The 71,107-nt window shown below is 40.3% G+C and overlaps 4 protein-coding genes across 8 annotated transcripts; 2 read left to right on the top strand and 2 right to left on the bottom strand.

Annotated features, from left to right (window-relative positions):
* Positions 1-1,701: 1,701 nt before the first annotated feature.
* On the top strand, positions 1,702-9,349 carry LOC111223996 (PRELI domain containing protein 3B-like). The gene is made up of 6 exons (XM_022748336.1): positions 1,702-1,826; positions 3,339-3,507; positions 5,113-5,202; positions 5,751-5,821; positions 5,952-6,054; positions 7,053-9,349. The coding sequence occupies exons 1-6, from the start codon at positions 1,795-1,797 to the stop codon at positions 7,167-7,169; spliced, it is 582 nt and encodes a 193-aa protein (XP_022604057.1). The 5' UTR covers positions 1,702-1,794; the 3' UTR covers positions 7,170-9,349.
* A 1,414-nt stretch (positions 9,350-10,763) lies between these two features.
* On the top strand, positions 10,764-16,647 carry aurka (aurora kinase A). The gene is made up of 9 exons (XM_022748287.1): positions 10,764-11,060; positions 11,521-11,580; positions 11,991-12,336; positions 12,457-12,499; positions 12,612-12,803; positions 13,744-13,882; positions 14,017-14,165; positions 14,625-14,799; positions 15,540-16,647. Exons 2-9 carry the CDS (start codon positions 11,524-11,526, stop codon positions 15,720-15,722), a joined length of 1,284 nt encoding a protein of 427 aa, XP_022604008.1. The 5' UTR covers positions 10,764-11,060; positions 11,521-11,523; the 3' UTR covers positions 15,723-16,647.
* A 2,969-nt stretch (positions 16,648-19,616) lies between these two features.
* Positions 19,617-24,295, bottom strand: LOC111223980 (vesicular inhibitory amino acid transporter). The gene is made up of 2 exons (XM_022748310.1): positions 23,464-24,295; positions 19,617-22,233 (listed from the first exon to the last, which is right to left on the bottom strand). Exons 1-2 carry the CDS (start codon positions 23,854-23,856, stop codon positions 21,046-21,048), a joined length of 1,581 nt encoding a protein of 526 aa, XP_022604031.1. The 5' UTR covers positions 23,857-24,295; the 3' UTR covers positions 19,617-21,045.
* Positions 24,296-46,482: 22,187 nt separating this feature from the next.
* Positions 46,483-66,931, bottom strand: arhgap40 (Rho GTPase activating protein 40). 5 transcript variants are annotated; one of them, XM_022748318.1, is made up of 15 exons: positions 66,493-66,931; positions 61,463-61,684; positions 60,047-60,267; positions 59,196-59,274; positions 58,033-58,181; positions 56,526-56,691; positions 55,903-55,994; positions 55,464-55,541; positions 54,270-54,429; positions 53,345-53,427; positions 51,911-52,117; positions 51,437-51,580; positions 51,042-51,193; positions 50,411-50,466; positions 46,483-49,743 (listed from the first exon to the last, which is right to left on the bottom strand). In XM_022748318.1, exons 1-15 carry the CDS (start codon positions 66,665-66,667, stop codon positions 49,637-49,639), a joined length of 2,091 nt encoding a protein of 696 aa, XP_022604039.1. In that variant the 5' UTR covers positions 66,668-66,931; the 3' UTR covers positions 46,483-49,636. The 5 variants fall into 5 exon arrangements, with proteins under 5 accessions (XP_022604039.1, XP_022604042.1, XP_022604040.1 ...); XM_022748321.1 differs by lacking the exon at positions 66,493-66,931 and adding an exon at positions 66,307-66,479 and having other exon boundaries at positions 50,411-50,469; positions 61,463-61,686; XM_022748319.1 differs by lacking the exon at positions 66,493-66,931 and adding an exon at positions 64,009-64,465 and having other exon boundaries at positions 50,411-50,469; positions 61,463-61,686.
* Between the last annotated feature and the right edge of the window lie 4,176 nt (positions 66,932-71,107).

Genomic DNA, 71,107 nt, shown 5'->3' with positions numbered 1-71,107 from the left:
GCATGTAACCCACATATGAATGTGGGTTATGATGATTAAGGCACTATAGCACCACAGAGAACAACCTGCTTAAAGTTACAAGATAGTAATGGGGTCAAGAAGAGGGAAAAAAAACTCAATTTTACCCCTAAGGAGGTGGGGTCAATATCTAACTAAATGTTACCCAAGATGGAGCCGTGACCTTTGCTAATTTGACTTGCAGCAGTGTATAATCTAATATGAACTCGCAAAAACTTGCATGTTAACAAACCATATTTCTCTTGATCTGGAAAGACATTATTAGTAAAGCTGTATGTCAAGTGTAGGGAATAGGCATAAATTGTTATGTAGGAGCTGTCATGCTTAGCTCAGGAGGCGCCTGGTTAACAGCATTGCTAGAGATAAGGAAACCAGCACTCTCTCAACAGAAATCATTCATAAGGCCAGAGGTAACCACCATTTTTTGCTTGTCACCCCTTAAAATTAAATTATGTCATTTTGCAACCACATTCCACAGGTTTACTGATTGTGACCAGTTCAAACAAAGAGTGATTTTCCAGAAGAGGTAAAATTCTTCAGTAATTCACAAGTAAAAATAACTAAGCTTATAAATTTGAAAAATTATTTCTGGAGAAGAGACATGTTTTTTTCCTGATTTCCTATCATGTTAATCATCTCACAACCCCTCAAGCTTATCTTGCAACCCCTCATAGGGGTCCTGACCCCTAGCTTGGTAACCATTACAATGTCTTGAAAATCATCAAGACTAGTTTCTGTAAATTATGTCATAAATTATACTCTCTTCTGGCAAATGCTGATAGATAGAGATAAAAAAAAAAATCCTATCAAATATTACACCTAAATAGCCCACAGAGACAAACTAGATTCAAATGAGACATATACAAGGTGTTCTTAAAATTTGAGTACTGAGTTGATGCTGCAGTGTCAGTAAGACTGGTAGAAGAAGCACTCAGATCTTTTAATTAAATAAAAGCACCAACACAACAGTGTAGAAATACTCTATTTTATGTAAAAGTTATATGAGTATTAGTATCAAAACATACCTCAACTACCAAAAGTAAAAGTACTCATTATGCAGAATGTCCCATTTCAGAATAATATATATTATAGGCTAGTACTGTCTTATTGATGCAACAATGTGTGTAGCCTATCTGTTTGCAGCTGTTACAGGTAAGGCTGATTTTAATTACTTCATGTGGGTAACTGCTGGGTAGATTAATGTAGAATAATAGGCTACATCATCGATTAAATGCTGATTATATTTGGTATTAATAATAATGTGGAGAATAGCTTGTAATTAAAGCTTTAAATAAATGTAGTGGGGCAAAAATGCAAATGTATGTGGTTAGTTTCCACCACTGGCCAGTTACTGCCATTCTTCCAAGGTTGCACAGGACAACTGTTAACCTTCACTGAGCTGAGTTGTGTAACATCAAAGGTTAAATGGACGATGCCCTATTAGTTTGCAAAGCTGAACAGAAAATGTGCTGCACGTTAAGTTGCAGTGCGATAATCATATGATTCTCTATCTTTGGTTGTCGTTCATCAATTCTGGTGTTTGATTTAAAGGGTTTTTCATTCAGTTGCTGCCAGTATCAGTGAACTCCTGCGGCATGTAGCACACTCTCGGAAATGCGTAATACAATCATGTGACTGCGCCGGTACAGTGGGAGGGGACTTGTGGTTGTCTTTGAACGTGGTTCACTGGTTTCAGTCAGTGTGACAGTGCCTACCTCCCGGCTTATCCACTCGTCTGTCTCCGACATCACCAGCTCCGGTCACCTCACTAAAATCATGAAAATCTGGACATCAGAGCACATATTCAAGTGAGTATGTCTGTTGAAATATCTTAGATAACTTGTTTTTTTTGCCGGCTGTCAGAGGTTCACTGTCAGGCTCAGGCAGTAAAGTAGGCTAGCTGGCTTCGTTTTTATTCCGGTGAACAGCATGCGCATAGTTTATTGTGGAAATAGTGACGCCTTTTTTCCAAAATACATGCCACATTGTTTGAAGGTACGCACAAGCACCGATAGCGTACAGTCTTTAAAGGTGAACAGAATGCTGTCAGTGTCTGGTTGTAGAAAAAAAGCGGTAGAATTGCGTAAGCAGGCAGTCAGGTCCAACCCCCAGCGCGCGACCTTTCCCCTACATTGTGCAGTGACTGCCTGCGTCACAAGGCATCGCCCGTGCGTCTCCCTGGCAACCATCCACTACTACGTTCGACTCGCATTTGTACTCGAAAGAGTTTTTACTTATTTTTTACGTATATATTTTACCTTTCAGCGCTGCGATTCTAAAAGTAAACGTAGCCTGATAGTAAGACAAAATAACATTTAGTTCCACTTCGTTCAATTTATTTAGATATGTGAAAAAAAATCAGATTTGCAGGCAGTGAACTAGCGCTTGATAAGATATTTACATATTAATTCGCTGTGTTACAGCAATTAGATTTTTTCAGTAAAGTAAATGTAGGTACCCTTAGGTATAGGTTAATTCGTTAATAATGTCAAATAAGCAGTGGTAGAAAAGTATCTTTATTTGAGTAAAAACTTTAGCAAACAGGTTTGCAACTAAGGATTATTTAATTATTATTATTAATATGTTGATTGTTTTTTTTTTTATGCGTGTGACATGTGAAAAACGTACTGAGAAAATGGACTGAAAAACCCCCAAAGATATTCAGTTTATTATGATACAAGACAAAGCAGCAAATCCTACTATTTGAGAAGCTGGAACCTGAGAATGTGCAGAATGTGTCACTTTGTTTGTCTATAAAAAAAAGAGAATAGTTATTTTTCTGTCTCAGCTCTGGTACCAATACCACAATGTAAAAATACTCCAACATGGTTGAAAGTAAAACTGCTCTCTGCAACAACAAAAAAAAACAACATAAAAATGTATGTTATTATATATTATGTTAATGGTTTCTTAACTCTGATGCATTACTGTTGTAGTTGGTCATGGTTTAGGTAATTTTAACTGTTTTATATACTGTTGGATAGTTCAATCCACAACAAAGTATCTATCTAATAAAGTCATCATATATTTTTTTTTGTAAAGCCTTAATGTATAAAGAAACTAGTAGCTATAACTGATAAATGCAACGGAGTAAAAGTAGTTCAAATTTGCACTTCAGTGCAGTAATTTAGTAGATGTACTGTTACATTCCACCATTGCACAAAAGCTATTTGTTAAAAAGATAAGAAAGTAGGGCACTGAGTTTTATGTTTTACCTTGGAAAAACAAAAAACAAATAGTCAATTAGTCAGAATGTGTATTTGTATGATTTATTAATGCAATGTTAAAATTGTTTTTGATTTTTGGCTTTCCTTCAACAGCCATCCTTGGGAGACAGTGACCAAGGCTGCTATGCAGAAGTACCCCAACCCCATGAACCCCAGCGTGATTGGAGTGGATGTCTTGGACAGAGGCATCGACAAACAGGGACGCCTCCACAGTAAAAGACTGCTCAGCACAGAGTGGGGCCTTCCATCTATAGTGAAATCTGTGAGTGTCCAAATGCATAATTAGAACTGGTCAGCAGTCTGACATTATAGTTAAAAACTTGCTGCAGCTACTTAAAATGTTGACATGTGACTCTGAATGGAGAAACACATGACCTAACATGTCAGTTTGTGCTCATGGTCTGGGTGCTTCTCTTTAAGGTCATTTAATCAGTATTATAACATATATGACAAAACACATAATCTTCTCGTGTTGTGGTGATGAATTGACTTGAAATTACTTTAAAAGTCAGACTATTAAACACAGCACAAGAATCCAGTTATAGGCTCAGTCAGTTTAGTACCGGAGGTAGGTTAATGCTTTCCAGCCAGTGAGCATGACCTTAACCCGCAAGGCTATTTCTGTCCAGGGGTATCAGCAGCAGCAGACCTGGTTGCTGACTGCTGCCCGGCCAGGGAAGTGTGTGGCTTTGTGCCATGGCTCGTGTTGTACAGGACACGGTAGTGCCATTTCTGTCATTGCCGAGGTACAACCCATGACGGCGTGTGATGTAATTTTCCATCTCTGTGTCAGCTTGGTTAAAACTAGAGGTCACTGAAATGCAGAGCAGTGACGGAGGCTCTTGGATTTCTGCACCATATCATTTGAACTTTCCCCCCGTTTCTTTGACTTTTTGAGCGCAGCGACGATAAGGCTGGAGAAAGATAATATCCTGTTACACTGTCGTGTTTTAACCTATGTAAATATCTGGCAATCAGCTGCTGTTCTTTAGCACTGACCTTTGCTGTCTATGTATAGCCCCTTTAATTCCAAGGACAGTCTAGGACCCAGACTGTCCCAGTGATTGATAGCATATTAACATAACCCTTAATCAGATTGTGCCAAAGTAAATCACTCCTGAGCCTCAGTGTGTGTGTCTGGACTGGATGTGCTGTGAAGATGACTTCCTGTGACATCAGTTTACCTCTGTACTTTCAGCTTAAGACAATTAGATAAAATATTGACAGAAAATCACTTTAAAGCTCAAGATAGTGGAACAGAGACCTCTCCAAAAATGGAGTTCATATAGATTTTTAAAGTTCATAAAAAATATTCTGAGGTTAAACGACAATTGCGAGAAACCTCTTATTCCCACGTATCTGCCTGAAGAAGATGAATGTGAATTACAAAACCTTTAATTTCAATGTAGGTAACATTTCAATATTAAAGTGAATATTAAAAGTTTCAGTGAATTAAATATATAGTGTGTGAATTAATTCAGCAAAGTAGTGGTTCAGTGTCAGTATGACAAATTCAGATTTACTGCATGAAATTCAAATGTAATCTGAGCTGGTACTGATGTGTTTCCCCTGGAAATACTGATTAAATAACATTTTTAAACACAAAGTTGTAAGATTTTGTAAAGTATGCCAAAGTCAGCAGATGATCTGTGTATTTATTGTATACAGGACGTGAACCTTTGTGTACTTAATGAATTTTTAGGGTAGCCCAACCACAGAGCAGGCAAAAATAAATGAATAATAAATCAATGAATCAATAAAGGTATAATTTCCAAGGAAAGGGGCAGCACAAATAAGAACAAATTGCAAATTGTCCTCGCAGTTAACTTAACTTTGTAGTAAAGCATGTCCCTTTCTTTGTCTTCAGATCATTGGCAACACACGAACATACACATATGTTCAGGAGCACTCGGTTGTGGATCCCAAAGAGAAATCTTTTGAACTTCAGTCCACAAATGTGAGTATTTATAAAATAATGTTCTCCTATATTTGGATTTTCATGGGTGCATAAATTCAGTGTGGGATTTGATCTCACCCAGGGATAGCCTACTATGTATCTGACACACATTACTAAACTCTATCTTACCTTGATGTACTAGCAGCTGAAATGGGATATTACCATAGGACATAATGTTGGCACGAAGACATACTGTAGGTCTCACAGTTAGTTACAGTGTGATGTAACTATTAAAGACAGACATTTTTTCACACAGCATATTCTTATCAGACCCTTTCAGGTGTTTATAGAACAAGTTCTATTTTGAATGTGTCAACCACAAACACCCATATCCCATCTAGATCCACCTTTGTGACTTCCATTTGATTGAACATACACAGTGAACTGAGTGTGTGGAACCTTGAGACATTTCTGAAATGAAGTCCTCCTTGTTACACAGGTCGACAACTTACTTTCCAGCAAGGAACATTCATAATGGTGTTTTTCCAACTTCTCTGATAGATATCTTAACATTTACTAATACGTGTCTTGTAATATTTCCTCCATAGATTACGTTCACAAACATGGTGTCTGTGGATGAGAAGTTAACATACAAACCACACCCTGAGGATCCAGAAAAGTAAGTTTTTACTTTTTAGGGATTTTAACATTGTAATGATTTAATCCTAAATTTCTTAAGTGTGCAGAGCTGTGAGGTTGTTAAAGGCAACTTTTGACCATGTTTTTTTTTTTTAAACCCTTCCTTTTAGAACAATACTGACACAGGAGGCTATCATCTCTGTGAAAGGAGTCAGTCTAAGCAGTTACCTAGAGGGAGTCATGGCCAGCACCATCTCTGCTAATGCTGGAAAGGTAAGAGATCCCTTAAAACTGTATCTTGAGTGGGACCCATAACATTTGTTAGCCCTATTTCAGGTAGTTACACACATAACAGGTGTTAAACTAAATACATAATTTATCATAATTCTGCCCCATTACCATTTTTTTCTACCTATTAACTAATAAAACAGTGCTTGCTTTAAACTGTTTGAGTGGTTCCCAGCCTTTTTTGTTTGTGACCCCTTAGATGATCACAGGTTATGGCTTCATTGTAGCTGCGAGCAGATCAGCCAAAGTGTGACTTTTCCTTTTGAGATTGTTTAATTTGAAGTGTTTTTGAAAACCCTGAAAAGTATCCTTTTATCTCATAAGAAAAAAGCAAAATGTAGCGAAAACCCAGAAATAATTAACTATTTGAGTAACAGAAATATCTGTTTTTATTTCTTAAGGCCAAGGTATGCTGGAAACTAATTGTTTATAAAATGTGTTGTCCAGCCAGACTCAATACCAGGCATTGTACACAAGCTTGAAAAATTAAATAGTCTATATTTTGTTATTATGAAGTAACTAGTATTGTTGTGTTTTTAAATTCAATTCAAATGGATCAAGTTGCACACTTTCGGACAATCTTTACTTGAAGGGATTCGTAGTTTACATTTGTTTGTACATAAAAAAAATGATAATGATAATGAAAAATTTATGAAAAATTTGGTCTTGCTTGTTGGATTGTCCTGAAAATTACAAAAATGATCGTATGTAGCTTCCAAAGTACTGACACCAGAAAGGTCTGGGGGGGGGAGTTTCAGAATATGTTCAACAAAGACTTAATTTGAAGCACACTGACTTCTTTTATCTGTTTAATCATAATGTTACCTGTTATCTTTGGACCTGTTGGAAGGGTTCTGAAGCAACAACTGCTATTTCCTATGGCAAAATAGAGTATAATTCTTGCCCTTCCTTCAATGCAGCTTGATGAAATTCTCTTTATATCTCCTCCTATAGACTAATTCTTTATTTTTGTTCTCGATCAGGGCCGTGAAGCCATGGAGTGGGTAATCAGACGACTGAATGCAGAAATTGAGGAGCTAGCAGCCACAGCACGTGGGACCATTCGCACCCCGATGGCTGCTGCGGTCACTGAGAAATGACACCCGCCTCTATTTACCAATAGAGTCTGAGAGAAACTGCACAGCAGTGCAACCAGCCTCCCTTTATGATGCTCTCATGCTGTTTTGGTGCTCTGGGTTTTTGTATTATTTAACTCCTCCATCTCATATACTTTACTATCTACATTAGATAAATGTATAACAGCAGGCTGTATCATAAAGGGATTCTGTGAAGTCTTTTTCAGGAGATGCTGCTTGGCAGGACTGCAGTAATGAGACAGTTGGGAAGGAAACATGGGTGGAGCACTCAGGGACATATTTTGAACAACACTGTTATCTGTGTGTTTGGAAACATGAAGCATTGGCAGAGATGTATTTGAGGCATTGGATGAACTGAAAACATACGAAAAGTGCCAAAAGGGACACAATGCTTTTTGTCCAGCCTCTTAAAAAAAACCTTTGCCAGCTGTGTTTCCATCTGCCATAAGACCTCAGAATGCCAGGAAGTCGTGCCAGTGGTATGAACTCTGTGTTTACAACAAAAGAGTTACAAGAAAAACAGTTACGGTGCAATAAACAGTATAGAAGCGATGGCGAAGATTACTCCTGTTAAGATATGATGGCAGAAAACAATGCTGTGTCGAGGCGGGTCAAGTGCAATGTGTGTCAAGGTGACATGGAAGTGGTTTCAGGTGTCAGAGTAAGCAGTGAGTTAACGCAGCCACTGGCAGTGAGACATTAATGACATGTTTCACAGACAGGTTTAGTTGTGTAAGAGCTATCTTTCCAACAATGCTTTCTTGTGGGACCTCAGTAATAACAAGACACTCTGTACCAGGCAGTGTTCATATGCAAGCCTGAATATAAACTGTATTTTGTTATTATCTAATAAGTGATATTGTTATTAAGGTATTTAAGTGAAATGAAGGGATCAAGGTACTTGCCATATTTATGTTTTTCACATGACTTAATGTGGAAGACCTTCTCAAACACTGTCGTACAAACAAGCGTAATAGTAAAAATCTGTTTTCTGAACTCAAAACAGTTTTACTGATACACATGGAAATTGTTCCTCAGCATGTCCTTTCAGAGTAAAGGCTGAGACCTTTGCAGTGACTTTTATTTGCACTTACAGAATAACACATTTTAACGAAGAAAAGCTGCTATACTTGCTGAGGGATCTGATCATTTGTGAATATATTGGTATTACTGTTTGAGGGATTAATTGTGCGTACACTGTGTGTTTGAGAGGTCTTTCTTCATATAACAGACAGCAGTGTGGTGAAAGTGAACGCTTAAGTTTCATTAATATATATATTTTTTTCTACCTATGACAGGAATATTTAGAAAAAATAGTTTGTTTTGATGGAGCAAGTTGTGGCTTGGGTTTGCCATTGTGAAATGTGATATCACATGCTTTAGTTAGAAATTGTAACTTAAACTTGTCTGGGTGCCTCTGAAAAAGAAATGGTCTCACCATCTATAGAATATGGAAATTAAATAAAATATTTTAACCTGTTTAATAGGAGATGTTTTCCAGTAATTCTTCAAATTAGGTATACCTCAGAATGAAATACGCTTGGTTGCTGTTACAATGAAAATCAAATATATTTTGAAAATTAGATGTTCTCTTTTTGAATTTGCATTCGTTATGATGTATACAATATTTAACATGGAGTGGACATTTATTCAAATTGATCGTTATTTTGTTTTCAAGTAGCAAAGTGGTCTGTGTGAAAATATCCAGTGCACATGATTCTGCTAAAATAGTGGCTTGAATGACTGTGGAGGTTCAGTCAAGAGATGTTCACCGAATGTATGCATTCCATACGACACTGTTAACTAAGGTGTGTGAAGGTCTGCTTTTCCTCTATATCTTCAGAGTCCAAACACTGAAGCAGTTATTCTTCATACTGTATGAACACCGAGATGTGGGCCAGTACAAATGCATTGTTCTTACATTGATCACTTGGCAGGATGGACTGATGTTGCATGTTTGAAATGGAAGAGCCACATACTGCCACACTGTGGCCAAATGCTAGATTTCCAGTTTCATCTTGACAAGTATTATAAAAAAGATTCTGTAATGTAATTTCAACTAGAAATTAAAGGCCAAGTCTTACCTTGACAAAAGTAAGGGCCAAAGTTAATGAAATGTTGCTGTTTTTAAGTTACTGGCTATGTGAAATGAATAGTTAGAAATAAAGTTGTTTAAATTATGATCTGTGCCATTCGTTCTTCTTTATGTGTAGTATGTTTATGTAGGTGATGGGTACATGACTACATGTCCATTGTGACTGTTTCTTTTTTTAAGAAATTGCGATGATTCATGTAACACCTGTGTGAATATATGAAAATATTGCAGGTTCAGCATATTTTGAATTACCTTATGCAATGGCTGTACTCTGACCTTTGTGTCATCATGAAGGTCAGAGTACAGCCAGTAAACAGATTAAATTAAAATTCAATCATGTTGAATCATGACCAGTGTAAACAAGCCGATGAATACAACAGTGAAAAGTATGTTCTGACCAAATGTGAAAAAATGTAAAACTTTTTTATTTATTAATTTTTTAAGAATCTTTATTTTGGCAAAGTCAAAAGCAAACAACAAGCACAATCGCAAATAAGAAACAAGGAAGGAGATTTGCATTCCATTCAAAATAGATAAAATAGCATTGTGAGAAGCAGGATGGAAATAGAAAAAACACAGTACATATTACAATTGACATTATAGGGAAGAATCCAACCGGTTTATGTGATCACTGCCAGATATCAGAAACTGTAGAGCATGTACTTACTGCAGGAAATATGCGTCAGAGAAAATGGACATAATGGAAATAATGACAAGATTTAGGTTAACAGGAGCAGGTCCAAAGAGTATACTGGGGTATGGTGATAAGGGACATGGCAGAAGATGCTTGTTCAGATTCCTAATGAGAATAGGATTGTTAAGGAAAATCTGACATACTAGACGCTGTACGGGTTAACTAACTCCAGAAGATGGCAGTAATGCCACATGAAGGATACAAGCTGCAGCTAAACCCCAAAGAAGAAATAGACGGAAACTATAAGATATACGTATAGAGGAGGAGGGGCTTTGATTAAGCCGAGACAACATTGATAAAACGATATGTCGAAAAAATATATACAGTATAGCGTATTTAAACACTAGAGTATATTTATAAATATAAATATAAATAAAAATGTATATAAATAAAATATAATATAAATATAAATACACTCGGCATGAATAAACGGTGCAGAAAACGGATGATGTCAGGCTTATACCTATAGCCTGACAAATATACATATATTGATTTCAGTTGTGTTGAGTGTGTTTACTCTCCTCCAAAAGTGGAAAGTAGCTAAGACGATCTATCTATTTATCTGTCCGTCCGTCCTACCGTCCGTCCTTACGTCCTTCCGTCCGTCCGTCCGTCCCACTCGCTGCTGTCCTCTACTGTGTTGAAGGCTTACACCCGTTGGCAAGATTTGTCGTCAGCCAATGAGGACCGACTAAACAGCATTCCCTCAGCCAATCAGAACCACTGGTTTATTTAAAGGTTTTCAACGGAGGGACGTTTGAAATCAAACAGGCAGTGTTCAGGGGAAGTGTTAGTCAGCCACGTTTAAAGTTGTTTGTTGAGTTTCCATATATACATTTCATTTTCAATTTTTTTATTTTAACAACTTCAACCCGGCTGCTAAGAGGATTGCTCCCTCGATAGCGTGGTTAGAGGAGTGATCTTAACGTTACAGTGAATAATAATTCTTTATGTATGCAGCCACAAACACCAGCTCTCGTACCCGACGTAGCTGTTAGCTAGCTAGCTGGCGTAACCTGCTTGAGAGCTGTTCTCAGCTCGTTTAAATTGTGGATAGATTGACGGACGGTGTTTGCTTTCGGTCACTGTGCAATAATATCTCTAGGTAAGTTATCTCATCAACTCATTAAGTTATCTCATTAACAAGAGTGTTGCATAGGGTGTCTAGGTTAGCTGTCGTTACTAAGCTAACGTTAGCGGTGAACTAACGCGTCTAAAAACGTTAGGGACGGTAGCTATGCAAAGAAGATAGCTAACGTTTAATGTCTTTTTTTATACGACAGTGTCTAATTTTAAGTGTTTTTGTCCAGTTACTTTTTATTATTTCCTAGATGAGACAAGGGAGCATCGGTGATACGTAGCGTTACACAGTTTTTGTAATAACAGCGCCAATGCAAATCTGTTTTAGCAGTGAGCCAATTTAGCCATAGGGAATTAGATGCGCTTAAATAGGTAAATTAATTGAATGTTATCTTATGGTCTCATGCCTGTTTAAGTCCTTCCCGTACATCAACTGTTTATGATTTGTTTGATTCTTAATTTAACAAGAGTTTCCTTTTCACCAGAATATGGACGCCAGACTCAAGCTGACAAAGGACATGAAACTTCAAAGGCCTGAAGTGAAGGTAATGCGCAATATTACATCAAGATTATTGATTATGATTATTATTATTATTATTATTATTAAGTCAAGAAAAAAACTTTAACAGTGTAATGATTATCATTAGTTAATTCATCCGTCCATTTTCTGGCACTTATCTAGGTCACATTAATTTGTCATTGGAAATTGTTATATATTGCTAGGAAGTACTGAAAAAATATGCTGTAGTTATAAAAATAGTAATTAGAAACGGGTGTTAAATTGTGTTCTGTGTGGTATTGAATAGGTTTAAGTCTTAAGTTTAACTTGGTGGACCCTGCAAAAAGGACCATAGCAAATGGAGAACAGATGGAGGTTTCATGTTGCTTTCAGATATTAAAAAAATTACAACTTTAAAAGCCAGTTTAAGTATTTGATGATTTTCTTTGATTACAGTCAAGCAGTGAAGGACCAAAGCGGATTCCTGTGTTACACCAGTCACAGATGACTCAGATGGCTGTAGTTACACCAACTCAGCATCAGCGGGTCCTGGGTGTGTCAAATGGACCTCAGCGCATTCAGCGACCTGTGAGCCATCAGAAGCCAGTATCTCATGTCTCTGTTGCCATTAAGTCCACACAACCCTCTGATCAGAATGTGAACCCTGCTACTCAGAATGTAAACCCTGCACCTCAGCCCAAACCTGGTTACCAGCAAATCCAGCCAAAGACACACGTGGCTAAGGTGAACTCTGAGAACACCAAACCACCATCAGAATTGGCAAAGTTTGAGAAGCCACAGAGTAAGCAAAATCTAAAATTGAAAACTGATCAATATTATGAGTGTTATCCGTGTTTTGCTTCTAACATATCTTTTTTCTATTTTTTTTTTTTTTTTTTTTTTTTTTTTTTTTTTTGGTTAGACAAACCTGCCAAGAATGATTCTGCAGCCACCTCTTCATCCAAGTATGTCTGATAAGTGTTATTAAGTGTACTTATGTTTTTATTAGATCATCTTTTGTAAGATTATAAATTTTGTTGCTGTTGTTTGTAACTATGCACATTTCTGCTCACACAGGAAGCGATGGAGCCTGGAAAATTTTGACATTGGTCGACCCTTGGGAAAAGGCAAATTTGGCAATGTCTACCTGGCCAGAGAGCGACAAAGTAAGTTCATCTTGGCCCTGAAGGTGCTCTTCAAGAAGCAGCTGGAGAAGGCCGGAGTGGAACACCAGCTGAGGAGAGAAGTAGAGATCCAGTCTCACCTCAGGTAAAGTATCATTCAGATTGTGCCAAATTTTGAAATTAGGGCCAATTAGAGGTTGTCTGATAGAGTGGTCATCCAAATTATGTCACTTCAAAGGGCTTGACACTTCGTTTGCTGATGAGTGTCCACTGATTCCTGTGTTATCAAGTCAAACGAAATTAAACAGGTTTGACTTCATGATAAGTGAAACCCAAGTTAATGATCAGTGGGGTTTAAGCTGAAAAGGAAAAAGGTCTGGAAGGTAACTCGGTTAGCATAATGGCAGCTACTGCTTCATATTAGAGCTTGGCAATGTAAACAATAGTCTAACTCATCTTTGAAAAAAGTGATAAAAAGCATGTCGGCCAAACTGAAATGTAATTGTGTGAACAATTTGGTTTGGTGTGTATGTGATGACAAGGAATTTAAGCTGCAACAGTCTGAACAAGTATCCCAGTTTAATGCAACTTTAGTAGACTCTCATGTCATACAGGTCTTGTGTATAATAGGTGTTTTATGTGTAAAGCCTCTTACAATCAATTGTGATCACTAGTTGTGCTCCATCTTGAATCACAATGTGATTCTTGGTAACTGTCGTTAAATATTTATTTTATTGCAACTGGACAATTCGTGTACCATCAGAATCATGCTTGGTTCATGTTTCTGTTTTGTCTGTCTTGAGTTCAAATCTGATTGGGTCATGTCAGTCTCTGTAGGATTAATTCTGATTAATCCAAATTTCAGCACTACAGATGAGTCAAATTTGAAGGTTTTGCTCAGTGATTACATTTTGCATAGATCCATTGAATGAACTAAGAATGTAGACCTTGTGTATAAAGCAAATGCTGAAGCATTAGCTATTGCAACTGTTTATATAGTTCTACCAATGTTTGCTCTTTTGAAACCATGGTTGGGTATTTCAACAAAATTTCTCAGAACACTCTTCTGCATCGGCGTCCTTCAGGCACCCCAATATCTTGCGTCTCTATGGCTACTTCCATGACGCGTCTCGTGTGTATCTCATCCTTGAGTTTGCACCCAAGGGAGAACTATACAGTGAGCTGCAGCGGTGTGGAAATTTTACTGAGGACAGAAGTGCCACGGTAAGTCTGCCAGTTTAAGAACTTTTTTGAAAATATATACTTTGCCATCAAATGAGCAGTTGACATCACCAACTTACATGCATGCAGAATTTCATTTGGATTCATCATGCTCTATTCCTTATGTGCTGTACTAGTATATCATGGAGCTGGCAGATGCCCTCAACTATTGCCACTCCAAGAAGGTGATCCACAGGGACATCAAACCAGAGAACCTGTTGCTTGGAGCCAACGGGGAGCTGAAGATTGCAGATTTTGGCTGGTCTGTTCACACGCCCTCCTCCAGGTATCCATATATGCCCTTTTACAGATGTTGCCTTTTGGTTTTGACTGTTTTAATTAAGTATTGAATCTGTTGGGTATTTTAGTGAATCTGAAATTTATGTAGGAGATACTTCAACAAGGTGAAAGAGAAAGAAGAGAGAAAAAAGGGGGGGGTCTAGAGAATGGGCTAAACATATAAAATGTAGTTCAAGCCATCTATGCAATACATAAAGTACATGAAGGAAATGGGCGGTTTATGTTACTTTGGGAGTATGACTTAGGATTCTGGGGAAGATTGGTATTTTGCGAACAATGTCCATTATGACTTTCCACAATTGTTTCTCCTCATTATAAACTTCAGAGAGGTTGGACGCAGCTCCCTCCGTGGAGATCGTCTATTTACTTGTTTGGCTTGACTATCAGTGCTCAGATCAGGAATGAAAATGTGCCTTACTTTATCGGTCACTCTTTCCTTTTTCAGGAGGTCCACTTTGTGTGGTACATTGGACTACTTGCCTCCAGAGATGATTGAGGGGAAAACGCATGATGAAAAAGTGGACCTGTGGAGCCTGGGTGTCCTCTGCTATGAGTTCCTGGTTGGAAAACCCCCCTTTGAAGCAAAAACTCATGAGGACACCTACCGGAGGATATCAAGGGTAAGTCAAGGATAGCTAGACACTCCAACAACTGGCATATATTGTTTTATCAACTTTTAAATGCAATTTCAATGAGTATTTACTACACAGTCTGAAAAATACAGTTATAGTGAAACAACACTAGCATTACCTTGTCCAATGTGAGCTGCAGTGTGTTGCAAAGTGAAATTTTGCCCTATTAATTTTCTGTGGGATCTGAGTGATTTGCTCCTTAATGCATTTAAGCCAACAGTGTGTCAAAACACCTTTGCCTGTTTTATTAAAATCTTAAACACCAGTGCTGTCTTGACACACAAGTGTCCGGAATAGCACCGATTATATCACATTTGCCCCCAGGATAGTTACACGTCGACTACTCTGCCTTGACTACTACTTCTGTCTTAATGGTGTGTCCAACGTGTGCTACAGGCATCTGTAAATAATGCGATGCTATCACTGAAGTAACAGCAAATGCAGCAGAAAGAAGGAGAGAAGTGGTTGAGAAAGGAAAAATTTACAAAAGGACACATATATCTAAGCGACAGCAATAGTCAGGTTAAAAGATAGAAATGTATTAGGTCTTTTTATTTGTAGTTGAACGGAATAAGTCTATAAAATACTGAATAAAAATGAAAAATGCTCCATAATATCCCAGAGCCCAAGGTGATGTCTTCACGGTACTTGTTTTGTCATTCACTCAGTGTTGTGAGTGTAAGGCCGTGCCACACCACTTACCTCACCTGTTTGTCTTTGTTGTCCAGGTGGAGTACACTTACCCTGCACAGGCCAATATCAGTGCTGGAGCCAAAGACTTGGTTGCCCAGCTGTTAAAGCACAATCCCATGCACAGACTGCCCATCCAAGGAGTCCTGTCTCACCCCTGGGTGGTCGAGTACTCGACCAAGAAGCCCACAACCCTGAACAACGAAGAGCCCAGCCAATGAGCCTCGTTATATTGGAGTATTGGGGTCACTGACTGGCTGCTGTGGAACGTGAATGCCAGTGTGCAACTGATTATTTAAATCTGCTTGTACTACTATACTGACCACCCAACCACTTCATGTGGATGTTCTAATCTGCAGGTATTTTGAGCCACTTGGTTATTTTTATCTACTTCTTCTTATCCTTTTGACTTCCCTTGTCTTACAATGGCATTCTATTGCCTGTAAATATTTCACTGTTTTTGTGTAATTATGAAAATTTTATTAAGGTTTTTTTAAAATGCCATTACTTGGATCGGACCACACTCATCCTTGAACTCAGCCTTCATTTTTATCTCAACTACACACCTGTAAAAGTTTCCTGACTGTATCTCACATGGTTGTAATGCTATCACGGTGACAAGTCAGACATATGTATAAACACCTAGCAAAGTACACACACACACACACACACACACTCACAAGGTGAGAAAACAATACCCATGTGTGTGATAAACAGCCATTTATGGTACAGCCAAGAAGTTTCACAGGTGTGTAGTTGACATCAAAATTAAGACAGAGGTCAAAGATGGGTGTGTTCCGACCCATGAGTACTGAGTACTCATGTAATAATGTAGTAATGACTACTCAGTACTCATGGGTCTGAATGTTGACATGTGTGGTCTTAAGTTCGTCTTGCGTGCATTTCAAGCTTCCAGTTAATTGTCAAGTACTTGGTAAAAAGTTTTGCACTGAATGTCTGGTGTGAGATACCTGATTGCCATCAATACTCACATCAACTCCAAAGTACTGTGTTTTATCAAGCTCAGTGAAATGCGGCCAGCAGAAGGCGCCAGTATACTATCATTGAATTTAGGACGTTACAGATTTGAGAGTATTAATGTCGATGTTTATAAATGTTAATTGATAAATAAATATGTTCAGCACAGTACGACTGGTATTATTTTTGCCGTGTGTGTGATCATGGCAAAATATGGTCCTGGGGCAGAGTGCGCTAGCTGGGTGGGCAAAAAAGTAGGTTTTAACTCTTATGCCAGTCTTAGCGCACCAAGCCTTACTGACCGAGGTCATAGCTGCAACTGGTAAGACGTGCGTCCACATGAATTGTTTCTAGCAAAACATTTCACTCTGAGTTTTACCAATGTCGGATGCATGCTGTAGTTGAGGGGAGAACTCCTATTAGCTCAAATAGGGCTTGTCTGTCAAAGCCGGATCTCAATCAGCTCACTGTCTGAATAGACTTCCAGTGGGTTTGTCTGATCACAGATAACTCTTGCTTGTCTCAATGCCCTTCTGTTATTTATTCTGTAAAAAGGCACACTACCACCATTGTTGGCTGGATATAATCATGAGTGTCCCTGACTGATCATATTTCCACCATTGATCAGCTGAATATCACATGACTGAGTTGGAGTTTCCCCATTGGTTGCTGCTCTTTCAAAATGAATTGGTGCTAATAGGTTCTATAACTATTATTTACCCCCTGCAGTGTTGCCAACTAAGTGAAGTTGTTGCTAGATTTAAAGTTTTCCAAACAGGTATAAAACTGTTGTATGGCCAGATCATGTATGGATGCCAAGTGTGGTCTTAGGAATACGCCTCTTGTTACAGGCAGTCACCTTGCCACCCTGGTTTCCCGGCTGCTTGGGAGCTTCAGGGAAGCAGAGAAGTGCTTCCAATTAACTGAGCTTTGACTTCATTATGGCAAATAAACTAATTTTGTTACATGTACCACTATTACAAAAGGAGGCAGAGGAATAAATGCACATAAGACACACCAAGCAAGAGAGCATGAGGGAGTGGGAGAAGCCATCGATAAGCTAAAGTAACTAGCAGATCAGAATAGCATGTAAACAACAAACACCAACAACTGGAAATGAGACGATATGCTTTCTGCAGTACGTCAGCACAGCAATAAAGGTCCTGTTAAGATATAAAGGGTTTCTGTCCGCTGAAACACTAGAGGGCTTCCAATTTGGAACAGTTACAGTAAGTGTTGACTTTGTAGTACGTGTAATGCAGTAACACTGCAGATGGGAGCAACTAAAAAAAGTCTTTCTTCCTAAAAAAAAAAAAAACAGGTATGACCAGTTATACATATCAAACAGCGCAAATTGGCAATAAAGGCTTGCCTGTCACACAAGGCTGCCCTAAAGACCTGTTGCCTTCTGCAGTTGAGGTAAATAAAGGCCCTGATCACTTTTTGAGAAAATACAGTAGTTGAAAACTTGTGGATGCTGTGATACAAAAGAAGAAAGATATTCTGTCACTTTTAACTTTCTCTCAGTGATAAATTTACAAGTAAATATACATGAAATCACAGAGCATGTCTTTGTCTTTAAATTGTGTATGGTGGTTTTGTCAGACAACATTGCAGTTATACATTTTTGCTGTCTGACAACATTTTCATTTACTGCTGTGTGTGTGATATTTGAAAAGAAAGGGTCCTATGTATATTTTCTATGCACCGGTTTAAAACGCAATAAATATTATAAGTTATTTTCTAAGCTTTTCTGAAGTACACAAAATGCTTGAACAAGGAACAATTTGCAAAAATATATTCAGTAATGTCTGTCTTTGCTCAAAGCTATAGAGCCAATGGCAAACAAGGAACTACTGGTGAAATGTATCTACACCTTACTGAATCAGGAATTGTACATGGATGCTGGGCATATACTGTATGGTTGAGCCCTCTGTGTAAAATGTGGTCCCTTTATGGCCCCTGATTTAGAAAAATCCTGGATCAGCCCCCATACATACAACATACAGTCATTAAGCATTACTTAAGTATGTACCTCAGGGGGGCCGAGAATGGCCTATTGAGGTTATGATAGGACGAATATTTTACAGAGTTGAATGGAAATATTTTAATTATTAGTTATCTGTATGGTGTATTGTCTAGGTCTATTGTTACGATGTTTCTCTGCTTTGAAACATTTCTTCTCCTGTCCGCTAGGTGGCTCCCCAGGCATTACAATTCTTAGTAAAACTACCTTGAAGATAATGATGGGAGGAAAGTCATCTCATGACTTGTTTATTTGTGCCGAAATAGTTTGTTTTAGCTCATATTTAGCTTATATTTTTCCATGTAGTAATGCTGTTATCCTTTTTTTGCTTTACATATAGGCTATTGCTTTATGCCTATACATAGTCGGCTGTCTTTTAATGGCTGATAGAAAGGTGAAATGGCTGCGGGGTTTCAGATATAGGTTGTACCTATTGTGTTTTGCATATCCAATAAGATAAATTCTGTGTTATATCTTTGTAAGATATGTTGACTTATCTCACCGCCTTTTCGTTTGTCCAAGAGGCCTCTGCTTGTGCATCTCAGCTGTTAATCCCGTGATCACATTAGAAATATTGCAGCATATGTTCCTGCATTTTGCGCTGCATGTGAACTGTCCCTTGGCCTCCAGGCTTTAAGGTAAATCCGCGCATTCATATGCACCAGGTAACTTGATGCTTCCGCAGCTGGAGATTAGCCCTGTCAGAGAATAAACGGTTCGTCCAGATGTTGTCTGAGGAGAAAATCAACACAGTGGATGAACAGGTCGACCATAAGGCCCGATACATGCCTGCAGCACAAAATCTGGCCAAGTGCTCTTTGAGCATGCACGAATGTAAATGCCCGGTAGAAAAGACGCATGGCTTTGAATTCCTCTACAGACAAAACCTGAGCAAAGGCCAAAGGGCTAGAAAAACCACGGTAGAAATTGTAAAAGGATTCTGATTTGACAGATAAACCTTTATCGACCCCCACTCCCATCTCATACAAACACCGAGCCACTTTTTTTTTTTTGAGCCACTAGGCCTCTGCAGCCTTGACACGGTGTCAATTAACCTCAATTTTGATTTAAAAAAATAAATATGCAACTATTTTCTCCACCATTTTCTGTCTTTTATTATAGAGAAAAAAAAATACATGTTCTGACCATTTTTCGTTTTACATAAAACCACACACATTTTTACAATATAATTTCACTTATTTCTTTATTCTTTAATATTAATTTCACGATATATGATAACGACTTTGAGATATACATTCCATCTTTTTGAAACCACAATAACACACTACACATACGGTTTTATAACATTTCCACAGGACCCATTGGATTGCACAGAATGAAAAATGTCTGTATGCACATTTTCCTCTTTAATGATCTCTCTTTTTTATTTTTTTAGATTTTCATACACCGAATTTTCGAGACAGAAGTCTTGAAATTAATTTAAGAACAGGCCATGTATTTTCAAACGCAATGAAAAGAATTATGTTAAAATTGAATGTGCAGGATTTCAATTTGGGGTCCCCATCTGTAGCTGAAATTTGGGCCAGGACGTGGGGGCTTGGACGTTTTACCAAAATATGTATTTCAGATGAGGTAAATTTTGTTATTGCCGATTGAAAGGTTAATAAAATTAATTTCAAATTTTGGGGAAAAATACCAAAGCATTAGCCTAAGACTTTCACGCAGAAGAATCGAAATTTTTGATGATCTTTTTTTAAATTTCCACTTCCCAGTTTCATTATGTTTTGTGTGTCTGAAATATCATACATTCAATGCATAGTTTGTATAGCTGCTGTGTACTATCTGACATTTTGCATTTCCGGTGTTTTAAACTGCTCGGGGAAGGTCCAGTTTCCTCATTTATTAACGAAATCTTGCTATTCTTTTAAATATTTCTAGACGCATTCATGTGTTTCTACTGCTGGTTATTGCCTTTGTGTTACTTGACTTTGCCCATTAATCGTATTGCAAATTACCTAGAAGAAAGTGGCATTTCTTTTCTTTAGTGTCTTTTTTAAATAAACTTATCTTAATCATCAGTAAATCACATTATGCTGTCGAATGTCCATCACAAACTCGAGCGTTACATGAAGTGAAGTCTCATGTGGGGAAGCACCACAAGAGCGACGAAAAGACGAACTGCCCTTTTTGCAATTTTGTTTAAGGTCAATATTGTAAACGTTCACTCCACTGGAAAATATGTATATGTACTTCTGTTCGCATATTTATACAACATGTATTGTCCATATAGTGTGTTGTTGATGCATTACATTAGATTCCATCACTGCCACCGGTTCTGTTTCTCTCTCTTTCCCTCTCTCTGTGTGTGTGCGTGTGCGTGTGTGCGCGCGCATTCTGTTCTGAATTGATGCAAGACTGTATGGGTGCGAAAATGTCTGCGTGTTTTGTGCGCGCTTTTTACGCATGGATTAAGCAGAGGGGCTGCGTTTGCAGGGAAGTCGTGTGTTTTATTCATTTATTATTTTTTTTCACTAAATGGGGATTTGCAGTTAACATCTAGTTCCAGCAATGACTTGCATCTACTCTTCTATGTTATATTTGAAAGCCTCTATGAGCCCCTCCATTGAGTGGATGAAACCAGATACGCTGCATATACCTCCTATTACAAAGATGGCGACATCAAAGAAAACCTGGTGCCATAGCAGCTTTCTCCATAAAAGCTTGAGGTGGAAGAGACTGGGAAGCAGAAAGCAAAGGCCTGCACCTGTCAGGCTACCAGTGAGACCCATGAGGAGGGCGAAATGTGGCACATAGATCGCCATGAGCAAAGTGAACACAACAAGGCTACATCGGAGAGTGAGTCCCCAGGATTTTAGGCGTCCATCGCCTCCGTAGCAATCTGGAAAGTACGAACGTGCTCCCTCCTGGAAAAACGTTTTCTCTAATACCTCGACGGCAGCGAAAAACGGCAGCGGATACGACAGCAAAGCTTTGGCCACAAGGAAGAGGTTGACGACAGCTCGGATGGTTGGGGGCAGGTTGTCTGTGATGACCTCCTTGGTTTCGTCAGCCCAGGTCAAGTAGGCCACCAGGGCGAACAGGCCCTTGAGGATGCAGGCAGCGATGTGAGTCCAGTTCATCATGCAGTGGAACTCGCTCGGTCTTTGCATGTTCCCCTCCAGAGACGGCAGGAAGATCTGAGAGGTGTAGCTGAAAACGATAATCCCAATGGAGATGGGGAACTTCTTGACATCGATGTAAAACTTGACTTTCTCCCAGGCCCAGTCCCTGGCTCTGGATAGGCAGTAAGCTATCACCAGGACGTTGATGACAAAGTGGGCCATCGTGCACAGCAAGCTGAACTTGGAGACGGCTTTCAGGTTCTTGAGGAAGGCGCAGGGGAGGAGTGCGGCGGTGGCGATGATGGCCCACGACTTCTGGGAAATTGGCATGTTGGGGAAGCTGTTGTACATGAGATTACCACTGACCACCACGTACAGGATGCAAGTCATCACCAGCTCTATGATTTGGGCTACATTCACGACGTGGCCACCTAAAGCCGGGAATCTGGGCGCGCAGCAGGCGTTGGCAATGTCCACATAGGAGTCCCTCACACGGACGAGCTGCCCGTCTTCGTCCTCCTCGTACAGACAGGCAATGAGGATTTTCCCCGTGTAACAGCACACTACGGCGGCGAAAATAATGAGAAAGAGTCCGAGGTATCCTCCGTGCAGGATGGCGTAGGGCAACCCAAGAACAAACATCCCCTGTAAACATAAAAAATGAGGGAAAAACACATTGTGAATGAGTGAAATAGTTTGGGTTTGGTTATGAAGTGTGAATCATTAATGTTGCTCTGAATATATAGGCCTAAATGATTTTTTTATTTGGGTTAGTGTGATGTGGGCTGTGACTTTAGTCGGCCTGACTCTTCAATGGATTTCACTCCCGTTTTCATGTTGTGGGTTTTCCACTTCGCTTTGAGCGCATCCGCCCGCCTCTGACGTCACCGCGAGCTGGAGGAGACACACTCTGACGTCATGGTGACTGCCGTGACCGCAGCCGTGATAAGGCACAGAAGGACTGTGTCTAGGGATTTTTTTTTTTTTTTTTTTTTTTTTGTCGCATAGCCTACACACGCGGATTTCACTCAGGACTAGATCCTCGCACTTTAGACCTCATTACATTTCTGGGCCAAATAGCTGATCACACACATGGCTCTTCGTGTTGTAGTTGTATATATAAAAATACATATTTTCTGCTTCTCATAGCGTATCTATCTATTGAAACATATGCGACTCATTGCACTTTGTAACATAGGCCTGTTAGATAGCTAAACATTTATCTCCATACATCTTTGCCCATTTTCATACATCAATTAATCTACCTATGTTTCAGCTGCAATTAATTTATTTGCCTTTAAAGACCCCCCAAAATTAATCCAACAAGATGGATAAAAATTTAGCTTTGGCTTTCTGTAAACCCAAAGGACAGAATATATTTTTCCTTCATTTATTCAATGCCTATTAGTTGAAGAGTTATGAGGGACGTGCATCGGTGGCACTGTGCATCACTATACAGACAAAGAATGTGTGTGTGTTGAAGGGGAGGAAGGTGGGGGTGGGGGTGGGGGGGCATGGAACCAACTACCTCCCTTTTTCAGCACATCGTAATGCCTTGGCTGTTCTAACATCTCTGCAGTGCTCCTATATAAAATGCACGAAAATATGACTTTACCAAGAAAGAGTTGAATGTTCAAGAGACTTCTATATCCCAACCACAAATAGCCCAATTAGTCTGAATAGTTTAGCAGCCATGTCTGTTTTACCATTATTAAAAATAACTTGGCAAAGTTCCTGTCGCGAATTTTAATGAACCCTTTATGCCTTCGCAGGTGTGCTTGTATCTCGAATTTCACAGCTGCTCCGGAGGCGGCTCAGCCAATTAGAACCGAGCACCGGAACCGCCCGTTCACAATCCACGAAGTGCCTTTTTACCTGGATCGCATTCGTGACGTTCCAGCCCGCCTCCCAAGCGGTGATTTTTGGTCTGACTTCAGACAACTCGTTCGTCGGATCTCCGTCCTTTGAGGCTGAGTGCGGGGGGCCGGTGCCGTCCCTCTGGTAGTGGCTGTCCCCCTCCAGCGCACCTCCGTCTGCGCTCCCCTCTCCTCCTATCTCATCGGATGACAAAATGTCCATCTGCATGCCTTGCCGGTGGTCGTAGTCCAGGTCATCGCAGGCGGCGAAGCCCAGAGCCTCCTCGTCGGTGGCGGCCTGGAACCCCATCCTGGCGAACATCCCGCTCACCTTCGCCTGGGATTTGTTGGACACAGTCGTGGCTGCGTTTGACAGTTTATTAGAAAGCTTGCTTCTGATTAACGTCGCCATTTTTTGCTCCTCTCCCGTCAAATGTCTGCAGCGTAATTAGTGTTTTTGTCCTTCAGTCACTAGAAATTTGAGGCTACTTTGGGTTGCAGCTCTTGATTCTCTGCATTAGATAAAGCCACGAGGAAAAAGCGCAAGTTTTGTTTCAAGACACCGGTGGTTTTCAGTTGCTATCTCCACTTCTGGTTCAGTGTACGCCTGCTGCTCTTGATTATCCACAGGTTCATGTCACCTTCAGACGTCGCTGCTCCGTTTCTGCATCTTGGCACTGCGCTCTGATGCTCGACTAGTAGCGCACCTATTCAGTCTCTGAGGCAGTTCAGCGGTGTGCGCAAGAGCTTTACGCACGACGAAGGGCCAGCCACAGGTTTCTGTAAGGCCTATAATATCGCTTTCTTTTGGGTTATAAGGTGGCAGGCACCGTTTCCAGGAGTTGGTTGTCGGTTTTCAGGTGCCTTTACTGATGCCAATGCGGTACCGTGGAGCCCGGGGGGTTGGGGGGGGGAGAGAGAGAGGCAGGGAGGAGACACGTGTCCTCATCAGCCTGCCAATGCAAAGCACGTCTCCAGCCCTCCCAGTGCCCCACCAGGAGAAAACGGGAGAGATTTGCTGCATTTCTAGGGGAGGTGCTTGCAGTACCCCCACCATCCCTTTCCAAACCCATAATCTATAATATCTCATCCGAACATCCAATGACATTCCGGGGGCCTCAGATCTTGCATAACTTTACGCGTATAAAAGGAGCCTGGAATTCGCCCGAAAATCCCAACTCTTTGGACCAGATTAATAACAAACAAAAACTAGGATTTGTATTTTTTTTTTATCAAGTTTTGCGCCATTTTCATTTCTTTTTAAGGAGAAGCGGACATGGAGCATCAGAATAGTAACCCAAATTGTTTGGGATTACACGGATTTAAAAAAAAAACGTGATGGGTTTGTTGGTGATGAAGAAAAAAAAATCGTGTATTTTGTCTTTGCTAAATTATGGTAAGATTTAGAGTTGGAAGCCGCATATAGTTTTTTTTTCAAATGTAGCCTACTTTTGCACAATGTAGCCTATTATTATTTTTTATAATTTGATTCGTAAATTTCGATCCACTTCTATTCCACCGACTCCGTTTTCAGGCTGAAGTTTTCATTCAGGATGCTCATTCATTCACTCATCCATTCACGTAGTGACTGTCTGTTAAGATGATGTGACAGCCTGAGCCATGGAGATGTTTCCGTTGAGAAAAATGTAGTCTAGTCTATATATGATACGAGATTTGTTCATTAAACATCCAAGCCAGCCAATTTGAAAAGAAACGTTGACAGAGAATGTGTTAATTTGGTCTGGAGTGAGAATGCATTAATTTTTATTCCTTGGAAGAATACATTAGCTTTTTTAACCGATCAAATAAATCAATCCCTAAATATACAGGAAGTAGACTTGACTTTCCTGCTTCATAGAAACTAAACAACTTTAAAAAATGATAATGAAAAAACAAAACAAAAAAAAAAACACCCAGGCTGAAGCACAGTGTAACATCGCGCTTGTTGGACTTGTTGACTCAGTTAAAAAAAATCATAATAAGCTTTAATTGCAGTGACACTTTTTTTCATGAAGGGATTTTAGCAACGGAGGCCTAAAGTGCTGTAAACAGTTTGTTGACATTGCCTTGTCAGTAGCACTTTGCTTCTACCATGTTCTCTGTTTCCACAGGCTGCAGTATCAGAGTTCATCGTGATACTAAGCCGCGGCCTAGATCTCTACACTACAAAAGCCTGAGCTAACATACATACAGTAAAGGCTACTGTAACACGGCCTGTTGCTGTACACACCCAGGATATTTGCTTTACAACTGAGAAAAACAAAACAATATTTCCTATTAAATGCTCTCAACCTGGTTTCTTTAATATATAATAGACTGTAACCTGATGAGAGCAGTGATGGAGCGGAATAACAGAAGAGTAAACTGACATCTCCAACTTCTCATCACAACATGATGTTGTATGTATCACTCAGATGAGAATGAGAGGTGTTGATCTGCGCCACAGATTAAAAGTGGATGAAGAAGCAGCGACGTCACTATCTGTTAGTGACGTTGCTGCCTCTTCATCCACCTGTCTGTATTTTATATAGAAATATTTTTTCAGAAATCCTGACTTTTGAAAGTCGAACAATTAACCCCTGTGTTGCCGAAAAGAGCATTTCATCCTTCAGCGCAGACAAAGAACAGACGAGAAAAGATTCTTTTTTTTTTGCTTCATTGTTCGATTTCTTTTCTCTTTTTTTAAACAGAATTTGATCTGAAGCTGTTTCCTGGATGAAACCAGGCTGCACTATGATGCGGTGATTTCACCGACAGGTTCACATGGAGCGTGCAGGCCGAGCTCTACCGGGCCTGAGCATCTGTTAGATCTCAAGCTTGATTTAAACAGCTGCATTTGAATAGTAAAGCACGAGGCACACGAATCGCTCCTGCTTCGTGCGTCTTGAGTGGGTGTGTGTGTGTTTGTTTTAATGTTCGGTTGTGGGAACGAAAATGGCTGCTTTCTCCCTCCCTGAATGAAAGAGTTAATGACAGAGGCTGTTATCAACGGGCTGCAGCCCTCCTCTGATCTGCGCTCTGCGCTGTCTGATGGAGTCTGCAGCAAGATGAAAAGAGCAGCCCTGACACCACCAGCCAGCAGGTTACACAGGCTGCAGACCCTCTCACGACCCGCTGTACAGATAATAATAATAGTAAGAAGAAGAATGGAAAATATTTTGTATGTCATAAATGTGTAGGTATTCAGGCTGATTTTGCTATAAGATTTGGGCCTACTGTGATCATATGATGAATCCAACACGTGCACGCGCATGTGGTCTTGTGCACGAGGACAACACATGACATTAAACGTCCTCCTGAAAGGCCTCTTCACGTCGTTTCGGCCTATATTATTATGAAATGGTATCTTACACTGCTGGAACCCACACGTTTGGAGGTTTCAGTGGCGATGGACTCTTTCCATATATATATACTCAGTACTTATTCATTAATGACTGATTTTGCACGTTTGACCACAGTGGGAGCTGCATGGTTTTCCTTTATCTGTAGAGAGGGCAAAGGGATTTTCGCAGTTTATCACCCATCCTGAGAGTCGTCGGAGAGATGGGTTGGTGGTGGGGGGTGGGGGGTACCGTGTCCCAGGAGGATCCTCATCTGTGTCGATACAGATATGACCGATCAAAGCTCTTTATCTGTGTCTGGCTTTACACACTCCATGTTCGACCAACCAACAAAAGGCAGGGACGATCATCAAAATCCAAAAACGGCTTTGTGATCTCACTGCGTCCTCAAATCCATTTCCCCCTGTGCCCCCCCCCCCTCCCACACACACACACCCCAGCCCCACCCCCTCCTCCTCCACTGCCTCCACACTATTTCACCCGCGGCTCTCCTTTTTCACATTACACACATGGGTGAGCTGGCACAAGGTTCTCCGCCCAATGTAACACCCCACCGCCACCTCCCCTCCGCCGACACCAATCCAGCCCCCCACCTTTCCCTCGAATCACAAAAATAAAAGCCTAATTTTCGTGATTATTGGGGGGCAATTTCCCCTAGGAAAAAAAGCATTTTGAGAACAGATCCTCACACCCGGAGAAACTGCGACCTGCTTTTTGTGAATACCACCTATATATAGGTTATCATATGAAAATTAAAAATAAAGTTCAGAAAAGACCTTTTGATATTTTCACAGCTGCTGCAATGCGAAGCAAAGACTTATATTACACTATACCGAGCAGTATAAAAAACTGGCTTTTATGTTTCCATGGCATCGTTGACCGCAATTATGTAAGTCTACAATGCCCTTCCTTGTAGGCTATCATTACCTCATCCATTAAATGTTTTCTGTGGTAATGATAATGTGTGTGTGTGTGTGTGTGTGCGTGTGTGTGTGTGTGTGAGAGAGAGAGAGAGAGAGAGAGAGAGAGAGTGTGTTACATGAATCGTTTGACGCACGACCCAGATTGAGCCAAGTGTGTGTGTGTGTGTGTGTGTGTGTGTGTGTGAGAGAGAGAGAGAGAGAAGAGGTGCGAACTCTCCAAACTATCACGTATATGCTGAGAAGATTTCACAGCCCAAGAGATCTCATATGTCTGAGTACAGAAAACCGAGGCATTCATCCTGTCGTTTAAGCCATGATTGTCTGTCTGCTGTGTCTATCTGCCAAACCAGCGAGGCAGCAAATCCCACCCAACGCTCCTCGATTAATAAGGGACAGTGAAAAGGCACTCTGGGCTCTCTGGGGACTGCAGAGGAGGGAAATTAGCCCACATCAGGCTAATCAGAGGACCTCAGAGTCCATTAACATTTGCATCACAATCGCAGGTATAGCGCGCTGCCTTCGTTATGGACTAGGTTATGTCTGCGCTCAACACTTTTGTGCAAATGGTTTTGCAGCCAAACACTTCAGAGCCTGTTCTTGATTTCAGCACCATGGATAGCGTGACAATCCACCCCAAATAGACATTTCTATTCTTATCAAAGCGACATTAATCTTTTCTTTTTTTTCTATTGCATTTGAAGGTTCTTTCTTGATATTGGACACAACAATTTGGCAAAAATAATAAAATAAAAAAAAAAATCCTCCACTAACTTGGTGTTCCTTTAGTTTTCAGCCACAACTCGTGGCCTTCATCGGCAGTGTGACTTGCTCAGTTGTTGATGATTTGACTGATTCGTTCCAGTGATTTTGGCAGTAAAGACAAAATCTACCAAAACAGACGAGTGTCCACTGAAGCAGGAAATCGAAAAGGCAAGAGCTTCTGATATAATGAGATGACAAGTCTTTGGCACAGAATGACTGACGCTTTGGACTCATGTAGGCTAGTTGAGATGTTTAAAAACGGTATAACCATATATTTTTTATCAAAGTGATGAAATTCAATTGAGTTTGATTTAAAGAAATTTAAGATTTTCTGTTTCTTACCGTCTTCACATGACATTAGGTTAAATAAGAATAACCCTATGCCTTATAAAAACGTTTAAAGCAAATCAGGTACAAAACTTTCACTTAAATCTCCATTTAAAGTCGTATTAAACATATAATCAGCTATGGTCAAGTTTATAGTGGAACAAAGAGAATCGTATTCGGAAGGTCTAACTGAAAATAGCGGGTGATATGCAAACATCATCATATTTATCGCCACTGTTTTTCCTCCCCTCGTCCTGCAGCCATCAGACGATCACAGCCGCCGCCCACTTCCACAGAGAGAAATCCAGGTGGCCCACAGTGGTAAACCACTAAGAGCCTTTTCATTACTCCTAATGCGCCTGTTTAATGGCTTATTATGGGCTCCCGAGAGACTTCCTCAGAGAGGGGTTCGTATTAGTCCTGCATGATGGCTCCTGTCTGAGAGCTGTGATAAATTGCATGAGAAATTCTTCTACTCATCTATCTATCTATCTATCTATCTATCTATCTATCTATCGACCTACCCTGCTGTAGGCAGAAAATGTACCTCAAATGATTTGTTTTAGCCACAAAAAGAGTCTAATCTGTTTCCATAGGCGGGTTCATTCCTCTCTGCCTCCCTGTGTGCTTTTATATAAAACGCTCCCCAGACGCTGTTTTGCTGTTAACCCACGGTGACTCGGCTCTCTCCATCAACCTTTGACGTCCTCTTCCCAGGTTCACTCTCCTGCTGCGACACATTAACATTGTAATTGCCTTTTTTTTGAGCACAATAAACGGAGCCAGTCCGTGGGGACCTGCAAGGCCCGGGGCTGGCACAAAGCTATGCCATCGATTTTTCACTCTCTGTCAAAAAAAAAAAATCTCTGCCATCAACAGCATGCATGTTTTTCTGTTATGCTGAATTTCTGCAGATGATGTAGGGTATCTGGTATCCATCTGACACTTGCCTCAGGCCACATTATGCAGTAACAGCTAATGATGAATGGATTGAATAAATGGTCTATTAATGACTTAAAACATTATTAGCCTATATTAGTTGTTGTTATTGGCCTATATTGTCAGACATAATGTGTAAGTGAGTAGGCAAGGAACATGCCTCCTGTATTGATCAATGCCAAGGTGATAGAAAATCATCAATATCTATCACGCCTAATCTACTGTAGTAAGAACTCCTTCTGTTGGTGTGTGTGTGTGTGTGTGTGTGTGTGTGTGTGTGTGTGTGTGTGTGTGTGTGTGTGTGTGTGTGTGTGTGTGTGTGTGTGTGTTAAAAGCACATATTTAGTTGTGTATGTGTGCAGTTGTGGTTGTCTCACCCAACACTTGTACAACAGTGTGTGTGTCTGTGTTTGCATAATGTAAAAATGTGTAACTGTTAAGGGTGTGACTATGTGGTGTGTGTGTGTGTGTGTGTGTGTGTACGCGTACGTGTGTGTGGTCTTGTCACCCAGAGCAAAGTCAATACAGGAGCAGACCTCAGTGGCTGGTTAACTGATGTGTAATAGTTTTGTTCTCATTAAAGTTTTATGTCATGCGAGCAGCGAAAGCCTTGTCGGCTCTCACAGGGATTCCCACGTTTGAATCACGCTGCACTTTGACTGAGTGAGCTGAAGGGTTCACAGTGTTTCATCGTGGAGCACTTGACATATGGTGACTGGGAGTTTGTCACCAGGACAACCTGCCTGATAAGCTTAGTTTGTAGCTGTGTAGCTGTATCATGTAGTTTTAGCCTATTATGCTTTCAACCCACATATGTTAGGCTTTAGATGATTTCGGTTACAATATAACAATATAAGGATAAAACGTTTACCTTACGACAGTGAACAGAGATGGGTTCAGGTGGGGGATGAATTTCTCAACCTGTCTCACAGGTTATGGTCATGTTCATTATCAAAATGTCTTTCAATCAACTGCAACTCTTTAGATGTTTAGGTATAATCAGACAAAACATAGTAGTATATTAATTCCAGCTATATACCAGCAAGAACATCTTTGAGGACACTTTTTGAAAGCCTCAATGTAACCTCCTTGAGTTGCTTGTATTGAGTAGCTTTCATGTTTCTAAAAATACATTTTATTTGCTTAACAAGTGTTTCTTCTGCTGGCATAAATTTGTTATGTTTCTTTTAACTAGATGCTGAATCAAAAGATGAGATGAAACAAATATAGCCCGGCAATACAGGGAATCCCTATTTAAAATTAGCATTGATGCTTTGTTTATTCTAACGCATCCATTTGTTTTTATTAGTATAACCCATCCATTTCCTCTCCCCATCCAGTCTGAATGATTCATTGAATTGCACATCTTGTTTGCAATTGACTACATTCACAACCTGCTGAAAGCTTTTTGTTCTGTCCCTGTGATGTCGGCAAGCCTTCAAACAGCTTTGATTTAATTGAAACGCACAGCGCTCATGGATAGTGCTCGGAGCTTAATAAAGGCAACCGCTGGCCATGTTGCATACAGGTTTATGAATAAAAAGCGTGTATGCCTTTGAAAATGTTTTTTTTTCCCCCTCCACATCGTCCCATCCCCCACAGTCGAACCGTGCAGCCACTCTGGGCTGTCATTAACTGCTATTGTCAGCAGCACAATCAAGAGCAGGGGGGGAAAAAACATACTCCAGCACTTATCATGAGCTCAGCCACAAGAAGGAACACACAAAAATGCACAACACACTCACACCAGGAGAATGGATGTTACTATTGATTTCTGTGCTGATGTGCGAGACATTGCGCAAATACAGAAGCCTGGGTACAAAAGGTGTTTTTGTCTTTCAAGAGCTATAATCGTTCTGCAACACCAGACCAATGACTGGCTCTATATTTAGACAGAAGGTCGATACAGCAATGGAACAGACAGAAATGCTGCATCGCTACAATCTTCAGTTTGATCTGGGCCACTCCTCAGACGCTTTGAAGAGAGATAGCCTACGATAGGAGAACAATAAGTAATATGAGGAAAACAATATTCTGAAATGCAACAAGTCCTAAAACCTAAACAGACATTTGGGCTGTTTGTCCCTACCCCCTGCAACGACCCATAGGAGCGTCTCCTGAAATAGCGCCCTTACGGCAACAGGTGTACCAGACTTTCGTCGTCATGGTTACAATATCAAAAAGCAATTAGGCTTACGGAACAGTTGCGGTTTGATAACGTTTGTCTCAAAAACTATGTGGTAAGGTTTAGTGAAAGATCATGGTTTGGGTTACAATAATCAGCCTACTTTGTTAAGGTTAGAGGACCTTTGTCATCAATGTTGTGACCTGCCCCAAACTCCTTCCAATGTCGCTCTATGTAGTACGACATCTGACTTCCTCCTTTGCTTTCGTCATAATTAGGCTACTATGGCTGCTAGAGGTCGCTTAACAGTTAAATGTAACTATTGGTGTCAATAAGCTGTTTGCACAGGACACGACAGTCTCCTGAAATGATTGTGTATTCGATCACTGACACAAATTTCATCCGTTTTTACTTATAGGAGCCACAAAACTACTTAATGTAGTAGTTTCCTGTTTCGTCCAGTTGTTAGTACAATCTTCCAAAACAGTAGCCTACTGGTCAATGTCCCACACACTTGTGTTTCCGTTTTTCTCTTGAATGTATCTTTCATGCACTTTCATTGACGGACTGGAGGTCAATGTTGCCTATTGGTTTCTGCCTGACTTGTGCTATAGTGAGCAGCGCCCCCGAGGGCAGCAACACATCTCATACAAACCTGTCAATATACTCAACTTCTCTCACTCCTCTTGACACCGGCCCTCAGGCTCTTTCCCAGTGTGTCTACAATTCACCCCTGATTGCTTTCTGATCTCCCTCTTGTACTGTTTAAGCAGAACATTGAAGAACACATGCACAGCTGCAGAGGGCAAGCTGACCAGGCAGAAAACACACACACACACACACACACACGCAGCCACGTGTTTTCAGATATTCAGGGCTTTTCTACATCTCAGAAGAATCTGTATTCCGAGGCCTTAGGTCTGCTGGATTATTACAGCAACATTTTCTGTATTCGCTTTCGGTTGCCAACATGTTAAAGCCTATTGCAGCCACTCCCAGATTAAATTAATGGTAAAATGACCATGGGGGAATATTAGATATATGTATAGAAAAGGCTGATGTTGGTGATTGCTTTGTTTCAAGGGCTCAAAATAACTGCAACCTGTGATATGCAAAGCAGGACATCTCCATTTCCACTCTCATTTTTCTTCGCCCCTTCTATCTTTGGGTTTTGACAGAAGCACAAATCAGGTCCTGTCAGCAGCCTCCCTGTCTGCACCCACATCTTCCTTTCAGTGTGTTAGTGGTAGAACTGGTTTAGGTTTATTTACGATGTTAGTGTTGTGGGCCAAATTCGAAGAAACAAAAGAAAACTGATTTAAAAAAAAAAAAAAAGTATTCCTGTTTTGTTTTCCTCTCTTGATCCTTGGATCAACTGTGTTGTATTCTGAGTTTCCCAGACACACCTGAATGCACCAACAACATACTGAAACCAGTGGCTGTCCGACAACTGATGACGTACTTTAGAAAATGGTAGCTAGTAATTCAAAGTGTACACCAGATTGTGGTTGAATCAGCTGAATGAGAAAAAAACACAACACAGAAACTGATGACAGGCACACAATATACTCTGAACAACTTCTCTGATCTGCCTTAAAAAATCCCTCACATTTACCCAAAAATGTCTTTTCAGTGTCAGTGATGTGTGTCTTTAAGAATAGAAACAGGCCTCTAAGGTTGTGTCCATGTTTGAAGAATTGATTTCAATGGTTGAATCCTCTAGCACATTTGTATAGCATTTAAATTCGCTGTTCAAAATATTGCCCATCACCCACTCACTTCATCCTATCTTGGGCATTCCCATGAAAACAACTAAATATTCCTCTGGTCATATCTGCAGTAACAGAAGTCAAGCTATCAGATCACACCTCTCCCTAATTCAATCTTGAATGTAGCTTATCACGTTTCCACCATGATCTGAAATGTTTCTCACCCTTAGGTGGGTGAGATAACATCTCTATTGTGCGCTTCTGTTTAGTCGAGATAAACAGCAAACAATATTAAACACCTCCGTATCTGTGCCTCACCCCTCCTCTCTCCTCGCACGGTCCGCGTCTCACTCTCACTGCTGCCTTATTGCATTTTCATATCGCGGCTCTCTGTACGCTCCTGTAATGTTTAGTGGTATCTCCCAATGGTGTCGGTGCAGTTTGTAGTTTGGGAGCATGGTGATGGGACCAGTGTTGCCCAGTTGGCTGGTCGGCCCACCCCTTTTGGTGCAGACCGAAATATTATGGATTCCCATGAAATTTTGTACAGACATTCTTGGTCCCCAGAGGATGAATCTTAATGACTTTGGTGATCTCCTGACTTTTCTTAGTGCCACCATTAGGTTGAAACCATCAAGTTATCCATTATTATGGCTTCCACCACGCTCGGATGTAGTTTGTGTTCAGTGCTAAATGGTAAATGTTAGCATGCTAACACACCAAAATAAAACAGTGACCATCGTAAATATTGTAATATCAGCATATTAGCACTGCCATTGTGAAGCTAGCATGTAGCTCAACGCACCACTGTGTCTAAGTACAGCCTCTCGTGGCTGCTAGCATAACTCTTACACCTATTTATATTCATGTGCACCAGGATGAAATAGCTTTGATAGTCTGCTATTTTATTAAATAATTTTGGAGCTTGATTGATAAAAAATAAATGGCAAATGTTTTATAATAGATGAGTTGTTTGCATTATAGTACATTTAATATCTTCTGGAGGAAATGGACATATTTCACTGTTTTATGGACCAAAATGATTCAACAATTAATCAAGAAAACAATCAGCAGATGAATCATCAATGAAAGTAATGGCTAGTTGCCGCCCTACTTAGTGTAGCAACCTCCCCTTCCTTTCAGTAGTTTTATTTTTCTCTTTCAGGTGTCCTCATTATCATCTTCATTCATTAATGTTTCTGCCTCCAGTGTCCTTTCCCATTATCCTCCTTTCCACATGTTTTCATTGTCTCTTTGATATCTCCTCGTACCTCCCACCATACCTTCTTCTCCCATCCTCTCTGTGCTCCCTTTCCCCCCTTTCTTTCCCTCTCTACTCTTCCCCCTATGTCCTCATCTTCCTTTACCCTCCTTGCTGTGTCCTCTCTCCCTCTGCTCTGTTGTGATCATACCTCCACCCAGGCACCTGACTGCAGATAATCACCCGAGAAGAAAGAAAGGAAAAAAAAAAAAAACGCTCAGTTTTTATCTACAGCCACAGCTGCAATTCATTGTAGAGTGGTGAATGAAGGGGAGAGATTAATAGCACCCCCCTTGACTCCCCCCCCCCCCCCCCCCCCCCCCCCCCCCCCCCCCCCCCCCCATCCTCCACTTTCTGTCAGTGCTGCCTCCTACAGCTGCTGTTTTCTGGAGTGAAAAGACCCATCTCAATTTGAATGCTCCATTTTGATTTTGCTGAACAGCAGGACTAAATTATGGGCTGTCTTTAAGAAGATGATCATATTCCAGATGATGTTGCACACTGGATTCAAGAAATGCCCCTCTTTGATTTTTTTTTTTTTTCAAATTTCCAAAGGTCCTAAAATGGACTTCAGAGTGCTACTAGGGTTGACAATTGCTCAAATTTTAACATTAATCTGTAAAACTCCTTTCAGAAATTTTGTTTAAGGACAAAAAAAATGAACTTTTATTTAAAGCCACTTTAAAGGAGGCGAGGGAAGGGAGATGCTATTAAAAAGAGCCATTTATTTTTACAATTACAAAAAGAACATTTTGACTCCAAGGCAGCACAGCTCGCAGCGTGAGGTAAATGGCAGAGGGGAGCAGTGGTTTGCAGCACTCTGTGTAAATGGCACACTGGTAGGTAGAACAACAACACTTTTCCTTGGACCAGGATTAAGACTATACTGACTCCCTCTCCTTTTGTGCAAACATCAAACAGCAACAATTCTTATGATTTCTTTTTCTTCTAATAGCTACTGAGCTCTGATATAAAAAAAACACTGATATAAGGTAATATAAAATTCATCCCACTGAAACATTTGTTGTGGCCTGAGAGAGTATTGTGCACACTACGCTTGACTGTGTGTTTTGTGCAGCATTTACATTATTGAGCTGGCTATTTCTTAAATATCGCCCATGTGCATGTGAATGTGAGTTTTTTTCTGTTTTTATTCAATTTAGCTTTCACATAGCATATGATCAAAGGTCCCAGGTAAATGTTAGGTAAATAATTGCAAATTTGTTATTTGTACCTTTAAGGTACAATAATTTACAACCATTTTTACCTGATCTTTAGGCCCTGTCTTATTGACCTCATGAGTTTCAGCACCAAGGAAGTGGTCTGACTCTGTTGTTTTGTCCTTTAACTTCCTGTCTACACTTTAGATAGCAACAATATTCTGCAACTGGTACAATATTCATGGTGACTGGTGAGACTGTGTTTGTGAATGTGTCTTTTTTATTAACTGTTTACAACGATATAATATCATAACAGTTGTCTGAGTGTGTCTGTTCGAAAGTGTGCCAATACAATATTTCGTCATCAAAAACACAGAGTAGTAGTGGAGACTCATTTGCTGACATGGGCCTATTATTGTGTAATGAGCAAAGTTAGCATCATAGCTCTTGATACCTTTCACCATAGAAACAGAGCAGCTACTACAATACACAGTTAAGCTAGTTAACACAGACTGTAACTTTTTACTTGTATTTACTGTAGCTAGCTGACATACAGCAAACCTGAAGCCAGGCAGTGTTTTAAAGCAGAAACACTGTAACCTGCATGTTGCACGGAAAGACTGGGCAGTCAATAGAGGGCTATAGCTCATACTTACCCCAGGGCTCCACAGGAGGTCAATCTTTCCATGCGTGTAATGTGTAACTTTATATTTATATTCAAGCGTGAATAATGTTTTCATGCATAAACACCCACTTTGCCATGATTTCAAAATGCTATAAGTCAGTCAGTCAGTACAGCAGATACTTCGACACCTAACTCTCAAAGAATCACAGTAACAGTTGGATCTAATCACAGAACATGCAATCAGTTTGTGGACAGTGTAGCAGCCAGCAACAGATGAGTCACTGATGTGAACTGATTACGCAACTGTTGTCATTTTCTTCTGCTCCTAACTGACGAAAAGTGTGTTATGATGGCAGAATTCCCGCTCAAGGGAATCAGTGTTTCCAGTTTACCCCCCACCCCAGCTCCCAAAACACAGCTGCATAATTTAACAAAAGAGCAGAAAAAATAGTGAATGAGTTCTGGTTGAAGCGTGCAACATCATGTAGAAACGTGCACATATCACATATCACCATGTGTTGTGTCCTAACTGAGAAGATGTGATTGATTTTTTTGGGTTCATATAATGACACTTTACAAAATATTTTCTATAATTTGGTCAGAACCTTGGATCATACATTTTTAATAGGTGAAGATATTTGGAAATACAACAATTTTTAGAAACTTAACAAATCAATCAGGTGAAGAAGTAAAACATGAGATCTGAAAAGTTACATTTATATTCATGTACATTTTGGGTTGTATAAAGTAAAACGTCTCTATTTTCATGCAGCTATTGTCATTATATTTTGTTTAGGGACTGTGTTCATATTATTCTCTGTGTCATATTGTGCATATTGTTGGTTCTTGAGTTTCCATTTACTGAAAAATTGTGACCTTTTTAAAATGATTTCAAATATCAAAGTAGAGCACACAATGAATTTAACTGAATTACGAGCTGACCTTTGCTGATAAAAAAAAGTTTGATTTTAGAGGAAATTATGTGTTGTAATCAAAAATAGTCACTGATCAAATTCCTAAAACATAAAAAAAAGTTTGAAAAATGATACGTTGCAACTGACAGTTGACGTGTCCGAGATTATCTCAGTGTATCTCATTGTCTCTAGTATACTGCTGTGTTGCACTTTAGATGATCTGAGATCTGTTCTGTTCTCGAACTACCTCTCACATTATTTCCGCCTCGTGGAGTGGCATGGCTCCCCACTCCACGGAGTGAAGGGGTGTCTGGGGACGTGGACACGGGTCGCAGGCAGCGCCACATCAGGGCATCGAGCTCCAGCCGAGTGGGAATTCATGTTGATTTTCATGCTTGGCTAAGTCTGTTTTGCCAGCTGCCATTTATGCTCAGACATCCATTCTGTACGAGTAACTGTGTGTGTGTGTGTATGTGTGTGTGTGTGTGTGTGTCCTATTTTGGCCAGTATACTGTGGCATCCAGATTGAAATAGAAACAGTGTCATAACAAAACGTGATCACCAGAACCTCTTCGAAAACAGACTAAAACTCACTTTTTGCTTATAAAACTGTAAATGTTGAACACAGGCGATGCAGCATTTCTTATTCCTTTCACTTCAAAAGCAGAGCTGAGAGCTTTTCCTTTTCTGCCCAACATAATTCAGCTTGGCGTCTAATTCATATTATTACTGAAATTGCCTCAAATTTGTTGCCATGGTTATTTTTCTCTCCTCTCTTTTTTTAAGCTTTGTGCCTCCTCTGCGGCCAATGATTGGAGCCGACAGCAGCTAGAAAGAGTCTGGGGTGTGGGGAGACAGTGTGTTTGTGTGTGTGTGTGTGTGTGTGTGTGTGTGTGTGTGTGTGTGTGTGTGTGTGTGTTTGTGTGTGTGTGTGTCAGTGGGGGGACAGATAGGCTGCAAGGCAGTGACCTGGTAATAGTGAATGTATCCACAGGCCATACTCCAAGATAGTTGCCATGGTCACAATAATTGGGAGGCAGAGCAGAGAGAAAGAGGAGAGGAGGAGCAACCGTGTGTGTGTGTGTGTGTGTGTGTGTGCGTGTGTGTGTGTGATGGTGTCTCAAGTCCACAGACAGACTTAGAGACAGAGAGACAAAGAAAGAGAGAGAGAGAATGATTGACTTTGAGAAAAGGCTTGAGGCAACACTGCAGACTAGCAGCATGAAGTGGTACTACATTACCAGCTCCTGACAGGTGCTCACTGTTCACAAAGACACATTGAACAAAGGATAGACAAAATAATACGAACACCTTGCTGTAACGCAGTAGAGATCTACAGGAGAGCAAACTACACAGTCTCTCTACCTCTGACAGAGACAACAAAGTAATATTTATTAAAGTATATTGTAAATATATTGGCTTGTTATTAACTGACAAGTGTTTGTGTTAGTTTGTCTGACATTTTGGGAAAGAAACTTACTTGCTTTCTTGCTTAAAGTTTGATGAGCAGATCAATGCCACTCTAACAGCTGCATTGTGGATGTTTTACAAGAATAAAAGTCAACTAATGTCCACCATGTTCACCATATTAGTTGAGTCTGTCCTCCCTGGTCATTTTATACAGTTACGACCCTTGGTTACGTCCTATTGTCAGGCGACCTCTAGTGATTGTAGTAATTATGACTGGAGCAATGGAGGAAGTCAAGTGATGTATATAGAGCGATAAAGCACATGTAAGGAGAAAGATGGTGTGGATGGATGAGTTTGTCAAAACACAGACGTTACCGCTTTTTGTTTCTCATGCGAAACCCAAGAGTCAACGTTTTAACTATAACCGTTTCATATCCTTAGTCACGTGTTTATTGTTGTAACCATAACGACAAAGGTCCCCTAATCTTAACAAATGACTTATTTTAATCCCCCACAATCTCTTCTTAAACCCAACCAAGTAGTTTTTCTGCCTAAACCTAACCAGCAGTCACATAAGCTTAACCACATGTTTATTACTGTTACCATGACGAAGGTCCCATATGCCTGCGGCTTGTATGCTCTCATAGGTCGTATCCTGTGGTAGGGGCAAACTTAGTTTATTGTGTCAGCATACTCACATTTGCTGATTAGCACAAAATACAAAGTACAGCTGAGGCTGATGGGAATGCCAATAGTGTTTCAAACCAATGAACTGGACAAATTGAAATTCTGACCTGATGATGGCTTTAGATGAAAAGTTAATGGGTCATCGAAGGCAGTACAATGCTTTATCTCAGGACCATGACTGTCTGTACAAAATGTCATGGCAATCCATCCAATAACTATAACTATTGATATATTTGAGTCAGGACTAAAGTGGTGGAACGACATTGCCTGCTGTAGAAAAATACCACTAGAATGACTAAAATCTGGATACCACGTTCTATGATGGTGCCCCATTCATTGCGGTGAAAACTGGTCACTGGGTGCATATGCACAAAAAGTCTTTTGGGTTAATAGAGCACGTGCAATAGAGTCCTTCTACAGCCAAGATGGTTGAGAGTAAGACTGCCTCCACACATGAATGGAATAAAATAAAATTACATAAAATAATTAAATGATACAGCTTTTCTAAATTTTCCTAATTCTATAATGGAAATTTGATATACGCCGTTTTGTATTTGTTGTGGGCTATTTTCAGCTGCGGATTAAAACACATTTGGGACACTAGCATGCAGCATCAGGATGTTGCATGTAGAATCAACTTCAGAGAAACACGAATACTTGTTAGAAGGATCAATTCCTTGTTGTTTTTGGTCTTTTCGTGGGATTTATAGATCATTTTAAAAAATAAAGAATATCATCAGACTTATTAATAAATATGAATTAAAATGTAAGTATTAAAAAAAAAGCACTGTAGCTGACAGTGTGTTTTCTCCCTGCTCACTATATCTCTGTGTTGAGCTGTGTGTAACCCTCTCTGTATGGCCGCTGTCGGCCCACGTCTCAGTCTGTCTGCGGCTGAATGAAGCGCTCCGTCCCGTCTCTCTGTCACAACACAGCAGCAGCATCATCACCCCCTGACACACTGAGATCACAGGGGCAGGGGTGTCCCCCACCCTGACTGACTGAGACACACACACACACACACATAGATTTCCAACTGGCTTGCCAACCTCCGGCGTCCCACAGTCATCATTACTACTGTCCATCCACATCCCTCTCCCTCTCCCTCTCTCCTCCTTCCTCATGCTGTGGTTAGGAAAAGCCCCCTGGAGGGAGTGGTGCAGCGCGGGTGTTTCTCCACATTACGCATGGCATAAAGTGAAGCAGTCACCAGTGGGGACAATGTGGTGATGACGCTGGTGTGTCGGTGGGTGTGTGCCGAGTTTGTGGTTCTTCATTGGATGTTGGATTTGCGTGTGCATGGTCACGATTGTGGCGCAAAGGAGCTGTTTGACATCTGAGGGTACACCTGAAGGACAGGGCTGCACGTTCAGCTTTTCTTCTCTTCTCTTTTCTCTTCTTCTCTTCTCTCCTTCCTTTTTCATCTTCGTCTCCTCTCCTACCTCCTCTTTTCCTCCTCTTACGTTTATTCCTCTCTCCTTGTTTCCCCTCATCTCCTCTCCTTTCTTCAATTCCTTTCCTTTTGTCCTTTCATCTCTATCCTTTCCTTTCCCCCTCTCCTGTCCTCTCTCCCTCTCATTCCTTCTCTTCCTCTCTTCTTGTTCCCTTCCCTCACCTTTCTTAGTTTCCTCTCCTTTCCTCCTCTTTCTTCTTCTTCCTCTCTTCTTGTTTTCTGTCTTTTTTTCTCTCCTCTCCTGTAGGTCAGGGTAGAGGTGACAAATAAAAACACTGGAACAGAATATAAAACAAATCAAAGAAACCAAGTTTTAACTTATATAATGCAACATAGTTTTTTTTGTAAGTGAAGATGCATTTGATTTGTGTTTGTGTGTAACGGGATGAGGGTCTGTATGGCAGTGCTGCATGTGTGGGGGGCAACATGAGTCATGTTAAGGAGGGGAAGCACAGTCCTCCTCCTCCTCCTCCTCCCCCCTCCTGTCCTCAGTGGGTTTTTTTGAAATGAGGGACACAGCAGCAACACAACGCTCCGGGCAAAAAAGCTCCCTATTGTCACTGTGTTGAGGCGATAAGGTTTGTGTGCCACTCAGTAGCTGCTGTCAGCGTGTGTGCACAGGCATGCAGTCACACAGAGACACAGAGACACATAGACCTCCCTCTTTTTCTTCTTTGAAGTGTGAAAGAATCAGCTTGTGCAAACATACAGTCAGATTTGTTCAGTGTGAGACATGCTGTCAGTCTGAAGTGTCACTGTTTCTGTGTGTGTGTGTGTGTGTGTGTGTGTGTGTGTGTGTGTGTGTGTGCGCATGCTTACCGTCAACATCAGCTGTTTGAATCCTGCCACAAACACAAAAGCCACTGCAGACACAAACACACTAACAGCATTTTTCTGCCACAACCCAGTGCCTCACACTCCAACAAAAGAAAGTAAAAGGTTATCAGACTCAATACAATGTAAACAATACAACAATAAATAGAGCAGTTAAAATTAAAATTATAACAATAAATAAATAAACAAATAAATATGCTTGTCCTTTAACTTTCAGGTAGTTGACTGAATTTATCTGTTGATAAAATAAATTAAAAATGTTACTCTTCACATGACACATACAGCACAATGACATCAGTTTCACAAGAGTTTTCAACTATGGCCTCAGTTTCGCACAATGGTTGCTCCAGTCATATAATAGGTTTTGTCTCGTTTAAAAAATAATAACAAGCAATCAAGTTGGAAAAATGGTTCATGTCAGCCTCCTAGCTGGAGATATTGGTCATTTTTGATACCAACGATAACTCCCTCTTGAAAGAAACATGAGTGTCAAGAAATTGTTGGCAAAATGGCATCCAGTGAAAACTAGCTTGTGAGATAACGCCAAACTCTATAGTTCCCCCTTGTTGTTGTATAAATATTCTTATGATGAAGTCTTCCTCATAATTCAGTTTATGATGTGAATTTTACTCAGTTTGGTGTGGTTGAGTTTAAACCTTAAACCACTTACTTATGTACTCGATTACAAAATAAGTTATTGTATTGATTACAGTATGAATATTGATCACAGACTGTATGTAAAAATATTAATAGCACCAGGACATGTAGAAACACACACCCAGTAACGAATACAGAAACACTTTATACCTACAAGCCATGGAGCGTAAATAACCATAAACTAAAGTTCATTTTCAGACACACAGTCTGTTGGTAGATACAGCCCGCTGACATTTCGCTGAGAAGTCTGCGAAGAAGGCATTTTTTAGGTATTGTGTGGGTTTTACAGCAATAGTTTTTTGTGGGGGTAAAAATATTTAATCCTAAAAAAGACTGAATGAAAGCATTACAACCCTTCTACTTGCCTTTGTTGGGCACTGTTTGCTGGTAAAGGAAAGGTAATAAAGCACGTATTTTTACACTTAATTAATTATACATCTGATTCAAAAAAAAAAATATTTTTATTAAAAATGTATATATAGTGTGTTTTAATGGAGAAATATTTTCTGAATAGTTAAAATGAGCTCAAATTCCCATCAGCGTGAATGGATCAGTTAGGGTTATCTGCACCGGAAGCAGCCTCCTTTAAGCATATTTGCACTGATGGATATTGAAAGATAAAGACGGCCTTTTCCATGCAATCATTTTATCTTTAATTATGTGTTTTATTAATGGCACTTTTTATATGGAAATGTGATTATATTAACACTACATACAAATTGTAGGTTTATTTAAAGCTGCTCTGCTTTTAATTTGGCCCTTTTCCTCAAAGGGGGGAGTGTGGGGTGGGGGGGCGAAGTGGCTATTTGAATATCTTTGATGTTCCTTTCAGTGTGTCTTCCTGATGCAGATTCACAATCAGCTCTCTGCCTGTCTGTCGGCTTTCTGCAGGAGAGATAGCACTCTCTTCATTACGCGCTTCATTAATTTAAATTCTAATTGATTCTGCGAGGGCCTTTCAGACCGAGGGCCAAGTCCTGTCTTCCCCCATTGATTGTGTGTGTGTGTGTGTGTGTGTTTGTGCTTGTGTTAGTGTGTGTTTTGTGCACCTGCTGGATCCTGGAGTGACACGTCCTGACAGAACAGCCTCTCCTGCCTGTCTGTCTGCCTCAAGTGTGGCACTGATATGGTTTGAGTGCTTCAAGCCAGAGAGACAAGTACTAAAAAAAAACAAAAAAACACACACACACACACACACACACACACACACACAGAAGAAAGAAACAAAACACCAACAATCAGAGTCTGGGTAGTTTCGGGGCCTGAGTGTTGAAAATAAGCACAGAAAATGTGAATAACGGCAGTTGGCATACTGTGTAACAACTGGAGGAATAAAACAGTGGATGCAGGGGCAGTTAAATGATCCATACTCTGTTGCTAGGAGACACCAGGGCTGGATGGTGGAGATAAATGCTGGGATCCACCCCTGGCAGCAAGCAGAGGGTAGGAAAGAGTCTGTTTGGGGGGGGGGGGCAATGGGTAAGGAAAGGGAAACATGGGGGGAGGGGGTGAGTCATGTGACAGAGACATCCTCCTTCATGGTAGATGAGCTTTTCCTTTTCTCCCTCCATCACCCCCTTTTTTCCCCTCCTTCTTTCTCATCAGTTATTCACAAAAGTGAAAGTTGATCAGGGGCTTGTGTGATTTCCAACCTTCACACGTTCACTTTTACACCTTTTAACTCATTCAGCCACTTAAGAATGTGTCGTTATTTTTTTTTAAAACCTGATGCCTTGAATCTGCGTCATTAAAAACAAAATACTCAAACAAAAACATAAAAATCCAGAATCTGTGATAATGTAAATTTTCATAACTGCTGGACACAAGATGAATCTTAATTCACTGAAAAGTCGATTCTTCTTAGTGTTTGTTTGGTGGAGGTTTAAAGTTTCCACAACATACTTGAACTTGAAGTTATATATTGAACCATGATTGGTGAAGCGAAACAAAATGGCAATTCAGACTGAATATCGGGTTAATACAGTGAACAAACACTAAATATATTCATTTACTTTAATCAACTTACTTCATCAATGAAAGAATGAGTTACTGGAAAAACACCAGGAAAAGCTGTGATGTTTTTGAAAATACACTGTATGTATTTATATAAATACATGTGTATGGATACATACATGATTTATTTATTCATGTTCATAAATTGCACCTGAACCCCTGAAGTAGCATTAGCATTAGTTTGGATCTGTCATATTCTTTTCTTTTGTTTTTTTTTTTGTTTGATTTTGCTTCGTTCTGTGAGTTTGTTTTACACAATAAGGAATTGATCACAAAAAAAGGTGTTTACCAAAAATCAAAGTTGAGCTTAAAAATATCAGAATTACCTTCAAGAATCGACCATGTGTAAAATTACTGTAATTAGTCCTCCTCAGCTCATTAAAGCCCCCACATTACCAGAGACAACACAGTTATGGCCCTGACTCAGTTATACTTTGACAGGAGTAAATCATACCCAGTTTGAACTGGTCATCAAGCCTCTGAGTGATCACTTCAGTACAGTCCTGTAAGTCTGTTAAATTAATAGCACACACACACCCCCACACCCCGTTTCCTGCCTCACTTGAACACATCATTAGCAGCAGAAATTATAGTCTAAATTTTTATGTGAAACTTTACTTTTGTATAAAGTGTCTCATCAGTGGTGAGCCTCTATATCTGGAGCCAGGAGGGAAGCCATGGCTGCCACCATGTAAGCACAGGAAAGAGCTTCATTTCACAACGTCATCCCTCATCAATCCGGTCGACTCCGGTCAGCCTGACACAAAAAGACAAAAGGAGGAGAGGAGTGCTTCCTCCATCAAATGTGAGGGAAGTGGTGAGCTCTGAGTGCACGTCGTGATTAGCTGTGAATGGGACGCAGCGGTCTGATTGGTGGAGAGAGCCGGGGGTCAGGCGTTCTGCCAGCAGCTCATACAAGGCTGCTGATTGCTATTCATCCTCTGATTACAGTAATTTAGACCTGCAGCAGGCCAAAGGGGCCTGCGTCTGGCAGGGTGGATGCTGCTGCTGCTCTGTCTGGGCGGTGCAGTTCGGTTTGCTTAGGGATTTTTTTGTTGTCAGAAATGAGTGAATGAGGCTGGAAAAGGAACCAAACACAGTGTTTACTCAGAAAGGCATGTGAGTGGTTCATGTTCTCTGAACTGAAAGTCTGAGAGGTATGATGAAGGTGAAAGTGCTGACAAAAACACAAATATCTGCTTTTATAGACGGAGAATATTTGGAGGCCATTCCGGAAACGATGCTGAAGATGATCAATAAAATAATTACTTCTTAAAAAAAATTACCTCTTTAAGTAAAGATACTGATCCATCCCATCACAAATCATTTTGTAATTCTATATTCAAACAAAAAATAAAAAAGAATATCAAATTTTGGATTTTAATGCTTAATTTACAACTATAATTAATTCCCCACATGGAGCATCTCCAAAAATATAAAATCCATATCTCCAAACTCTCATTTTGTGAAATAACAAAAAGCAATGAATGTAATGTGATACATCAGTTTTAGTTCCTTTTGTCTTCCCTGTCGCCCGTTTGGACCCGCTGGAACCTTGAATAATCGAAGCTGATGAGGCAGTTAGTTGCGAATGGTTTTTCGAGGAGCATGGCGATGATTAATCAAAGAACTGAGCAGCAGTGGCCTCTCCACCCACACTCATTACAAGGTTAATCTCTCCATTGATTATTTCTGCACAATAAACCAATACTTCACTACAGATTTTCTCTGTTTTCACAAATGTGTGTATGTTCGCTTCCTTCTGTGGATGCATAAATGTGGTGGGAAGCAGGAGCAGATACAACTGTAGATGTGATGAATGATGCTCTTGTTGATACCATCTTTCCACCACACCCATTACCCCATATTGAAAAAAATAAATCATGTTTAGCACAACATTAGATTCACATTTATTGACATAAAAAAAGAACATTTGTTTTCTCTCTACAGCAAAGCCTAAGGTATTTTCACAGAAGTATTAAAAACAACGACTTGTGTAAAGGGCATAAATATACATTCTGATGTCTGCTGACTGACGTCTAAACTCTTCACCACAATAAAAGTTGGACGCTGTTGAAGACAATAAGCGGTCCACAGCCACACCTTGATCAAGACAAGGGACAAGTGTCCCTCATAAATGTCCATCATTTAGTCTTGGGTAATTACGTATATAGATAACACTGTTTCAGAGATATCTACCCCCTCTCTCACACACAAACACATTCACATATATACAAACACAAACAGTCAACAGTAAACTGGTGTAGTGTGTGAACTCGCGGCCCCTGTTTTGGTTTGTCCGTGTGTGTGTGTGTCATGTGTGTTTAGACAATACGTGTCCATGTGCTCTACTCCTCGGGGTGTTTGGACTCACACTGCTTGCCCTCTGGGATGCTGCTTCAGAGGTGACCTAGTTCTCCTGATTGTCAGCAGAAGGCAGTTTCATCAGCTCGCTTTGTGCCGGGGCACTGAACTGTGCCTGGGACCCTGGGACAGGCCAATTGGACTTGTGTAATGAAGCTCATCACACACATGCACACACACACACACACACACACACACACACACACACACACACACACATGCACACTCCTGCTGCTGTCGTCAGGTCCAGGACCGCAGAATTTATAACAGCCATTTATTACCGTCTCCTTTATCAAAGAAATGTGATTCTTCGGTGCGTTTCAGATGCTTGCACCACACTGCCATTATAGTCCATTATGGGGAGGTGACAGAGATGGAGCAGAGGGTGTTGATAGATGTTGGTGCCGGGCCGGCTGTCATTACTCCGTCTATCGAGTGGAGTGTGTGCGAGATACTTCCCACAAAATGGCCGCGGAGCACCAACATGGCTGCGATTGCGAGGAGTAAATGATTCACATCTGACGATCGGTACAAAATGTTAAACACATTCATTTGCTGCTTGCGTGTGTTTGGAATAACTTAACTGGCTTTGAGTAGCAGCACGATCACAACAAACCGTCATACTGCGGTGATTTTAGTGCCTCTTCACAGCAGAGTGCATGACTGAGCAATATCTACACAGGAAATCTATCTTACTGTACTGTTCAGGAGAAGCAGATGTAAAGAGATCCATCGGGGAAAAAAAAACAACAACTGAGCATGAAGATATATGTACAAGAACACTGCAAATTCCCACACTGAGTATGGGCGACTTAACACAACATACTGTTACACTTAGTGCAGCAAGTCCACATTTATCCTAAAGTCTCTCTAGCCTACAGAATACTCATCAAATACAGAAGCAACAATGGCATTACATTCATATAAATAATAATAATCCCAGTATACCCAAGGAGTCACTTCAGCACTTTTGGCTCCATTCATGTTTTTAAAAATGAAAACTGAAGACCAGCTTCACTGTGTGTCCTTAACAACTCCCTTTAGAGGTACAATAACTGTCCTTGAGGTTGTGACACCAAATCCCTTGGTATCAAAAAAAAAAACAGAAAGTCTCTTTGAGGACTGTTCTGTACAGGTCAGGGGTCCTTGGAAGTCCATGGATTTTTTTTATTTTTTTTATAAGGCCCAGGAGATCGCAGGGTTTCACAGATAAAGGGGATATCAGTTCACCGGGGTCTCTTTCCCTCTTTGAATGGCACAGACGATGAAAGGAGTCGATACAGAGGAATCTTCCGCCTTTGTTTACTTTGTGATCAAAATGTCTGCACTGCAGAGTGGACATGCCAGCAGGAGAGGGAGAGAAAGCGCGAGCGAGAAAGATCAGCCAGTTGATTAGTTGATTGATCAGTCAGTAATTGTCCCCACCAGTAAGTAAGTCCCCGCTCCATTTCCAGGTTGACTTCATTTCCATTAGCTTTTGGGTTTCAATGTATTTTCTCTCACTGCTGTTTTTATTATTAGTAGTAATTCATAGAAACTGGGATGCAGAGGTTTTCTGTCCATATTCTAGGCTGGGTTGGGACGGGTTTCTACTCCAGTCAGTGTGTATACAGTCGGCTGTCTCCAGTAAATTAATTTCTTTGATGTTAAAGCAAGAAAACTGGTTTCTGTAATCAGGGTAGCAGATTAATTAAACCTGATTAGAAATCTCCTAGAGAACGCAGATTGTTCTGCCATGTATACACGTAACCAAGTTTCTAACTGGCTTTTTATAAACACATGTGCAGGACAAAGTGCTGCAGACAGGGAAAGTGAAAGCTGAGACCATTACACGGAGTTATGTGTAAAGTCCAACTAATTTTTGAAAATGATATTTTCCTCTAGAAGTCTAAATAAGCAGGTTTCCACTGTTGAGCATTTGACTCCTAAATTCAGAGACAGTCTGTTCGTGTGTTTCGATCACAAAATCTCGACAGCTGTTGTTTCCAAAGACGAGAATGAAAAATAAATTCTGTTTTCTTCTGTATAAAATAACATGTTTAACATTTACCGACTGGTGCAGAATTAGAAACCAATTTAGCAAAGAATATGCACAGAAAACTCCTGTATGATGTTTCACCTTTTCTAAAAACGGCTCATGAATGAAACCCGCAGTAGGAAAAAACACACTGTCTGACTGACCGGAGAAAATGGAAGGGGCTCTCTATAGCCAGAGGTGCTCTGCATCCCCATCTGCTCACTAATGGTTGGACATGATTGTTTGAGAGGAAAAGATGGTGAACCCAACTGCCCAGCCGCTCTCCGTCCTCTCTTTTCTATGCAGCAGGTTCTCTGTCGGAAATAATGAGTCACGTCAGCAACTTTTTGCTTTCAGCGTCGTAGCCCGGAGAGAAATGATGGAGTTAAGGGAGAAGAAGATGGAGAGAGCTAGAGGAGAAAGAGAAAGAGCGCAGTGTGTGTTCATCTGATCATAGGCAGTTTTTAGGCTCTGCTCCTGGCAGATTCTCCATTTTTTGTGTTTCTGCTTCCTCCATCTGTCTCCCTCTCCCATGTCGCTCGAAGGTTAAACAGGACAGGAAGTGGAGAGAGGGCTGTCTGGATTTGATCTTTTTTTAGGCTCTGCTTTTGTCATCTTCAGCAACCTGTTCCCAGATCTGTCCATCCTTCAATCCGTCCACAGCCCCCATGTCACAGCCCTCTGCTTGCGTTGGGTTTCAGCTTGATGACCCACTCCCCTCCAGGGTTACTGTTGTACAAATCCAGGAGATGTGTGTCGGGATCCAGACAGTGCTCACCTGCAAACACACACAAAAAAATTGACTTAAAGCTCTAGTGGTTGGAATTGTTTACTGGTGAGCTATAAAAAGTTTAGGGTTGATTTTATGTATCAATCAGAGTTGCAATTAACATTTATTTTCACTATCAGTTAATCTGCTGATTAGTTTCTTGGTTAGTTGATTATTTGACGTCTTCAAATGTCTAGTTTTCAATCATCAGTCCAATACCGCAAAATATTCAAGTTTACAATTACATAAAACGGACAGAAGCAGCAAATATTCACAATTGTGAATCTGTAACTACGGATTTAAATACCGATTTAAACCAATTATCAAAATAGTTTCTGGGAATTACCTGTTTGTTTCAGCTGTAGTATCAATCCAGGATTTGTGTTTGTATCAATGCAATTTGCATAAGTCAGTAATCTAGGTGCTAATGTGCAGATTCAAAAGTTTTCCATCACAAAGTTGAAGTGAACAAGTTTCACCGTTCACTGTGTCAGCTCTCCTGTGAGAGCACAGACACGTGTGTAATAAGCATTTGTCTGCTCTGATAACTGCAGACGCACTGCTCGTCTCTTTGGCGCTCACACAGTTCATTACATAAGACCTTCCTATCCTCATCAGTTCAATGAACAGAAAGACACGCAAATGTCAGCGCTGCAGTGCAGCCGCTTCCACTTACCAATATTCCCTCCCACTTCGTACAGGGCACAGTCTGGATACGCCACAGCGCCGTTTCTGCTGAGAGACATACAACACACATGTATCATCGTCTGTTTTTCCATAAAGGAGATATAACACACACATAATATTTTATTCTTAGAGGTAAAATCCATCAGGTGACAAACCGACACTGTTACTTGACAAAAAGTTTAAACTAGACAGCTACGCACATTGAAGTTACCAGCTGACATCAGACTTTTGCTTGAGTAGATTGAAATCATTTGTTTTGTTTTTTTTTGAAAATGAAGCGTAATGATTTTTTTCCTGTTCCATCCCACATCATCTTGTTGGTTTTATATTTCTCAGGATACATCCATTTATTGTTCTTGGGTTTCATGTTAAAGGCATCTTTGCGTTTTCATATACAGTATGTGCTATGCCTTTTTCGAAGTCAGATTCAAACTAGTCTCTAGTCATAATCTGCTAACTTTACTTTGTACATTTAAATGAAATCTTAGCCTTGGTACTTATTTGTTTAAACACATTAAAATGAATTAAACTCCTGACTGAATACAAAAAGTGCACACAGCATTAAAATGAATAGAAGGCTGAGGTTAGCATGTATTCTTTGAAACTCTGTGATATAGTACCTTCGCATTTTGCCCTTTCCATTTTCAGGGCTGCGGAGGAACTGGCGGTGAAACTGGGCGAGCAGGTCTGAGGTTCGTGAGTTGATGTTGAGCTGGAACTCCATGGTGCCGCTCAGCAGATCCCCGACCTGGACCTTCACCGTACGGCACGGCTTCAGAAACAAACAAGGGAAGAGTAGTATGTTTTTAAGTGTGTACTGTGGCTCTTATTCTGACTCCACTGTGGCAATTACCCAGTATTTGCTTTTCACGGATCAACATTTGTATTTGTTCCACGGACAAAATGACCACATGAATTGAGATTTGATGTGGTAATTTACACTGAATCTTGTATCGGTTCCACAGTTGCTTTTGCCCAGAGGTCCAGTCAGCAGAGTGTATAGAGCAGTGCTCACCTCTGAGGTGTTTTTATCAGGTTTTTCCCGGCTGTCTGTGTGGATCTTCCTCAGCAGGTTCTTGATGCGGCGATCGTAGAACTGGTAACGCCGGTTACTGTTCTCATTCAGCTTACGCACCTGGCCCATGAGGAAATTGGGGATCTGAAAAAAAAATTGGTTATGGTTATATTTTTATGCAACAAATGTGTGTGCATTTTGATTACAGTTTGACAAAAATTCTTACTTTTTTATGGAACTTTCAGCTAGAAAAGCAGAATAAAGGGAACCTTGTGATAAGAATTTTTTTTGTCAAACTGTTCTTTCTTTAAGTCGGGGATGTTTCAAGCTCAATTAAAGCTTTGGCTGATATTTCATTCCCCAACTGGCATATCAAATGACAAGTTTTAAAAAAAAGTACATATAGAAAAGCCTCTAAATAATTGAACTATTGGATTTTTGTTGTTTCTTGTTGTCTGACCCTCCATCACCTACCGTCCAAAGCAGGTCCTGGTAGCGGATGAGGAGCCTCATAACATCAGCTGCCTTCTCCGCCTGTCCTTTCTCTGCCCCCTCTGTCAGTCTGCTGGGGATGGCCTTATGGAGGAAGAGGTTGGGAGCCATGATGGTCGCTACGGCCCACAGATTCATCCTGTTCCTCTTCTCTCTGGAAACCACCTTACTGAGGAACTCGAGGAGGGCCTGCAGGACACACAAATGGAGACACGGATAGTTTGTATAGAGTTAAAAGACATTCTCTCACTTTCAACTCAGTGATGTGTAAATGTCTTTCAAAAGAGAGAGAGGCCACTTAAACACAAGCACAAAATGGAGTAAAATGAATTATCACGATGACTGAATCATCTGTAACACCTCTGCTGAGAAGTATGTTAATGCACAGTAAGTTTCAGCTGCCTCCACCGGAGTCAAAGTAATTAGTTCAGGTGGGTTTTATGCTTCTGGATGCTATAAGCGGAGATGACTGCACACTTGTGTCAGTGAAAGTGAGTCATGGTTATTATATAACAGAGCAGAGTGTTTAAACTGTGGATTAAGAGCAGCACAATATAGTGTATATGCGCATATGTGTTATGAAACAGTGCTTTGGTCTGTCATATTTCACGAAGGCTTAAACTGGGATCAATTCCTGACAACCCTAGGAAGAGTCTGAAGGGTGTGGTGAGGAATCCTAAACGCAGCTTTACAGCAGAGGTTGTTGTTCAAAAACCCCATTTAACATTTTCATAATCATTTATGGATTTTGTAAAATTCCTGTAGTGTTTTTAAACTTCACCATGAAATATTTTTTCTCCAAAATTTGTCAAGGACACAGTCACATCCTTTACTTCAGTAAAAGTAGCAAACACCAAAAAATAATCAGTTGCATGTTAAGTTACATTAAGATATTAGTTCAGAAACAGCACGTATTAAGTATTACCTAAAGTACCAAAAGTAAAAATGTCCCCTGCTAGTGTTATAATATCATAAAATGTATTATTTGGTTATTAATACTGATGTATTAATGCACAAGGAACATTCTGATTTACATGCATTCAGTCATGGTGGAGCTCATTTTAAATATTTATAATTTGCTACGTACTTTAATTTACAACAATGAATTATATTCAAAAAAGCTCATTGTCTGTTTTGTGTATAAAATCTAAATTCATACAGTAACTACTACTAACGCTATAGCTGTCCAATAAATATAGTGGGCAAAAAAAACCAATGTTTCTTTAAACCAGAAACATTTCATGTTTAAATGATGTTTTACAAATCAGGCGACTGCGAGAAACCAAAGAGTCTGATTACTGAGTGCATGAAAACACAGTGGTTGAGATCATATAAGAAGAGAGCAACGGTAGATGTTCAGTCGATTCCAAATGTGTTGTTTAAGTGTGTGTGTCTGTGTGTGTGTGTTTTCTGTACCTTGAGTGTGTTCCTGTTGGGTTCAGGCAGCAGCAGGATGAGCAGGTTCAACATGTGGAGTTTCTGCTTCAGCTCTGTGATGTCTGACGGAGGAGGGAGGAGCAAAGGTAAGACAGGTCACACCCAACACACACACACACACACACACACACCCTCTTCATTTCCTCTGTGTTTGGCTAAGAGTAATGGGATGTCTAAAGATTAATGGCATTGTGACAGGTGGTCATTAAGTTTGTTAGTTTATGTCTCAGTGGTCACACGTCATTTATCAAATTGCACTGAGTCTCCTCACAAACTACACATCAGTGAGTCATCAATCAGATTATATTAATATCAATCCATTGTTTTATTAAGGTGAAACTAATGAGAGAACAGCTGATCTTTCATTCCTCTCTGACACTGTGTGTGTATTTGTGGCAGTGTAGAGAGGCTTCTTAAAAGTCTATGAACTTGTTCATGTTGATGTTGACTTCTGAGCCGAAGCAGAAAAGACAAGCGTCACGCTGTGCTGCCATCATGGTAAGGAGACTCAGGTAGTTATCATGTGAACCCTGCTGAGCTGTCTGGAAAAGTGGGCTGCAGACTGTGAATATGCAACTTGCCTGATATGGAAACACACACACAACACAGGCAGTCACTTCAGCAACACACCCATCTACATACTGATGTACTGTGTGATCAATCACAGGTCTGGAAGAGCTTTAATTCAAACAGACATTTGTTCTGTGTCTCTGGATAACAGCTTCAAATGACTAAAATATAATGGTTGTGTAAATGTGATGCAACACTTTATACATTTCATTCAGTCCTTGCACAGTATAAATCTAAAAAGCACTACATTTACATTTGGGAAGTGGAGCTACAGCTGCTGGTGTTAAAAGCTGAGGGTAAAACCAGCACAAATCTTCAACTTGTGTCCACTGACCTCTGACGGCGCTGAAGGTGTTGAGGTACTCAGCGGTGAGCAAAGGAGCGGGAAGCTCCCGGATGAACTTCTTCAGCAGTGCAGCAGCATCGTTTGGACTCACTTCATCCCAGCTGACCTGCCCTGAGTAGAAGTTGGTCTCCAGATTCTGCTGCAGCATCTGCAGACAGAAAACAATGTTAAAAATGATCGCTATTAGCAAATTTACAGTTCTTAATTATTTTATGGTTGCTTAATTCTAAAAATGTCTATTTATTAAGACAGTAAAAAATCTCATCTTGAGGGTAAGTCATCACTGATGAGAGACAGCTTATGTGAATCTCTATGTCACATTCAGTCTTTGATTGGAGAGTTGTTTGTTACTCACAAAGATGATATGGCTTTGGAGCAGCTACATAAAAACATAACTGCAGGTCATAACTAACTAGCTGGCAAAGCCATTAGTCTCTATTTGTGCCTCAAGCGTATGTAAGACTATGTAAGCACATTTGGTACCTATGTTGGTTATAAAATTGTGTTACCTGTTATTTATTCTTATCATTTTACTCATCTAGGAACGTACAATAAAAACTAGCTTAGCCTATAAATGCTGTGGTATGTGGCACTGGTTCATGTTGTATTCTGTACTTGTTCCTGTAAAATCACATTAAATACACAATAATATTGTAATACTTTGGTTCACTATCAACACTATAAACTAAAGATAAAATAAGAAATTTGGTCAATTCTGTCACATCTATGATCCATTAGCAATTACATGATTGATGAAAGCACACTGATGTAAGAACAATTTGTCTTACATGTTTTTATCCCTCAGTGCTAAATGGCGCCCTCTTCTGGTAGTTTGGATGTAATAGCATCACCATCTACTGAACGTGTGGTGAATTAAATACAGTATCATAACGGGTATCTGGCAGCAGCAGTTGAAAAAACCTTATTGATTTTGTCTTATTGGACCTTGTATTTCTAAATGTCACCTGTAGTTAAACTCAGTACTCTGGCTGATTTTTCTCTCTGCTATTGCAGCACTTTTGACATTTCACAGTGTCAATATTTTACCTGCTCTTTAGGTCGTGAAACATTTTTTCTTTGCTTTGCTTTAAACATCAGACAGAAAAAAGGGCAAATTTTGTGATAAAATAATCTGGCGCCAGTGTTGTGTAAGAGACATAAGTGTAGATCCAGATTTTGTACCTTAATTCTGGACTGAGACCCTGGAACCCGCAGGATCCCCTCCGAATCAACTCCTTTCTTTTCCAAAAACGACAACAACTGCAGAGAGAGAGAGAGTGAGAGAGAGGCGAGAGAGAGACATTAGCAGAGAGTCAGGCACGGCTGGATAAGAATCTCTTGCTCACCTCTGCTGGTTATTCTCAGTAACTGCTGCTACATACAGGGTGTGGTCAAAGCATTTCACATTGAGAGGACAATGACATCGTGTTATGTGCTCTATCTGACGATGTGAACTTAACAAAGGCAAAAAGAAAACCTCTCATTTTACGTCACACCAGAGGTGAAAGCAGATGTAATAAAAGAGTTTTTGCATTGTTCTAACTTCTTCATACACTTAGTTTATTAATTGTAAGTTAAGAAAAAAAGGTCTGTTGACGTCGTATGTATTTTGGTCTCTCACCGCCTGCAGGAAGAGAGGAGTCGCAGTGGTGGGCTTCATTTTCTGATCGTTCTCCATCAGCGTGGCCAGCTGCACCCCAAAGAGCGTGCTCTCTGTGAAAGACCCGAGTGTCATTCAGTTGTTCATCAGCCAAAACAGCATCGTGCATGTGTGAACACGTTCATACTGCCAAGTTATTGCTAGTGTAATTGTCTGTAGGTGAGTGTTCCTACATATAGTAATTGCAGTGTGTCAAACTATGGCTGCAAACCAAAAACTGCAAGGATTATTTATGAATTATACATCCCTAAAGAGAAACAGGTGCTATATAAAATATTTAGCAAAGAGGCTGGAGCAACATGCTCAGTTTGTAAGTCTTCTTGAAACCAATATAATGAGTAACTAATCAACAGTATCTGTAGACCCACTGCAGTTCAGTTCTGGTTTGAGTCATTGTTTTGATATGATTTGAGTGGCTCACACTCAGAGACAAAGTATGACAATCACAGACACAAGATAAACATTGCACATAGTTAAAATGTTATTGTCTAAAAAAAAAAAAAAGAAAAAAAAAACACTAGCCGTCTGTTTCCGTGTACATGTTTTTCTTTCTTGTGTGCACATGCCGCTGAATGTCGTCATACCTGGGATTTTCCTCTTGCAGGTTTTGTGTCTTTTGACCTCGAGCTCTAAGAGGTCGCACAGCGCCGTCATGTCGATGAGAGCCAACTGACGCACCTTCTTCATGTCAGTGTGGGAGAGATCTTGGATACGAGTCACTCCTAGACGGCACTTGGGGCAGATCACCCGCTGAGGAGGTGAGAGTGGATGGAGAGAAAAAGTGAGAAGAGGGGAATTGGAGTTGAGAGGAGGAAAGAGGAGATGAAGTGGTAAAGAAAAACAAAAAATATTTGAACCAAAAAAAAAAAAAAAAATAGAAGAGGTAGTAGGCAGAGGTGAGTGGGGTAGAGGAAAAAGGATGGCGACATTCAAATTCCAATGTATGTACTGTACATACCATAAGTTTATATCATTCCCTTGCTTAGTACTCCATGAAGTCTCTTCAAGTAAATGTGGTAACTGTATCAATACATATACAGTTAACACATTTAAAAACCCACTAATTCTTCCCTTTAGCTGAAGAAACATATTCAGCCTGACATAAGAAAGTAAATCTGATGTGACACAACAACTCTCCTTTTGTTTTGAGCTAATTCCTTCATTCCTTTACTCTGGTTAACCCTGTTATCAAACCAACAGTGGTGCTGAATACAACTGGCTTGCAATAACATGTGTGAGTGTGAGTAATTTGAACTCAGCCTGACCCAAAATCCAAAACACTTTGGTCCAAACACAGACTGAAATGTACAGGGACTTCCATGTATATGTATTGTATTGTCTCAAGCCCTAAAGCCATGAATGACTAAGATTGATTTTCCCTTATCAGTTGCAACTACTTTTATTTTTCACAGAAGCCTATCATAATCAGAACCACCATCATAATCAGATAATAATCAAAACCACAAACACAGAAAACATTTTTAAAATAACTGTAGGTTGGTTGAAAATGAAGCAAAGTGAAAGTGTAAGACCCTGAGGTTGTATCTAAGACATTTAAAGTATGTGGAAACCAGAAGCTTTGGATGCAGCTTGAGCTGCAGAGCAAAAGGTGAAGATGAACACACATCAGAAAAAAGTGTTTAAGGTAGTTCTGACATTAAAAAAACTTTTTAGTTTTGCATTTCATATCTTTAAAGGATTTAAATTAAATTCAAAAACTCAGTTCTCACCTTGTACATACTTTTAATCTTAACTTTGTTATGACTTTTACGGACAGTAACTGGAAACCCCTTTTACTAAAGATGAATTTCCATCCTGATACACAAGTCAAACTTTTAATAGGGGTTATTATTCATCATGAATGTCCACTGCCTTTTTTCAAAACTATGTGGTTCTTATTTCCTCTTCATCTGTAAACAAGTGTACTTTCACACCCACCAAATGACATAAACGTAGGAAATAGAAGCACTGAAAAATATTTCCCTTTTATGCCCCACTTGCAAAACTTCTCTTCCCACTACATGATGTCACTGGAACATTTACAAAGTTCCTCATTTGAAAGAACATTTTAAAATGTGTTTGGGTGCTTACAGGCAGAGTGCCGTCCTCTTTCCTGCGTTGGCTGTTGTTCTGCGGCAGTTTGGCCTGTTTGAGGAAGATGACAGCTTGTTCGCAGTAAGCCACATCGGTGATGAAGAATTCCTCTTTCGGAGCACCACGCTGATGCTCTGGTGTCACAGCTGAGCAGGAAACACACCCATAAATACACACAAACACGCACAGATACACCAATGTTTTAGTTCATTTAAGGAAGTCCACTATAGAGATGTCGTTAAGATAAAATTTGAATGCATGCTACATGAGGGAGCAAGAGGAGGAAACACAACAAAAAGGTCGACAAATATGAGGAAATGTTTGTACCCACACACTCGCTTTATCTCTTATCTACCTCTTATTTCCCAAAACAGAGGAACAAAAAAAATCGTAAAAAAATATTTGGCAGAAGTGTCTGCTGGGGCACTTTTACCTGTTGAGCAATACTACAATTGTCACTATTTATTGTGGCAAAATTGATCCGTAGCATCCCTTTTGATTTTAGTTATGTTATCATCATATATGTCATTATATAGAACACTATCTGAGATGTTTATAAGGTTCACGTCTCCAGATTTGAACCTGTTGTATGTTTTCACTCTTAAAGTATCGGCAGTGGACATTACAAAATCAGGCACGAGGCCCTTTCTGAAAGGACTGTTTTCCATGCTAATTTTTTCTCAGTACGAAACACTGAGATTTGTCAAGTGACCTCAGCACGGTGTGGACGGGGACTTTCTCCAGTGGCAGTGTGTAAAGACCAGGAGTTACCTGGGGATTAATCTGAACCAATTAAAAGATCCAGACAGACAATCCCTCAAAGCTGCTGCTCACCCGACTTCTTCAGGAAAGTTTATTTTTAAAGATAAGGCAGTTGATGTGTAGTTAAGCCTATGAGTAATTTGTAAGATGACACAGCCATGGAAGTTCCCAGTTACTTTATTCAGATGTAGTAGGCCTGGTCATGGGCTAAAGTCCTTAAGTCCTTCCAGACTCAATCTGATTATCAAAATAACTGCAGCTGTTGCTTTTAGCACTTTTAAAGAGCTACATACTTGCTCTTGAATGCCTATGAGTGTACTTTTACTTCTGTGTTATTCCCTTTAGTAACTTTCTAGTTTTAAATTTGGCTTACTTTAAGTATATTGTGTAGCTCTTACCTGATAGAGGTGTTTTGGCAACTGAAGCCATGCTGTTTTGGCCAAGGTCTTCACTATGCTGAGACTCAGGCAGAAGGGTCTGGTGAGCGAGAAACATTGACACAAATACAACACTTTCTGTAAATTAAAAAAAAAACATCAGCCCTGTCATATTTTCTCCATCACTGGGAATAGGAGTAGGGTTTCATTTTGTCCATGGAGCAGATGAACATGGATACAAAGAGTGTTTCTTTTGATAAAGGACTGATATAGATCAGAAAAACACTGTCCCTATTCCCCTCTCAGGGCTTCTCAGGCAGACAGGGAGGACAAAGCATGGCCTTTACATGTGATTTTCCTTTATTGTCACAGGTCAACCCCTCTGCATAGAACAAGACAGCACAATTCACTGGAATGATTTGAGGTCTCTCGCTGAGTCCTGACAGTCCCCATGGGTATTTTATATTTTATTGCATTTTATTACAGCTGTGAGCCAGACGCGCTCTCTGTTGCTGTAAACTTGTATAACAGTAATACTGCAACTTCAAACCCTCGAAACTGATGAATTTGTGTGTATCCAGGAAAGTCAAGTCTGTGTATGTACAATACATATACAATTTTTAATGTGTATACTGTATGTATGCATATTACTCTGCATTATGAACTGCATTTACAAGTCCCTCTTAAATTTCCTTCTTAATTTAACTTTCATTTGTAGATCATTTGAAAACATGGAAAGCTAGCCTTTTTTTTCCTTTTATTGGTTTTTCTGGCTTTTCCTCCTCCACCAGGATGTCTGAGTTTGTTTCCTCCCTCACACTGGCAGGGATTCTGGGATTCAAATAGTTAACAAAGTATTTCAAAGTCCTAACCTGAGTGATGGGGGAGTTGAAGATGTCGCGAACGTCGCGCGGCGCCGGTTTGTTCCTCTTGCGGAGGGACAGCGTATAGGAATCCAGTCGACGCTGGACGGCCTCGGCCTGGGTCCGAGTCAGAGTGGACAGCAGCACCACGTTTTCTACATCTCCACTGTCCTCGCTGATGAGGGTCGACAAACCAGCATCAGCCAACCACTGCTCCTCCTGTTCACCCTCTAAAAGACACACAGACAACAGGCATGAATAGATCCAAACAGGCCACATGTAAATATACTGTACATTGACAACAGCAAAATACTGAATGTTACAACACTAAAGTAAATTTTTGATGTAATATAACGAATGCACCAGCTATCCCATTACTAAACTTACACATAAAGTCCCTTCTCAGTCTGTAGCCACTATTACTGATTTTCAGTCATTTACTTATTTAAAACTTAAGAATTATCTTAGCTAGTGAAGACTTTAGTCAGCTGCTAAGAAACTTGTGCTTAGGGTCATTTGGCAAAACATTATTGGAACATTTTGTAATTTGAGGTGTGTTTATTATGTGTGTGTGATTTTTGTGAAATGTAATTTACAGTTTACAGTATAAAGTATAATTTTATCAATTGTCAGATATGTCGACCATATTCCAATTCATCTCTGTTACTCTTCACTCTAAATATATTGGGAAGCTAATGCTAGCTTTGTCAGTCAGTTCAGGTAGCTATCAAACAGTTACACCTGACGGTTAGTGTGTGAATTTCTGACCATAAGAACTAGTTTGTGTGGTGCAACCTGTTTTAGTGATCTGCTAATCTACACTTTGTAAACACATAACATTATAACCAGGCTAAGTTTGAAGTGATGAAGAGCTGGTGCAAAGAGCTCTTTATGGTCACTAAAGACAGTCATTAGTAAGATGTTTAAAGTTAATAAGACACAACATAAAATTGTTTACCCTCTCAAAATAATAATGAGCAATGATTACACATAGACACAAACACACATACACACCAAAATCTAGACAGAGGGTTTAATTACTTGTAAAAAATACATCTAAATCAGTGCCTCTGTTTAGCATAACATCAAAAGGATCTGTTAAAGGTAGAATTAACACAATCAGATCCTTTGAATGGACAAACTAAAACGGCATTCCCACTGAGTCAGCATTCATGAATGGCTATTTGGCTTGTGCATATATACCACTTCCTGCCACAGAGTGTTTGATAGTGTTGTCATGGTGATGAGCTTTACTTTGCTGCATGAGAGAAACCTGATATGTTGCCATGGCAAATGCATCATTTCATGGTGGATCTCCGTAGCAGCTGTGCTACAGATTAAAAGCTTGCAATTCTATTATATAAAGTAATAATGACTTCTTTGTATCTGTTCTTAATCTATCAGCGCAGGATTTGCAGTATTTACCTTCTGATTGTCTGGAGTCTCTCCTGGTGCAGTCGACGTCTGTGTAGCCACTCCCCTGTCGGATGGTCTCCACCTCACTCCAAAAGGAGTCCAGACAGAGTTTGTCGGGGTGCTGCTCCTGATCCTGGGCGGGAAGCGCGTGCGTGCTGTGTGCGTGTTCAGCGGCTGCCTGGTCCTGCGGGCTGGCCCAGGGCTCCACGCTCATCTCGGTGGGGCTGGGATCTCTGGTGCAGACATACACACACGTAAGGAAATCACACGCATGCATGCAAACAAACGAGCAGAAACACAGAGACACATACAAACACAGGAGGAATGGTGAAGAATGAGGTGCTCCGTGGAGGATGAATCAGCCAGGACAGTCCAGAGAGATGGAGAAACAAAAGGAGTGGGATGGAGGAAGGGCCGCAGTGAGGAGAGAGACGGCGAGAGCGGACACAAAGGGGGGTCTCTATTGTTCTTGCAAAATGTGGCCTGGAGGCAAAGTACCCTGTAGATCCACTAGATGTCACTGTAACAATGTGAATTCTGTTTTCATGAGGGTTACACCCCTCTATCAACTGAAACAGGCACATGAATTTAACACACTACCAGTGGAAGATGAAACATGCAATGAACAATAAAAAAAAAAAAGAAACTCATCTACATCTGCTCCCAGTTTCCTTTCCAAACACAAGCAGGGGAAATACAGTCTGCTTTTTCCTGTGTAGCACTCAACAACAGAGGATACTGTTCTCTAACAACAATGAGACACACTCAGCTGGCAGACAAGCTCGCACCCTCAAGCACTAAAATGTGACCTGGTGATCTCAGGCACAGGAAGTGGTCAGCTGACTCATTCAGTCGGTGTGCAGTTCGGTCACATTCTTGTAGTCAGCATATCTCAAGATACATACCGAATCACACTAGCCCATTTCTGAGGAATGGCAGATGGCTCATCGTGCCAGCATGATTAAAGAGAGAGAATGAAATGATAGCTCCTGATGTATCAGAGCCAAAATACCAATCATACTTTCAGCTGTGAATCGATGAGCTTATGTTCCTCGTTCAGTCAATGACCACATCAATTACAAGTCAGCTGAAGTCAGATCAGATCAGGTTTGTTCCAGATCAGTGTTTGGTGTGTTAAACCAGTTTCTCAAAGTGGGGTGGGGGTTTGAGTTTCAACAGATACTAGCAAGTATTAGCAAAAGAAAATAAAGAAACAGAATCTGATTTCTATGTTACGTCACATGCTACACCAGGGACTATTTCTCATACACAGACAAACTGAATTGTGAATGTGATGGTAATTGCCAACAGTTGGGTGAACCAAAACAGACTGGATCCTAAATCAAAACGCAGTTCTGACACTATCCCATAAAACTATAAGTACTTTTTTATCGCAGTAAAGCTCGTAAATGTTTAAATAAATGGGTCATGGTATTGTTTTACTGTTCTAAACCAGTAAGGTCACATTCCAACATACAGCGTAGTTGTATACTATGTAATGTGAGTGCCACTCAATCTAATCATGCCTGTCATTCGAGAAACTTGAAAGATTTCAGTGGTTTAAAAAAGAAAAGTCCTCCCTCAACATGACCATGAAATTACTTAACTAAATGAGTCATTGATTGCAATGTCAAAAAATTATGCACAGATCCAAAATAATGCATTGGTATCAGCAATGATGACATTACTAATTGGCCAGACAAGACAGATCTATCAATTATTTTTCCAATCAATCATTGAAGTGTTCTGTCAGAAAACAGTAGGAAAATCACTCCACAACTCTTGGAATTGCTGGTTTAGTCCAACCAGCAGACCACGACCCAAAGATATTCTACTAACAATAAAATAAATCAGAGATGAGCAAATCTTTACACAACCTTTATAACAGTGCAGTTAAAATTTGCACAAACCAAAAAAAAGAAGTTATATGACCATGACAGAACATGACCAAGAAAATATAGAATCCAGCATCTGATCAGAACATCAGTGAATACTCTGAGTTTGTGTAGGGAGTCAGTATTTGGATACCTTCCTAATACGAAATATGAACATAATAAAGACAGACAGTTGTCCAAAACCACAACATGTGCTCATACCCTGCCAATCATATGCATAAAATACATCAAGCCTCAGAGACAGCTGACTCAACAGTGTGCTCATGCTCAGCAGCCACTTTAAAGGCTACCACAACTCAAATTCACCTTGTTTTTCTCTCACAAATGGAGGTTTTTCTGCAAACTGTCATACAATCAAAACTTTAATCATATGTTTTAAATGTTAGGATAAATATCAAAATAGAGTCAACATCTAAAAAAGTTTGGGTAACCAAGACTCTGTGTCATAAAGTACACGAACCACAACTGCATGGTTTTGAATGACACGTTTATGTTATGATGTTGCAATTCACTCTGTCAGGTTATTTTCTGACTTTAAAACACATTGTACCATCCACACAACTTCTCTTCAAGAGCTGACAGCATTCAAGCTTTCATCAAAACGTTTTTGACTTTGGTCTTGCCAGTCCAGCTCAAATGCTACTGTCTCATCCCACATACCTGGCTTTTTTGTTGTGGGAGGATGGCTTCACGCGCTTGCCCATCACTGGGCTTCGGACAGGACGGAACCTGAAACGGTTCAATCTGGTGTGTGTGAACTGCATGTTGGACCCGGGCATGCTCCACACAACCTCCTCTCTGCCTCCCATATCCACCGTGCTAAAGGAATCCAGAAATTACAGTCCAGCACAAAACCCAGCTTTATCCAGTCTTGGTGGTTGAACACCATGTGAGTGCGATGTAAATCTGTCCGCTGCTCCGACAGGAAGGGACGTTGCAAGTCTTTACTGGGGCTCGGGGCTGTGTGGCGTGTTTGTGAGCTGAGTGGAGCTAGAGCTGGAATGCAAGAGGGAGTGACGAATCTCTGAACATCGGCACATCATTTACACCTGTCCCCTCCCTCGCCACTCTGAGGTGACACGCCCTGCCTGCATTCCTGATGGCCATCAACTTCCTCTCTGGTTCTAACAGGAATCTATTCCCTGCTACACTTCTCAAAACCCCACTTAAAAATACTTTGACTGAAACACAACAATGAAATTCCTTGTTTGTGTGTTGCTTAAGTCTAATGGGCATAAACAATGACGCCTCGAGCCACATGAGTAAAAGCTGACTAACTTCAGTGTCCACTCACATGTGCTCCTCAGGCACTTTGTTGTCCTCTTAGTGAAAGCCACACAACTCTACTTGAGCTAATTAATCAAGGATTCTTTGTTTGAAAGACGAGACATGTTATCGCCTCTTTGCTTTAATGTTAATGCACGAGTCCAGAAATAAATTAATCAAATGGATCAAAGGATAAAGATGTTTTCTTCTTACTCAAACTCTGTTGTTGAGCTTGCATTGCAAACAGGCAATCTCACATCAGCTATCACATACTTGTGATGTGACAGCCAGTGTGTTGGTGTCATGCCTTATATGCAAGAGACAGACACCTATTGCGCCATTCAAAAATATGCAACAAACATCCTAGTTCAACCTGAGCAGGACTAAACAGTTGATATAAATAACCATCAGGCGTGGAGATGATGTGTGGGTGTGTGTGTGTGTGTGGGTGTGTGTGTGTGAGCATGAAGCAGTGTGAGAGAAACCGATCAGAAAAAGTTTCTCAAGTGCAACAGGTCTGTCAACATTGCCTGTAAGCAGCACTCTAAGCCCCCAGCCCCTCAGCAAATCACTGCCTCATCTTCATTCTCTTTTGTCGAACTGATTACAACCAATATATCAGCTGAGGATGTAAACAGACAGAAGCAGACGCCTGGTGAGGTGAGGAGAAAAGTGAGAAAAACATGCCAGTGGTTTGACACACATGTAATTTTGGTGACAACAATTACTGTGCTATTTTCATACAGTCCTGCCTAAACACAGGTGTGTTTTTGATGTGTTTAATAAAAGCTACATGGAACAAGTTATGGAATGTATGTCCATGACAATTCAACTGAAACCTGTTGTGCAGCTTACAAGAGCCTAAACAGTTACCTCAATCTCTGCAGTTTGTCATATGACTCATCTTTCTATCTGAAAATATACCCAGTATAAAGATTTCAAAGTCTTGAGCTAGACTCATAACAACTGAAATCATGACTTCTCAAATGACCTGAAGCTAAAGCCATCAACTTCTGTATTAAATATCCTCAGAGGACAAATTATAAATAGGAATGTTTTTTCGCTGACTTTCTCTTGCCTCAAGAATCAAGAGGAAAAACAGCAGTCTTATTTTTAAACCTGCTAATAATACTCTTCACCAAAGCTCAACTACAAAACAAAGCAAATGCTCCATGCTACTCCATGCTAGACAATTAAAGAAAGGTTTACTGCAAATGTCAAGGTGTTGGGATTGTTTCTTGTTGAATGGACTTCCCATTAATGCAGAGAATCAACAGGAAAGTGTCCACTCTGAGAGAAGAATGGACAAAATGTCAAACGGTTGACTTATGTTTATACTCAGCACTAAGGGAAATAACACAAAGTAACCCTGACCAACAACTCAGGTCAAGGAATACAGTAATCCACTTGAAAAAGCTGCTTGTGTTGAAAGCAACACACTGTTAAATCCTCGTGGCTGAATTCCACTGCAAGCCTCTTAGCTTGCAGAGAATGCAACAGTTAGCTCATACAGCCATGAGAAAGTGCTTCTTCTCAAGGTCTGTCACAGCATGTAAGATCTGTCATGTGATATGGAAAATCCTAAACACAGTCACAAAAACAAGTAGTTCAAAACACAAAGAAGCACCAAACAGCAAAACAGAGATATTAAAAATTCAACAATTAGACCATAAAACTGTTGCACTAACTAACCAATAAAGACAGCTTCCCATCAAAGATTTCTCAGTCCATCTCAGTCAGTCAAGTTAGACTATGAATCATAGAAGAAGTGTTTAAACAATCCCTGCTTAGTTAAACAGTAGAGTAGCTTAATCCATACAAGAACCTCAAGCTCTAGCGGAGCCTGAGTCCACAGCAGCAGCAAAGGCCTGATCCTACCTGGCCTTGGCGCGCCCGCTGGCTCTGCCCGACAACAGCAGCAGGACCGCAGAGCCACTTCTTCCCCACGGCATCCTGCTGTTGTCCCCCCAATACTGCCGCGAGCTGTAGGAAACAGCAGCTGCCTGCCTCTGGCAAGCTGCTTCCTTGTAACCTCTTCAGTGCACAAACACATTAGGACAAGGACAATTTCAGTGCGCTGGCAGGCACGTCACTACATTGCATCCTGGGGCAGGAAAGGAGGTCTACATGGGGGGGCGGAGAGGGAGAGAAGCTGAGTGGTTGAATAGCTGACCAGGGCTGAGACACAGACAGAGAGAAGAGATTGTCTGAATCTGGTGGGATGGTCAGGGCTGGAGCTGGGAGTTGAATGGATGAGGGCAGACAGCTGCATGCCTGACTGTGCCTGAGTGACTGGACGGCTGGCTGGATGGTTTGACTAAGTGTTTGGATAAAGTTACTTAGGGCCTGTATCATTTCCCCCACTGGGACAAAGAAAAGTGGAAAACATCCTTTATCCTAGTGGCATCATGTTCACTCATTCATTTACTGGTTTACTCAAACCCAAATGCAAGAATCTGCAATGTTTCCTTTAACTTGACCTCTGGTCTTTAATCTGTACAGTTTTCGACTGTAACTGGAGTCATGATCCAGTCTACTGTCACTTATTTACAGCTTGGTTGAATATCAATGAATAGCAGCAAGGTGTTAGTTCGACAGGGAGGAATGAAAAAACAGTGGCTCTTGAACTTTGGATCAGGCCTACAGGAGAGAGGAACACAGGGGAGAGTGGATTGATGAGGTATAGGGCGGCACGAAAAACACACAATAAATACTCTGTCCTCTGTCTGTCTTCCCTTACATATGTTTGGGCATGACGTGGTTTAAAGCAAAATTCATATCTGACTTGCTATAATTCTGCCTCCGGATAATAAATGTGATTTGGGACCAGTCTGCGTCTGTTTCAAGAGCTGTACCAGGGTAAACACACTGTTAAGTAATTATGCTATGCATAGATAGAAACCAACTGCCAGTTGTCTTGCTGCAACTGTTGAAATGATGACTTTTAATTCCATGTTTTCTGCTGTCTGTTATTAACATTAAATCACTAACATTTATTGTAGTTATAACCTACTTAAAACTGCACTTTTAAATTTACTGTTGTAAGTATGCCTTTGTGTGCCTTAGGTAAAATGTATTAACCCACTTTTGTGCATGAAATGCTTTTTACAAAGAAATTAGTCTTGTGCTATCTTGCCTTTTTTGGCAACACTTGACAGACACTGTAAATGTGTGAGGAAAAATACTTTTGATATGCCATATGAAAGGGGAACTTTAACACCTAAGAAGACAGAGGCATAGTCCACTCTGCCCTGTGACTGTCCTGTTCTTTAGTTATACAAACTGTTACTTGGTGCGGAACAGATGCTGGCTTTATTATGACATTAAAATCAACCTCAAAGTAAAGATTTACTAAATTTGTCTCATTGTGAGAGAGAGCTTTGAGAGCTCAGTAGTAAGGATTGGACTTTGTACCACAGCAGTGTTAGGTAAGCTTTAAATACAAGGAAATCTATATAGTGTTTCTAGGAACATATGTGAGCTACATGATGTGATAATGTGACATCTCAGACTTTGTTCACAGCAAAAACCTTTTAAAACCACAAGGGCATTGAGCAAATTTGCTGCCCTTGCACACTGTGCTCTATACACACAGATGAAAAATTATGTGAATAGTATAGTAAGTGTTTATTTATTCTGTAGAATTGTAGGACTAATACTACTAATCCTCATTGAATTCCCACAATGGGTATCTTCATTAAGCCTACAAAAAATTTGGTCATGGATGAGGGTCGCCCACTGCTTTGACTTATGTATTTGTCACCAATGGCATGATTTTAAGTTTTTAGGAGGTACAGAGTGATATATGTTGTATATACTGTATGTGTGTGTGTTCAAAGTATATCCAACGTCCTTTGTGTGTTTGTACCCTGTGTCCACTTCATACTGTATGTAATACTGCACTTGCCCAGTGAAGCTTCCTCATTACAATTTACATAAGTGAAAACACACATGCCGACTTAATTTTACTTCCCACTGAAATGAAAATCACCTTTGTGCCTATCAGTCACTGTTGGAGTTAATCTTCTCAAAATTGTTCCTCCATAAAAATGCTCCCATTTCAAATTAAAAATTAGAAAAAGGATCGAGTCACACAGTGTATAACTAAATACGCAACCAATTAACATTTCCATTTGGTGTGGATAAAATCAAATTAGACCCCACTCTGTTGTACAGTATTTGGTGGTATCAGTATAGTCTATGCTTGTGTCTCAGCTTTTTGGCAGTTTTCCCAGTCACTTCTTAGACTCAGTTTGTCTCTAACCTGATCAACACAGATTAGGGAGAACTCAGGGATGCCTCTTGGGATTTTGCTTTCCGCACCAGCTCCCTCTGCTCACACTAACTTATTGTTTACTCCTCTTTTCTCCATTGTTTTAGACTAGCATGACAACCAGACCTCTCTGAGGTCTCCCATGTTGTGTGCATCCCTCTTATCTTGATTTACCTCCTTTGTAAAACCACGATAACTCCTCCCCTGAAACTGCTGGTAAAACCATACTCTTTGTATAATACTTTTTTCTTACAGTAAACTAAAGCCCCTCTTGCCCCATCCTTCTTCAAAATGTTCAAATGTTTCTTTCCTTTCTCTCAAATCACCTCTGACTGTCATTCTTGGCAAGACAAGCCCTTTCTCGCCTTCGCTCACAATCCTCCTTAGCTCACAGATATGCCTGAGGAAAAGAAGTGGAGAACGTGATGGTATGTCACTGTGTGACCCTGCAAATGTCATGTGACAGTTAGCTCAGCCACGTGCCGCACTCATCCACCTCTTGGCAAGCAGGGCACAGAGCCTGTGCAGAGGGGAGAGGAAGGGATGGGAGGACAGGAAAGTGGAGCAGGGTATACTACAAGAGAGGGAAAAAAGATGAGAAAGAAAAGAGGGCATATAATGACAGTGGAGAATAAGAGATGCTTGCAGGACTGGGGGTCGGAAGAGTGGAGAAAAATGGGCAAAAACCACAAATAACTCCCAAAAATGTCTAATAAGAGAATCTGATCAATGTTCAATAGGATGAGTTAGAAATGAGGAGAAAAACAGCGAATGGCCCCAGGCTTAGGCCAGGCTCAACAACAGACTTCCAGATGATTTGACTTAGAATCAAATGGTGACACAGAGCCAAAATGATGAAGCACGTCACTCATACCAACAGCTCCACACACAATTAAAGACCAGCATGCCAGCACACTGTACTGTAAATGCTCACTGGTGTATAAACACAAAAGCACACAGAAACAAAGCAGGCGTATGTACTGTGATGCTGTCAAATGCTAATGTTCATTTGAGGCAACTGAGGCAAGTTCATTTTCAATCAAACGACCACAGCACTAATCCACACAAACCAGTGAAAAGATTTTCATGAAAAAATGAATCATGCACGTGATTTTCTTCTGTATACATACACATAGAGAGAACAGTGCTGAAGCGATCAAATTCCTGCACCATGCCCACAGTGATGTGGATTTTTCTGCTCATCATTATTTATGGCTGCAAAGTTTGGCAAATTAATGCATCTGGGCGCTGTAGCTGAACTTGTTCTGAAGGACAGACAGGGAGTGAGTTGGAGAAAGCTTTAATTATCTGGTCATGTAAACATGCATCATTCAAAGTATGTCCCTGTCCCTGTGCAGGGCACTAAAAGAAAATGTAAAAAGAAAAAAAAAGAAGCAAACTCAGCCTGCAGCCTTTTCTGTTATAAATGCTATGGTGATGGCATTATTTCACCCAAACCCTGGTTTCCTTAAATTGTTCTCAGTCAGCTAAATTCATAAATCTTTACCAAATTAGCACATTGAGTACTGTTGAAAATTTTCATTTAGTTGTTTGAGAAAAAATATAACATTCAACATAAGTGCTCACTGCTCAGCGTACACTATAACACCAGCTGTCAACTGCTGCCTCCACACACGCACAGATGAAGTTATTGTATTTCACATTTCTTTAAAAGACTATGTCTGGTATGAAAGATACGCAGGCCTGGTGAGTTTAGAAAGATCATAACCACCTTCGCTCTGATGGCAACAGCTCATACTCTATAAAAAGACAATGTGATGCATGGCTATCAATTCCTTGCTGTTTCTGTATGACCCTACAATACATCAGTGTCAAGCCCTTCTGTTGTTGAATCTGTAATCTCACTAGAAATTTTAAGTGCTTCATAATTTTATCACTTACTGAGAATGAAAAGCTGGCAATAAAGCAGACTGTGAGCATGCTCTCCACAGAAGAGCTATAAATCAATGTCTGACTTAAACTTGAAACCCTATACTTATATGATCATAACAACTATGACAGAGTCATTGAAACATGATCTGATGTAACCATATTTTTCTGAAGGTATTTTATCTTATTATGTGTGAGTCCATGTTTGCTCTTTTGAAAACAGATTCCACATTGCATCAATCAAAACAAACACAAATGTGTCCTCACGTAAAGTCGCTCACAGCAGCTGGCCTCCTGAGCTGTGAAAGGCTTAAGCAATGAAAGCTGCAT

Source organism: Seriola dumerili, unplaced genomic scaffold (assembly GCF_002260705.1).
Source record: "Seriola dumerili isolate Sdu_G_001 unplaced genomic scaffold, Sdu_1.0 BDQW01000121.1, whole genome shotgun sequence".
Taxonomy (NCBI): domain Eukaryota; kingdom Metazoa; phylum Chordata; class Actinopteri; order Carangiformes; family Carangidae; genus Seriola; species Seriola dumerili.
This window is presented reverse-complemented; position numbering and strand designations above follow the sequence as displayed.

Excerpts from the sequence above, each read along its gene's own strand:
- LOC111223980 (XM_022748310.1), bottom strand. The coding sequence starts at position 23,856 with ATGGCGACGTTAATCAGAAGCAAGCTTTCTAATAAACTGTCAAACGCA. Across the intron at positions 22,234-23,463 it reads ACGTCACGAATGCGATCCAG|GGGATGTTTGTTCTTGGGTT; the intron begins GTAAAAAGGCAC and ends TTATGTTTACAG.
- aurka (XM_022748287.1), top strand. The coding sequence starts at position 11,524 with ATGGACGCCAGACTCAAGCTGACAAAGGACATGAAACTTCAAAGGCCT. Across the intron at positions 12,337-12,456 it reads AAAGTTTGAGAAGCCACAGA|ACAAACCTGCCAAGAATGAT; the intron begins GTAAGCAAAATC and ends TTTTTTGGTTAG. Across the intron at positions 14,166-14,624 it reads GTTCACACGCCCTCCTCCAG|GAGGTCCACTTTGTGTGGTA; the intron begins GTATCCATATAT and ends TTCCTTTTTCAG.
- arhgap40 (XM_022748318.1), bottom strand. The coding sequence starts at position 66,667 with ATGTGTTTGTGCACTGAAGAGGTTACAAGGAAGCAGCTTGCCAGAGGC. Across the intron at positions 55,542-55,902 it reads CTCCTCTCTTCCTGCAGGCG|TTGTTGTCGTTTTTGGAAAA; the intron begins GTGAGAGACCAA and ends CTCTCTCTGCAG. Across the intron at positions 49,744-50,410 it reads CGAAGTGGGAGGGAATATTG|GTGAGCACTGTCTGGATCCC; the intron begins GTAAGTGGAAGC and ends GTGTGTTTGCAG.
- LOC111223996 (XM_022748336.1), top strand. The coding sequence starts at position 1,795 with ATGAAAATCTGGACATCAGAGCACATATTCAA. Across the intron at positions 1,827-3,338 it reads ACATCAGAGCACATATTCAA|CCATCCTTGGGAGACAGTGA; the intron begins GTGAGTATGTCT and ends TTCCTTCAACAG. Across the intron at positions 5,203-5,750 it reads TTGAACTTCAGTCCACAAAT|ATTACGTTCACAAACATGGT; the intron begins GTGAGTATTTAT and ends TTTCCTCCATAG.